Source organism: Zingiber officinale, chromosome 2A (assembly GCF_018446385.1).
Source record: "Zingiber officinale cultivar Zhangliang chromosome 2A, Zo_v1.1, whole genome shotgun sequence".
NCBI classification, from domain to species: Eukaryota; Viridiplantae; Streptophyta; class Magnoliopsida; order Zingiberales; family Zingiberaceae; genus Zingiber; species Zingiber officinale.
In genome coordinates this window covers 58,688,484-58,760,572 of record NC_055988.1, presented here as the reverse complement: position 1 = coordinate 58,760,572, position 72,089 = coordinate 58,688,484, and the positions used below count along the sequence as shown (strand labels likewise).

At 36.9% G+C, this 72,089-nt stretch overlaps 1 protein-coding gene and 2 long non-coding RNA genes across 4 annotated transcripts; 2 read left to right on the top strand and 1 right to left on the bottom strand.

Moving 5' to 3' along the window:
- Positions 1-43,054: 43,054 nt before the first annotated feature.
- Positions 43,055-62,986, top strand: LOC122041132. 2 transcript variants are annotated; one of them, XM_042600731.1, is made up of 5 exons: positions 43,055-44,068; positions 46,239-46,769; positions 46,867-47,031; positions 62,436-62,537; positions 62,686-62,986. In XM_042600731.1, exons 1-3 carry the CDS (start codon positions 43,289-43,291, stop codon positions 46,981-46,983), a joined length of 1,428 nt encoding a protein of 475 aa, XP_042456665.1. In that variant the 5' UTR covers positions 43,055-43,288; the 3' UTR covers positions 46,984-47,031; positions 62,436-62,537; positions 62,686-62,986. The 2 variants fall into 2 exon arrangements, 1 of the variants encoding a protein (XP_042456665.1); XR_006128863.1 differs by lacking the exons at positions 43,055-44,068; positions 46,239-46,769; positions 46,867-47,031 and adding an exon at positions 61,779-61,877.
- LOC122041133 lies at positions 47,184-57,359 on the bottom strand. The gene is made up of 2 exons (XR_006128864.1): positions 56,988-57,359; positions 47,184-47,765 (listed from the first exon to the last, which is right to left on the bottom strand). It is a non-coding gene; the product is annotated as an uncharacterized LOC122041133 (long non-coding RNA).
- A 3,252-nt stretch (positions 62,987-66,238) lies between the features above and the next one.
- LOC122039651 lies at positions 66,239-68,045 on the top strand. The gene is made up of 3 exons (XR_006128301.1): positions 66,239-66,938; positions 67,110-67,223; positions 67,389-68,045. It is a non-coding gene; the product is annotated as an uncharacterized LOC122039651 (long non-coding RNA).
- The last annotated feature ends 4,044 nt before the right edge of the window (positions 68,046-72,089 follow it).

The following is a 72,089-nucleotide window of genomic DNA, read 5'->3' as shown; positions in this document are numbered from 1 at the left end:
TGTTATTTTTATTGTCGTTTTGTATGAACAATATCTAGTCCATTTCATTCATGTCAGTTAGTTATATGTTAATAATATGCAGCATAATTTTATATTAATGATATGTTCATTTATTTATGTTGTTTGCTTGACATGATGCATGATTAGTTCATGATGCATTAAATGATTAGTTCATTTAATTAAAAAAAAATATGATATATTAAATGATTAGTTCATTTAATTAAAGAATTCATGATATTATAAATGATTAGTTCGTTTGTTGGGATGTATGTAATAGAATTGACTAATATTAATTTGATTTGTCACACGGATGATGAGTAAAAACATAGTTGTCACTTGATTTTGTAAACCAACTCAAAGTAATATTAATTCAATCATAAATTGCATACATATAATATACACTAAATACTAAATAATGTGTTTATTTATGATAGATTATGGCAACCAAAAACATAATAGCTGAACTCAACAAAGGTGAAAAACTTAATGGGGATAACTATAAGATCTGACACCTCAGGATACAATATGTACTTGAGGAACAAGAAGTTCTAGAGGCTATAAATCAGGTTATGGAAGTACCTGTAGATGGTCCCACTGCACAACACAGACGAGATCTTAATGCCTATAAGGCATGGAAGAAAAAGGACTCCACTACAAAGGGTATATTGATTAGTTCAATGGTAGACGACCTAATTTTTGAGTAGGAGTCATATCTTACGGCTCATGCAGTCTGGGTAGCCCTTAAAGAAAAATACAGTGGAGTAAGTCTGAGCAAGCTTCGACAGCTGACAATCAAGTTTGACAGCTACAAAAAGCGTCCGAATGTATCAATGGTTCAACACCTCAGGGCGATGTCGAACATGATTCGGGAGCTTAAAACTGCTGGTCATGAGTTGACTGATGAACAACAGGTTCAAGAAGTTATTCGTTCACTTTCAGATTCTTGGGAGACCATGAAGCAGACTCTAACTCACAGTGAGAGTATCAAGACTTTCACTGACGTCTCACGCCATGTAGAATTGGAGGCGGAGAGAGTTGAATCTGCAAGGATTTCTGGACAAGCCTATGTAGCTGTAGGTTCTGTTGGATCATATGGATCCAAGAAAAAGAAATGGTTCAAGAAAGGGAAGGGAAAGAAGAGGGAAGCTGCTGTTGTGGGACAAGGCCCAATCAAGAAGATAGTAAAGAAGACTGGAAAGAAACCTAAAAACAAGTTGACTTATTTTAACTGTGGCCAAAATGGCCACTTTGCTCGGGAGTGCACTGAGCCAAAAAAGGTAAATCCAAGTGTGTCTTCTTTTCAAGAGCATTTTGTTGCTAGTTCAGTGTTGTTAGCTGATTCTTATCCTTTGTGGATTATAGATTCGGGAGCAACCAACCATGTAGCTCGGGAATGAGTTACATTTGTTGAGTACCGTCGGGTACCAGCTGGCAATAAGTGGATCTATGTGGGAAACAATGCAAGAGTTGAAGTCAAAGGAGTCGGCACTTGCAAACTCAACCTCCGTGGAGGTAGAGTTTTGTTTCTACATGATGTCCTGTATGCTCCTGAAATTCGACGGAATCATGTTTCCGTTACATGTCTTCTTGATTTAGGTTATTGTATTAATTTTTACAATCGGTCTGTTGAACTTAAGATTGGCTCAGTGTCAATCGGATATGATTTTTTAACAAATGGTTTTATGGTTCTTGATGTAGAGCCAGATGTCAATTATGCTATTGATGGTTGTTTTTCAAACATTGCTTTAACTAGTGATGCATATATAACTGATGAGATTTGACATGCTAGATTAGGACACATAGGACAAGAACGTATGAATCGGTTAGCTAGAGAGGGTCTATTGGGCACTCAGGCTAAGATTCAATTGTCTATATGTGAGCATTGTCTTGCTGGAAAAGCAACTAGGAAACCATTTGATAAGGCTATTAGATCTGAATCAACATTGCAGTTAATTCATTCGGATATTTGTGGTCCAATGAATGTGAAGGCTAGACATGGAGCTTCCTATTTCATTACATTTATTGATGATTTCTCTAGGTTCGATCATGTGTATTTGATTTCTCACAAATCTGAAACATTAGATTGCTTCATTCGTTATATGAACGAAGTTGAGAATCAAACGGAACATAAAGTTAAGGCTTTACGCACTGACCGTGGAGGGAAGTATTTGTCTGATATGTTCAAGACAATATGTAATGATAGAGGGATTATTAGACAGCTGACAATCCCTGGAACTTCACAGCAAAATGGGGTAGCTGAAAGAAGAAATAGGACTCTTCTTGAAATGGTTAGGTCTATGATGGCGCAAGCTAATTTGTCAATCTCCTATTAGGTCTTGCTGGAAAAGCAACTAGGAAACCATTTGGTAAGACTATTAGATCTGAATCAACATTGCAGTTAATTCATTCGGATATTTGTGGTCCAATGAATGTCAAGGCTAGACATGGAGCTTCCTATTTCATTACATTTATTGATGATTTCTCTAGGCTCGGTCATGTGTATTTGATTTCTCACAAATCTGAAGCATTAGATTGCTTCATTCGTTATATGAACGAAGTTGAGAATCAAACAGAACGTAAAGTTAAGGCTTTACGCACTGACCGTGGAGGAGAGTATTTGTCTGATATGTTCAAGACAATATGTAATGATAGAGGGATTATTAGACAGCTTACAATCCCTGGAACTCCACAGCAAAATGGGGTAGCTGAAAGAAGAAATAGGATTCTTCTTGAAATGGTTAGGTCTATGATGGCGCAAGCTAATTTGCCAATCTCCTATTGGGGAGATACATTATTAACTGCAGCCTATATACTTAACAAAGTGCCTTCAATGTCAGTTCCATCTACCCCATATGAACGTTGGACAGGCAGAAAACCAGATTTGAGTAATCTGAGACCTTGGGGGTCAGCTGCTTATGTTCATAATAGTTCTCATAAGTATGGAAAACTAGAGCCTAGGGGTAAGAAATGTATCTTTATAAGATATCATGAGACCTCCAAAGGTTATATTTTCATAGGTGAGCAACTAGATGGAACCATCTCCGAAATAGACTCGAGAGATACGACTTTTCTCAAAACAAAGTTCCCAATCAGAGGTGATGTTGATAAAAATGTTCCTCTATTTGAGGAGGATGAGATATTGTCAACAAGAGAGGTGTCAAAAGGGATACCTGAGTCTAGTCAACCGAGTGGGAGTGATATGTCGAGTCATGAGTTGACTTCTCAACAGCCCAACTTACGGAGAAGTGTTCGTAAGATCAAACCTAAGAAGAGGTTTGATATTGAGAATAAGGCATTGGTAACACTTCCAATTGACGATGACGAACCTCAATCCATTGAGGAAGCATTGGAATGTAGAGTTAGAGAAAAATGGAAAGCTGCAATGGTTGAAGAAATGAAGTCCATAATTCAAAATCATGTTTGAGACTTAGTCGATCTTCCTTCGGGCCGAAGGGTTATTGGGAATAAGTGGATTCTCAAAATAAAGAGGAAAGCAGATGGATCGATTAACAGATACAAAGCTCGTTTAGTTGCAAAAGGATATACCCAAATGGAGGGTATTGACTGTGAAGAGACATTTTCTCCTATAGTGAAATTTGTATCAATAAGAGTTATTTTGGCGTTTGTGGCACATTATGACTTGGAATTACATCAAATGGATGTAAAAACCGCTTTCCTTAATGGTGTTCTTGATGAAGAAATCTATATGGTTCAACCAGAAGGTTTCATTGCTGAAGGCTAAGAGCAGAAAGTATGCAAACTTAGAAAGTCTATATATGGGCTAAAGCAAGCGTCAAGACAATGGAACATAAGATTTAACGAAGTCATTTTATCTTATGATTTCGAGATGATCAATGAGGATCATTATGTTTTCTTGAAAAGGGAAAAAGGAAAGTATGTCATTTTATCATTATATGTTGATGATATGCTGATAGCTGGAAATGATATAAGATATGTGAATGAAGTCAAAAAGTAACTGTCATCACAATTTGATACAACAAATATGGGAGAAGCTGAATACATCTTAGGAGTGAAGATCATAAGAGAAGACTTTTGGGTTTGTCACAAGAGTCTTATATAAATAAGATGTTACATCATTTCAGCATGTCTAATTGCAACATAGAACATACACCTATTGTGAAAGGTATTGTGTTGAGCAAGAGTATATGTCCTAAAACTCTAGAGGAAATAGCTGAGATGAATAAAAAACCATATGCCAGTGCTATTGGTAGTTTGATGTACACTATGTTGTGTACACGTCCCGATATCATCTATGTTGTGGGCTTGGTCAGTCGCTTCCAGTCAAACCCAGGACCAAGACACTAGAAAGCAGTAAAAAGGATATTCAGATATCTGAAGGCGACAACAGATTATTGTCTCTGTTTTCAAGGATCAGATATGAGTCTGAAAGGTTATTCAAATGCAGATTGGGCTGGAGACCTGGATGATAGAAAATCCACATTAGGCTATGCATTCTTGCTAAATGGTGGCGCCATCTCCTGGAACAGCAAGAAACAAACTTGTGTAGCTTTGTCGACTATGGAAGCTGAATATATGGCATGTTCAGTAGCTGTGCAAGAAGCAGTTTGGTTGAGAAGGTTTCTGAAGCATCTGAAAATTGCTGAGGATAGTGGGAGTCCAGTAACTGTCTATTGTGACAGTCAAGCTGCAATAGCTTTTTCCAAGGATCCCAAATATCATAGCAAAGGCAAGCATATAGAAATTAAATATAATTTTGTAAGGGATATTATGGCTAAAAGAAAAGTGATTCTTGAATATGTCCCTACACATGTTATGCTTGCAGATCCTTTTACTAAGCCAATGACTAAAGAGTCATTTAAAGAACATGTAAAGTCTTTGGAACTTCGTAGAATGTAACATCATTAAAATAACAATCAGACTTCATGTTTCGATTGTGTCATTTGCCATAATTTATTCAGTGTATATGTTGTATTTGTTACATTCATATAAGATCTCGGTGAGCATGTTTGCAGGTGAAGATTGGTCCACTCACAGGGACAATCATCTCTGTTTTTTAAGTATAAATAGGGGTAAGACCATTACTTATGAAACAACTTACGTAGCTGAAATTATGAAATTAGAGACAGATTCATAAGTTGAGGCCGCCTTGATAATTGTGTTAAGATGAGATTATTTATGTGTAAATAATGATCTAAGTAAATGAACCCACCATTTACTGAACTTGTTGAAGGCCAGATTAGAATTCATATGTTGAATTCAGGATTAGACGTTAAGTATGTCTAGATCAAAATCTGTACGATGTTAAATTTGAAGACAACATGCACTCTTTTTAGTAAAGAGAATAACATCGTAGCATGTGATTCATACCACATGTGCTATTGCGACAATAAAGGTAGTAGGAGAATGAATCTCTGTTTCTCTACTATGTGAGACCTTTGAGATTATATGTTAATCTCAATTTTTTGCCTTAGTGACTATTTAGCTGTTTACTTGAAGTTTTAATCAATGTCTGCTACTTTAGCGTGTATCCTATGGCTATGGATGATTCGGTCTATGGAGCATAACTAGGAAGCGACTGATTAAAATAAATTGATTCTAGCTAAAAAGGAAGATTAAATATATTTACATCTTTTGTTGTTATTCACTGGTCGACCCATTCCTGTTATGTATGGAAATGAATGTGAATATAGGATATGGAACATGCTCATGACATAATGGTCATTATAAGGGATTAGAGATGTTCATATCGATGTAAATGAAAATTATTTAATCTGGGTAAATAGCAAGACATGGATATCTCCAAGATAATGGCTGTGTGTCACTTGAAGATTGGATGGATCCTGGATAAAGGCTATGCGCCACTAGGAAAGTGGCTATGCGCCATAAAGAGTGTGTCTCTAATTTATTTGAGCAGCTAAGTAAAGTGCAATAACTTTATTAGCATTGATTGCTCAAAGAGCGGCTAAGTCAAGGTGCAACAATTTTCTTAGCAACTATCGCTCAGTGTGCTTGCTGTCGCACGAACCATTTTCTCTAAGTATGGATTGGATGTTCTCATATGGTCTATGTGACCAAACTCTCTAATAGTCTATGTGACTTACTAATCTTTGTGACTTACCTGAATGAACAAGTCTTAGTGGCTTACCTTGGACGAGTGGGAGATGTTGGAAATGGAGAGAGTGGGGATGTGGGAACATGACCCATGTTCCCTACTACTCATAATGGAAAAGTCCATTATGCCCCTAATTTATTTCCCTATATAAAGGGGGTGCGTCCAAGGATAAGGTGTGTGTGAAATTGCGAGAAAGAGTTGGAGACGAGAGTAAGAGGTGAATATCCAAGACGGTGGGATTTGGTTTGTGGAATTGCGGAGGGCTTTCCGATCTTGTGATCGCTCTTCTGACAGCGAGTTTTCGTCATTGCCGATTACGGATTTGCAGGAGATCGCTCGAGTTTTCGCCATTGCCGATTGCGGATCTGCGGGAGATCGTTGTAAGTTTTTACCGCTTTAATTTTATATTATTCGTCTATCATGCATTTAGAATATAGATCTACATGCCTCTTAGTTAGAAATTAGGATGACTGTTAGTCGTTGAAGTGTTAATTAGCTTGATTGCATGGTGTTGACGGCAGTGGTTGGTATGCACAAGTGTGAGGCAGTGGCGGCTCACTAACAATAGCGGTGCTAGGTCGAATGAGGGTGGTTGCTGCTCGGGGAAGACGACACAAAGGGAAGGAAATAGACACAGCATGGGCTCTGATCGGCTGCGTGGCAAAGAGGAGCGTTGTAAGCACATGAGGAAGACGCCGCGTTGGCTCGGATCACACGATGACACTATCATCACGAGGTCCCATCGGAGAGGAGGGGAGAGAGCCAGCGGGGCTATTTGTGGTTCCAATGGCTATGGAGGCGAGCATGGATCGTGATCAGCACTCGACGGCGGCAACAAGCGTGTTTGAGTGTGGCGTCGCGATAAAGCAAACAATCACACGATTTGGATCTAGGGTTTGATAATTCAACTTAGGCTTATATGCATAATCAACTCACATTTTAAATAAGTATTCCTAAACATACTTTTCTTTTACCCCATAAAATCTAAAAATAATTTCTTTAAAATCTAAAAAATTCCAATAAATTTATATAAATTTATTTCCTGATATATTATCCATTAAAATATATTTATTTCCCTTAAAATAATTTAATTATATTAATATTTAATTATTTTAAATCCTTAGCTATATTTTTGATATATTACACACCAACTCCCACATCTTATTGTTAATAAGAGCATCATATTCGTTTGACATGGCCGCTTTCTAATTCTGGTCGGACAAGGGAGCATTCAGGTTATGGGGAATAGAGGATGATGTAACCGAAGATATCAAATTGAATTGATGTTTGGATTAAAAATTCCATGCATGCTGCAGGTTGTAATGGATCGAGATAAGGCTTGGCTTGTTTGGTAATGGTGTGGGTTAGGGGAGGATGCTAACGGTTGGGTTGTTCAAGGTGGGATGGGTCGTGGAGAAGTGTTGTTTGACGCAGGTCGAGATGTGGGTTTGAATTGAGCCGGTGGAGGACGTTGGACGATAGTGGACTCTTGTTCTTGCTAGTAGATTATGTTACATTGACTGTGAAGATGATGGTGCAAAAGGGGATGCAGACCATCACTCAAAAAATCATAGGAGTGGAAAGGAGTGTGTAGAGTGGCAAACGTGAAGTTGGACTCATCAAAAATAACATATCTCAAGAGAATTATTTTTTTGACTAGACAAATCATAACACTTATATCGTCTATGATTGAGTGGGCATCCCAAGAAAACACCGGAGGTGGAATGAGCATGTAGCTTGTGTATTGTGGTGGAAGGAATGAGAGGATAATATAAATACCCAAACACCAGTAAATGTGTGTAGAAAGGGTCCCGATGGTAAAGAAATTGAGTTGGGAAATAATTGGAGAGTATCTTGCTAGGGAGAATGTTTAATAGTTATGTTGCCATTTTGAGAGTATGATGCCAAAATGATAGTGGCATAGAAGAGTGAGCAAGAAGAGTTTGAATCAAGTTATTGATTACTCATATTTTACGTTTGGCTTTGCCATTTTGTGGAGAAGTGTGAGGTCAAGAAAAATGAAACATCATACCATTAGTATGACAAAATTGCTTAAATGACTAGTTATTAAATTCCCTCCCATTGTCACACTAAAACCATTTAATATTTTTCTCAAATTGAGTTTGAATGAGTGCACTAAAAGATAACAAAATGGAAGGAACTTGTGATTTTCTTTCAATAGGGAATGTCCATAAGAAATTAGTATAATCATCCAAGAGAAGAATATAATATTTATAACCTGCTGAATTTAAAATCGATGAAGTTCACAAATCACTATGTATTATATTAAAAGGCTTTTTAGTGCAAGAATTTGAAACAAGAAATGACAACTTAACATGTTTTCCAAAAATACAAGATTGACAAACAAAAGACCATGAAGATACTTTACAGTTAATAAATTTATTATTCATAAGTGAGTGTAAAACAAGTACTCCTAGATGCCCCAAATGATTATGCCATAAAGTAGGAGAAAGATTTGCAAAGATTGATGGAGAGGTGGTGGTGAGAGGATATAGATCCTCGATGCTATCACATCTCATTAATGGCATCCCCGCTCAAAAATCCTTCACAGAAAAACCAAATGGGTTAAACTCAATGGAAACATTATTGTCAATGGCGAAACGACGCACATAGATTAGGTTTTTAATTAGGTTTGGATCATGTAGGACATTATTTAGAATTAAAGGTAGGTGAGGTGGGGAAAGAGATTTTTGTCCATAACTACGAATTGGAATTTCCTATCCATTGCCAATAATAATATTTTTGTTATTGCTTATATTAAAATAGGACATGAGAGTACCTTGAGATGCAGTCATGTGTGAGGTTACGTCGGTATCCATGTACCTTTTCATCAGGAACATTAAGAGACAAATTGAGCATCGCTGTATCAATATTAGTAGGTGTATAGCTCGAAGGAGATTGACACTTGGGCATTACATGCCTATGGTGGATAATTGCCTAGAATTCTAGGTTGACGAGTAGGAGGTGGACGAACCCATGATTAGGTGAGGTAAGGACAAGGCGGTGCAACCCATGCTTGTTGTCCCCAAGACCCCGATAGTGGGTATGGTACCCACTGGTACGATTGCTACTGTTGCCACGGATGTTGCTATTGTTGTCCACAGGCGTGGTTACTACTGCCACAACCTTTTCCTCTACCGCCACTATTTTTTTCTTAATTATTATTGCGATTCTAACCACATTTCTGACCATTATTGTCACAGTTTGATGTATTACCAGAACGTGATATCGAACTTTGACCATAGTCAGACGCAACATCAATGGAACCATTGGTAGTGAGGAGAGTGGTGCCGGTAGCGCTGGCGGCGGCGACTGTGCTTATTTAGCCTTTTGAGTTTCCTCAAGGATTAACTTTGATAATGTCTCGTAAAAAGGCAGTAAAGGATCACTCTATTGAATGAATGTAGCAACACCATCGTAGTTCTCATTTAAACTCGCAATTAATTGAAGAACTAATTGTTGATTTGAAACCAGTGCACCAACATTAGAGAGTTGATCAGCAAGCATTTTGAGTTCTTGCCAATAGATCGAGATGTTAGGATAATTATTCATCTGAACGTGAGTGGTTTTCCAAGTAAATGACATGAGAAGTTTTGTTATCTTGGAAAAATTTTGCAATCATTCCCATTCTTGCCGTGCAGTTGAATCCGATTCCAAGATGGTATGCAAGAGATTAGTGGAGATCGTATCGTACCATAAATCCATTGAAGGACTATTGCATCCAAGCGCGACTATAATGCTTTCTTAGTCTCGATAGCCTCTTCTTATTCTGTTTCAGTTGGCTTCGATTTTGGTGGGATAATATGATCAATAACTTGGTATGCTCGGTAATGAATTTTAAACAACTCCGTTCATGAAGAATAGTGTCCCTTTTCCATCTCTAGAGTAATGAAGGTGAAGTTTTTGGCATTATTTATAGCCAGAGCAGGATGGAATTTGGTTTGTTCGACCATTGATATATGAGTAGAAGAAGAGAGAAGGATGGGAAGATGGAGGGGGAAGGAGGTTGTTGGTATGTCTAAAGCTAATACCATGTAAGAAACCCTACGTGCTATTCTTATTCATCTTCGTGAAATATATACAAGAGTACATCAGTGTTATTAGGCTACAATCAAGGTGATTATTTACATTCTAATAATAAAAGATTATATAGAGATTATTTTCATAATCTAACAAGGTGATTATGAAACTAAATACAGCTCCTGCTGTATTTTATAATACAATCATGCACACACAATAAAATACCCTTGATATGTCCAAGGGTCCAATCACACACATAATAACTATAAGTCATAATAGTTGGATCCTGCATCCACAAAATTAGCACATCCTACTATTATCCTGCCTAAATTATGTATACATGTGCATAATTAAACTAATACCAAATACACAAAGGCAAAATCCTAGCTCTGATACCAATTGTTGGTTGCTACTCGGAAAACCTAACGGTTCTACTGTACAAAAAATTTTGTACAAAGGTCTGAACCTTTTCCTAGCTACCATGTGTTCTTTTAAATTAAACTTGGATCGCCTGCGGAACTTAACACGTTTGATCCTAAGTTTAATTTATTTGTTCTTTTAGGTTTAGACTTGGATCTCCTGCGGAACTTAACACGTTCGATCCAAATCACCTAGGTCACGAAGATAATTAAATATCTATTTCCAAAATCGGCTTCCAGTACTGCATGGCGAGGCACATGACCTTCTTGGATATGGGAGCAACCACCACCGACTAGACAAAGCCTTTTAAGGAAATTATATATTTAACCTTCCCATAGTAACCCTAGGTTAACCACTAAGAACAATCAAATCACAAGGAAAAAAAAAATAAAAGAACACAATTTTGAAAATTAATTCGAAAAACTAGAATCGCATGCCTCTTGTATTTGGTATTTTTACAAAGAAACAAAACTAACATGATGCGGAAAACAATTATTAGTTATACCTTTCTTTATGAATAATGACCTCTTGGTCTTCTATCGTATTCCTTTTCTAATCTCGGATGTTGTATGGGCAACGATCTTTCGAGACGAGAACCAGCTAGCACCTTCTTCTCCTTCCTTCAAGTTTCGGCCAAGCACAAAACTTCTAAAAGATGAAGAACTTTTTCCACCAACCAAGCTCCAAGGGATGCAAGCTTTCTCTCCTTCTTCTCCAAGCTAAGATCCGGCCACCACTTGATCTCCAAGAAAGATGAGAGGTTCGGCCACACTAAGGAAAGGAGAGACTTTGAAGAAGCCGGCCACACCAAGGAAGAAAAGAGGGAGAAAATAGAATAGAGGTTGTGTCCCTTGAAGGCATGCACCCAAACCCCCTCTTTTATAATCCTTAGCTTTGGCAAATAAGGAAATTTAATTACAATAAAATTTCCTTAACTTTCCTTGATATGAATTAATTAATAAAAATTAAATAAAATTTCCTAATAACCCATGTCATGGCCGGCCACCTCATAGAAGAGCAAATAAGGTAATTTTCAATCAACCAATTAAAATTCCTTATTTATTTCTGGAAATTTTAAAAAATAAAATTTCTCTTTAAAATCCCTTCATGATTGATAAAAAGAAATTTCTATAATTTTATTTTTCAACATGTGGATAATTTACAAAGAAGAAAAATAAAATATCTTTTTAATCTACAAATAAGGAAAGAGATTTTAATCTCTTTTCTTAATTTTTTGTAGAAACTTATAAAAGAGATATTTTAATTTTTTAATCTCTCTTTTAAATTATATCTTCCACATAAGAAAATTTTAAAATTAAAATTCTTTTCTATTTTAATAGGGCCGGCCACCTAAGCTTGGGTTCAAGCTAGGGCCGGCCACCCATGGACCAAGGCTTGGCCGGCCCTAGCTTGGTCCCCAAGCTAGCTTGGCCGACCCCTACAACATGGGTATGAAGGTGGGTATAGGTGGGTATAGTACTCTATAACTAAGAGGCTACGATAGGGACCGAGAGGAGGAATTGATTTTGGTCTCCCGATAAAATTAAACATCCCGTGTTCGCCCCGAACATACAACTCAATTTTATCAATAATAATTCATTCCACTAGAGAACTATTATTGAACTACCGCACCAATCTCAAATTACATTTTTGGGCTCCTTCTTATTATGAGTGTGTTAGTCTTCCTGTGTTTAAGATGTCGAATGTCCACTAATTAAGTGAGTTACTGACAACTCATTTAATTAATATCTTAGTCCAAAAGTAGTACCACTCAATCTTATAGTCATGTCGGAGTAAGTCCACCTGCAGGGTTTAACATGACAATCCTTATGAGCTCCTCTTGGGGGCATTATCAACCTAGATCACTAGGACACAGTTTCCTTCTATATCAACAACACACACTATAAGTGATATCATTTCCCAACTTATCAGGCTTATTGATTTATCGAACTAAATCTCACCCATTGATAAATTAAAGAAATAAATATCAAATATATGTGCTTGTTATTATATTAGGATTAAGAGCACACACTTCCATAATAACTGAGGTCTTTGTTCCTTTATAAAGTCAGTATAAAAGAAACAACCTCTTATGGTCCTACTCAATATACTCTAAGTGTACTAGTTAATTATATAGTTAAGATAAACTAATACCTAATTACACTACGATCTTCCAATGGTTTGTTCCTTTCCATCTTGGTCGTGAGCTACTGTTTATAATTTATAAGGTTCTGATAACATTATCTTCTGTATGTGACACCACATATTATGTTATCTACAATATAAATTAATTGAACAACTACAAACAAATGTAGATAATTTGACCAAATGTGATTCTTTATTAAAAATAAATGTCTACAAAATCTTAGGCTTTCAGTATACACTCTAACACTCTCTTCCCGACACTGCTTCTCTCTCGCGCCCCCTCTCCACCTCACGCCTACCCCTCGCTTCATCTCCTCTTCTCATCGGCACCTGATGACGCCAATCCACCGCCGCCTTTCCTCTGCCCTAGTGTCGACCGCTTCCTCTCCACCTTAGCTACCGATCCACTTCCGACCGGGTGCTCATCTTCCCGATCCGAGGGCGTCATCTCTACACGAGCTGGTCTTCGGTCAGGAGCAGGGATCCAAGCCTTAGTTCTTCTTACGTGCCCTAGACTTCCACCGCCGCCTCTGTCGGAGTTGCTGGACAGATTCTCTATTTGGAAATCCCTTCTTAGCTGCCAAAATCCGAGGTAAGTGCTAACCCTAGCCTCTGATTTAGGAGATGTACTGATAGATTGCTAAGTTTCAGGCATCTAGTCAAGTTGGACAACGATATCACACTAGTCCAGTCACCCGTACGGTGGTGAATGCGCTCCGATAGTAAATAAGCAGGTAACCTTCCAGAAATTAGTGAGTTGTTGGAGGTCAATTAATTGTTCTATCTTAACACTATAAATTGAATCAAAGGATAGTTGGATTGGGATTAGAATCTGTGATGGATTATGCTTACAGTAAATCCTAATTAGAAGGTGGAGCGATTAGGGTTAATGGGCTAACCCTAATTGACCTATGAATTATAATTAGTGGGGTAGTCAATAGTTTGGGTTAGTGGTTATATCGATTAGGGTTTTTCCTTAACCCAGTTAGGGGATTTTATTTAGCTATTTACCTCATATGATTTTAGCTAAATAAAATACTTTGATACAGGACTTTGATTTGAGACGGTGTACGATGTAGGATTTCTGGATACGATCTTCTATAAAGGCGGGTACTTCTTACCTTGATTCTGTAGTTTTTTGAACTTAGTGCATGACCTATTTTGGATAAGGATTGTTTTACCTTGACTCCACTCTTATTTTTCCCGCGCTTGATACTTCCACGTGATCTTTGAGATATTCGTTTCCATATCTATACAGTTTCTTGATGTTGTCCATGATAAGTAGCAAATACTAGATATCATATTTGTATGCTTTGTCTGTTGTTTATTTATGTACTATATTGAGCATGCTGACTTCATGTAGCATACCTAATTTTTACTTATATTGGTATGACGACTGTTGTTTGTTTATGTACTGTATTGAGCATGTTGGCTTTATGTAGCATACCTAATTTCCGCTTATTTGTGTATGATGACTGTTGCATTAGGCGCATCATATCATGACATGCATGTCAACGACCAATTCTCCCTTGCGGTCGAGAGAGTCGTTGACCAGGGCCGCATCCTCGGCCACTTGAGAGAGTGGTAGCTGGAGTTGATGTTGCTTGTCCTGTCGTGCTTCCACTCGGTCACTCATATGTAGTGATAGCTGGAGTTGCGAGCAACAGGGACCCCCGTCGCAGATGTAGCTAGTTAGCTACTATGCAACTGTCCCCTCGGCCACTCGAGAGAGTGGTAGCTGGAGTGGTGTACAGTCTGTCACTGACCCGGCCTCTCGACCATACAGGGATCTGTTGGTTAGTCCTAGGAAGATCGTACCGGTTCCACTGTACAAAAATTTTGTACAAGTGTCGAACCTTTCCTAAATAACCTATTGTGTTCTTTAGAAGTTAAATTAGGAATCGCAAACGGAACTTAACATTATTGATTCCAAATTTAACTTATCTGTTCTTAATGGTTTAGACTTAGATCGCAAGCGGAACTTAACACTATTGATCCAAATCTACCTACGTTATAAATTCAATTAAATATTAATTTCCAAAATTAGCTTCCAGGTTAAACATGGCGAGGCACAAGGCCTTCTTGGATATGGGAGCAACCACCACTTCCTAGACAAAGCCTTTTAAGGAAAGCTAATATTTAATTTCCTTATATAACTCTAGGTTTAATCAAAAAGAACAATTGAATTACAAATTCGAAAAACAAAAACACAAATTCGAATAGCAAATCCGAAAAACTAGAATCTAATGCCTATAGTGTTTGGAATTCTAATAAAGAAAAATAACTAGCATGATGCGGAAGAAAATTACTAGTTATACCTTTTCTTTGCAAGCTAATGACCTCAAGATCTTTTGCCGTATTCCTCACCTCGCCTTGGATGTCGTGTGGGCGACGATTCTCCAAGATGAACACCACCCAAAAGAGCTTCTCCTCCTTCTAGTATTCGGCCACCACCACCAAGGAGCAAAAGAGAGCAAAGGGAGAAGAGAGGGAGAGAGGGTCGACCACCAAAGAGATCACCAACAAGAGAATAAGAATTGTTATCTCATGAGGTCTTCCCTCCCCTTTTATATTACTTGCCCAAGGCAAATAAGGGAAGACTTTTTATAAAAATTAAAATCTTTCTCTTGTTTTTCCTTTTCCCTTTTTATTTTTCCTTTGCTTTCCTCTTGATTGAATCAATCATCAAACATGGTTTGATTTGTTTGATTGGTCGGCCCTTGCTTGGGCACCAAGCAAGGGTGGTCGGCCACATCATCAAGGAGAGAAGGAAATAATTTTTATAAAATTTTACAAGAAGAATTTCTCTTATAAAATTTTACAAGCTCTCTTTCCTAAAGTGGATGTTAAAAAAAAAGTTTTAAAAATTAAAACCATGTTTTAAAATTTAAAACTTCTCTTCTAAAAATTTCCTTTTTTTAACATGGTTACAAAAATAGAAAATTTAATTTTAAAACTTCTCTTCCTTTTTTCTAAAACCATGAGGATGGTTAAAAAATGAAAGTTTTAAAACTTTTAAAACTCTCTATTAAACCATGTGACCTAATTCAAATAAGGAAAGTTTTTCATTTTAAAATTTCTCTTTTAAAACTTAGAAAATTTTAAAAAATTCAAAACATCCCTCCTTATTTGAGAATTGTGGTCGACCCCTCATTGCTTGGGCACCAAGCAAAGGGCCGACCCCTTAAGAGGAGATGGTGGCCGGCCCTTGCTTGGTCACCAAGCCTTGGACCGACCCCCTTCTTGGACACCAAGATGGACTTTATATGGGTGGACTTGAGGCACTAATGAGGCTATGATAGGGACCTAGAGGAGAAATTGGTTTTGGCCTTCCGATGAGCTTGAGTATCCCGTGTTCGCCCCGAACACACAACTCAAGTTCATCAACAATAACTCATTCCACTAAAGAGTTATTGTTGCACTAGCGCACCAATCCCAAATTACATTTATGGGCTCCTTCTTATCATGAGTGTGTTAGTCTTCCTGTATTTAAGATAACAAATGTCTACTAATTAAGTAAGTTACTGACAACTCACTTAATTAATATCTAAGTCCAAGAGTAGTACCACTCAACCTCATTGTCATGTCGGACTAAGTCCACTTGTAGGGTTTAACATGACAATCCTTATGAGCTCCTCTTGGTGGCATTCTCAACCTAGATTACTAGGACACAGTTTCCTTCTATAATCAACAACACACACTATAAGTAATATCATTTCCCAACTTATCGGGTCTATTGATTTATCAAGCTAAATCTCACCCTTTGATAAGTTAAATAAATAGATACTAAATATATATGCTTGTTATTATATTAGGATTAAGAGTACACATTCCATAATAACTAAAGTCTAGTTCTTTTATTAAGTCAGTATAAAAAGAACTTACCTAAAATGGTCCTACTCAATACATTTAGAGTGTACTAGTGTAATTTATGTTGGGTTCTTCGGGCCGCGAAAACCGCTTTTTCGCGTCGCGGAAACCCCAAGTCACCCAAAGCCGTAGATCCGTACAAAGATTCGTAAACAAAACTTTTCGAAAAACCTTTTCTTGTACGAGTTTGTAAAACCTTTAGATCTACACTAGATAAGGGGTTATACCTTCGAAGCGTGCCTTTCGCTTATCCCGCTCGTCCAAGGAGTTGCCGGATCTCTAGACCGTCAAGCGCCGGTCCTCTAGAAGTATCCACACGGACACGTAGGTGGAGAAAACCTCACACAAAGGTGTGCTAGCACCTTGGTGAGATTCGGCCAAGCAAGGAGGAGAGGGAGAGGGAGAGCTTGAGAGGAAGAAGGAGGAAGATTCACCACACTTGAATGAAAATGAATTCTCATTCAAAACCCAAAGTGGCCGGCCACTCTCATCTAGTGTAACTCCCACATTAATTCCAATTAATGTAGAGACCATTAAGAGTTGTAACCCCCATGAGGTGGCACTCTAGGATGATGTGGATCAACACTATTGGTCCACATCTTGCCACCTCACTAAATGACATGGCAACAAGTGTAACCTCCTCATTTAATGTGGGCCGGCCACATTAAATGCTATGGAGGCTTGTAACCTCCATGAGGTGGCACACATTGATGATGTGGAGCAATCCTATTGGTCCACATCTTGCCAACTCACTAGTGATGTGGCAAAAAGTCAAGTCAAACATGACTTTTTCTCTTCCTCTCAAATCAAGTCAAACTTGATCAAATCTCTCTCATGGTTGATCTAATCCAACCATATGATTCAAGTCAACTTAATATAATGAATCTAATTCATTAAATTAAGTTGATTTAATATGTCATAATCTAAATTAGACTCATTGAATACATGAATCAACTTGAGTCCAACTCAATTAGCCCAATTTGGATTACTCTTAATCCAATATGATTCATCAAATGAATCTAATCCTCTTGGTTCATCATATGAACCAAATCTCCATCTAATTGTCCTTAGTGTGTGACCCTATAGGTTCTTGTAACGTTGGCAATGCCCTAAACCCATTTAGGAGCATAAGTAATGAGCGGTATCTAGCAACACATCATTACTACCCAAGTTACAAGAATGTCGAGATCCGACATCACCTTGTGACTACCAATTGTGACTCCTCACAAAATATATGACATTGTCCTTCTATCCTAGACATCTAGATTGATCAATGTGAGGCATAGACCGTGTCATCCTCTAATTAATCTAAATCTTGAACTCCAAGTAGACTCACTCGATCAAATGAACTCAACATCTAATGTTGACTCATTTGGGCATGGTCATGCACTTAGTGGTCTCACTCTATCAAGAATACCGATGTCGCTCCCGTCATATGGGAGGGATAGATCACATCTACATCACTCACATCCCTCCGCATAATTTGTTACATACCCAGTAATCGCCTTTATAGTCCACCCAGTTATGGGTAACGTTTGACGAAACTAAAGTACATAACTCCTTATGTAGGGATCTATGGTGACTTCAGGTCTAAGGACTAGTAGTCATACTAATAGCCACATGAGAAAGTATATGACACTCATATAACGATCCATGATACTTTCTCATGGCGGGTCATTAAGTATACATTCTCTAATGCATACCCATGTGTCAGCTTGATATCTCTATATCCATGACTTGTGAGATCAAGTCATCCAGCTGACCTACATGCTAGTCTTATTGTATTAACATTGTCCCTGAATGTTAATACTCGACTAGGAATGATTTAGAGTAGTGTTTCCTATATCATCTCACTATCGATTCAACTAATCGATTGATATAGGTATGAACCTTCTACTCAAGGACGCTATTATACTTATTCTATTTGGCACTAATACAAATAAGTATAATAACCAAACAAATGCCTTTATTAATATACAAGAATATGATATACATGAGTCCATACAATCATCAAATGATTGGCTCTAGGGCTCTAACTAACAATCTCCCACTATCACTAGTGCCAATCAGTATAGGCTCTAAGGCCTAAAGACCTAGTGTGACCATCATGCTTTCTCTGTGCCAAAGCCTTGGTCAAGGGATCTGCGATGTTAGCCTCTGTAGGTACTCTGCAAATCTTCACATCTCCTCTATCGATAATCTCTCGAATGAGATGGAAGCGCCGTAGTATGTGCTTGGTCCGCTGGTGTGAGCGAGGTTCCTTCGCCTGTGCTATAGCTCCATTGTTGTCACAATAGAGCTCAACTGGGTCAGCGATGCTAGGAACCACCCCAAGTTCAATGATGAACTTGCGGATCCAAACTGCCTCCTTTGCTGCCTCTGATGCAGCAATATACTCGGCCTCTGTTGTAGAATCAGCTACTGTGTCCTGCTTCGAACTCTTCCAGCTCACAGCACCACCATTTAAGCAAAACACGAATCCTGACTGCGATCGGTAATCATCCTGATCGGTCTGGAAGCTGGCATCACTGTAACCCTTTACAGTTAGCTCATCATTGTCTCCATATATCAAGAAATATTCTCTAGTCCTTCGTAAGTACTTAAGAATATTCTTGACTGCTATCCAGTGACTTTCACCTGGATCTGACTGGTATCTGCTTGTCATGCTCAAAGCATACGAGACATCAGGTCGAGTACACAACATGGCGTACATGATCGATCCTATGGCTGAGGCATAAGGGATCTGATCCATGCGATCTCTCTCCTCTCTAGAAGAGGGACCTTGAGTCTTCGAAAGACTCATGCCATGTGACATCGGCAGAAATCCCTTCTTGGAATTCTGCATGGCAAACCGAAGGAGTACCTTGTGAATGTATGTACTCTGACTTAGGCCAAGCAATCTCTTAGATCTATCTCTATAGATCTGTATCCCTAGAATGCGGGATGCCTCACCTAAGTCCTTCATTGAGAAGCAACTCCCTAGCCAGGTCTTGACAGACTGAAGCATAGGGATGTCCTTCCCAATGAGTAGTATGTCATCCATATACAATATGAGGAAGACAACTATGCCCCCTACAACCTTCTTGTAGACACAAGACTCATCTTCGTTCTTGATGAAACCAAACTGTTTGATCGCATCATCGAATCGAAGATTCCAGCTCCAAGAAGCTTGCTTTAGTCCATATATGGACCTATGCAGCTTGCATACTCTACTAGTATGCTGTGGATCTACAAAACCCTCAGGTTGTGTCATGTACACATCCTCGAGTAGGTTTCCATTCAGAAACGCGGTTTTGACATCCATCTGCTATATCTCATAGTCATGGTAGGCTGCAATAGCAAGCATGATCCGAATGGACTTAAACATCGCCACTGGAGAAAAGGTTTCATCATAGTCAATACCATGAATCTGCTTGAAACCTTTAGCTACCAAGCGACCCTTATAAATAAGTCCATCCATGTCAGTCTTTCTCTTAAAGACCCACTTACACCCAATGGGTTTTACCCCTTCAGGTGGATCAACCAAAGTCCATACTTGGTTGGTGTACATGGATTTCATCTCGGATCTCATGGCTTCTAGCCATTTCTCGGAATCTGGTCTCATCACAGCTTCCTGATAGGTGGTAGGCTCATCCTCTATGAGCACAATGTCATCATGGTCAGATAAGAGAAAAGAGTATCTCTCAGGCTGACGACGTACCCTATCAGACCTGCGAAGAGGTATGTCTACTTGAACCGGTTGTTGTTCCTCAACTCCTTGTGGAACAACATCATCCACAATACTTTGTGGTTCCAGTTCAATTTCCATTGTGGCATTAATGCTATTGTTCGCATCTTGAACTTCTTCAAGATCGAACGCGCTCCCACTAGTCTTTCTAGAAACAAAGTCCCTTTCTAGAAAGACCCCAGTCTTTGCCACAACTACCTTGTGCTGACTGGGAATGTAGAAGTAATATCCCTTAGTTTCCTTGGGATATCCGATGAAATAGCACTTGTCGGATTTGAGTCCTAATTTGTCTGAGACTTGACGTCGTACGTAAGTCTCACAGCCCCAAATCCTCATGAAAGACACCTGGGCATCTCTCCCAGTCAATATCCTATATGGTGTCTTTATCACGGCCTTTGATGGAACTCGGTTGAGTATGAAAGCTGCCGTGTCTAGAGCATATCCCCATAGATATGTCGGAAGATCTGTGTGACTCATCATAGATCGTACCATATCTAATAGGGTACGATTCCTCCATTCGGATACACCATTCCACTGTGGTGTTCTAGGAGGAGTGAGTTGGGATAGAATCCCACACTCAGCTAGGTAGTCACGAAACTCATGGCTAAGGTATTCTCCACCTCGATCTGATCGAAGTATCTTAATACTCTTGCCAAGCTGGTTCTGTACTTCATTCTTGAATTCTTTGAACTTTTCTGATTGAAAATATGAATCCGTGTAACCCACAGGGAGCAAATCGTCTGCTTGGTAAACTAGCATATAATCTCTAGTCATTCTCAGGTACTTTAATATATGCTTTACAGCAGTCCAATGTCCTTGTCCAGGGTTACTCTGATATCTGCTAACCATGCCCACGGGAAAACAGATATCTGGTATCGTACAAAGCATTGCATATGTTAGGCTTCCCACAGCCGAAGCATAAGGAACTACCTTCATGTCCTTTATCTCCTTTGATGTCTTTGGAGATATCTCTTTAGATAAGGCTACTCCATGCCTAAAAGGTATGAAACATTTCTTGGAGTTCTGCATACTAAAATGAGTAAGGATTGTATCTATATATAAAGCTTGAGATAGACATAACATCTTTTTTTGCGATCCCTTATGACTTTGATCCCAAGAATGTGTGCGCATTCTCCTAAGTTCTTCATATCAAATTATTTGGATAACCATACCCTTACGTCCGATAACACTTTGACATTGTTGCTAATTAACAAAATATCATCTACGTATAATACAAGAAATACCACCACATTTTCGTTACACTTCTTGTATACACAAGACTCATCCGTGTTGGTGCAGTGAGCAACAAATGATCGAACCTGAGTTTTGATTATGGCAAAGGGTTCAAAGTTAAGCTGCGGTGTTATCTAATAAGGTTCATGGAGCTTGCAGGAAAGTCCTAAGTGGTACTTAGGCAAAAGTCCTAGCTGCGGTTAGGCAGGTGGAAAACCCTAGGGGATGGTAACCCTATGCGGAAGTCTTGGCGGGTCGAGAGCTTCAGGCAACAGTCCTAGGGGTAACCCTAGGTGGAAAGTCCTGGTGTCGTGAACCAGGTGAAAGACTGGACCAGCCGGGAAGCAGAAATCCAGCAAAAAGTCCGGAAGCTTCGAACGCTGAGTAAAAGTCCAGTCGATCTGGAGGATCGCACTGGCAACAAGTAAATCTCCTGAGTGGAATAGGTGAGGATGCGTTCCCCGTAGAGGGAATAGTAGGCGTCGGGTCGACCTAGGGTTTCTGGTTGGAAATCCGAAGTCAGACTCGGACAGTCCGAAGGCTGTCAGTTTATTTGCTTATATATTATCTATTATGTTCTAACTCTATGTTGCAGGAGACTAACATTTTTGTGCAGAGTTAGAAGTGAACGGGATCGGTCGACCAAACCTTGGGATCGGTCGACCGAACCTCCAAGCCAGCAGATCAGATCTCCAGAGGTTGGACCGGGCTCGACCAGGGGATCAGTCGACCGAACCTTGGGATCGGTCGACCGAACCTGGGTTGGGTGTCGACTGGATCAGGCTGACTGGGCTGAGTTAGAAGATCTTATCGGTCAACCAGACCGTTTTATCGGTCGATCGAACCTCGGATAGAGTTTGACCGGATCGAAACGGAGCGAGAAGATCGGGTGGATCAGATAGGAGGGATCGCCTGATCGGTCAACCGATCCGCCTCGGGTCAAACTTGATCCCGAGACTTGGGGATCTGGATCAGCGTCTGCAGAGCTATAAAAGGGAGCCTTGGGGTGCAACTTTGATCAACGATTTCAGAAGTGAACTTTCTACTTCCTGCTGCTAACAAGTCGATCCCGAAGTGCTGCAACATCATCCCGACGACCCGGAGCTCAGTTCTTTCACCTTTCCATTGTCGTTGGTATATCTTATTGTTATTAATTGTCGTACTTCAAATTGTAAACATTTAACGAGCTTATAGTTGTTGCCCACCGAAAGTGGTCAACGACCGCGAGCCTTCGAGTAGGAGTCGAGCTAGGCTCCGAACGAAGTAATTCGACTGTGTCTTCTGTGTGTGTTTGCATTTACTTTCCGCTGCGTTTAGTTACTCGAACGATTTCCGAAATCGACTGTGAAAAAGCCACGAGCGCTATTCACCCCCTCTAGCGCTTTCAATCCAACAATTGGTATTAGAGCGGGGTCATTTTGAATCGGTGCAACCACCATTCAAAATAATTTTTTTCGTGGTATTTTCAGACTTTTCGGAGTCAATTAGAATTTATCTTTATGGCTATATTCTAATTCTTTTCTCAAATCGGTTTTTGCTCGAAGTTGGTACAACACCACTCAAGATCATTTTTATTTTAAATACTTCCCGCACTACTAATCCATGACCAAGTCCTGGAATTTTCTTGTCATTTTATTTTCTTTATAGTTGATCTAAAATGGCCCAACAAGAGGGTTATAGCACTGTCCGTCCCCCGCTCTTCACCCGAGAGGACTTTGGTTACTGGAAGGGCAGAATGGAGAACTTCCTGAAGATCCAGTTCGAGACGTGGATGATCGTCAAGACTGGTTTGGATCTGCCAACGGATAAAGACGACAATCCTATACCGTACGAGAACTGGGACGCGAACCTTATCAAAAAGGTAGAAGCAAACGCAAAAGCAACGTATACACTTCAGTGCGGCTTATCGAATAAGGAGCTGAATCGCGCCGGCCCATTCTCAAGCGCTAGGGAGCTGTGGGAGAATCTGATTCAGTTACACGAAGGTACCCAAGTAAGTAAGCATAATTTAATAGAGGATTTATTTGAATTAGATGAACAGTATGATACTACTTCGGTCGAGGAAGGTATTACGTTGGTTGCAAGTACAAGCAAGACAGAGGAAGCTAGAAAGAAACAGATGATGAAGGCAACATGGTCTGAATCTTCAGACGAATCCGAGACTGACGAAGAAGAACCAACAAGCTTCCTCGCACTACCAGTACTAGCATCTGTGGTGGAAACTGAGTCTGAATACGAGACAGATACCGAAAGCGAATCTGGAATCGAGTTCGAGCGAAGCCACAGATCTGTATCCGTTTCCGAAGGTTCTAAACCCACTGTAAGTTCTTTAATTTCTAGTATTAGCTTAGATAATTCAAAAAATTTAGTTCCTTACTTACTAAAGAAGTTGGCTAAATCCAACGTCCGAGTCAAGTCACTCCAAAAGGAGGTAACAAACCTTAAGGAAGTGACTAACTTGAGTCCTTTAACTGAGCCAGTTCAAATTGGAAATTCAACCCAAGTCCAACAACTTGAGGAAGAAAATTCCAATTTGAAAACTCAAGTTAAAGAACTCAAGAACATGGTGGAACAGTTTACTTTGGGTTCCAAGAATCTTGATCTGATTCTCGGAAAACAAAAAGTCGTTTACAACCGATCCAGACTTGGATTCAAGACTAAAAGGAAATACCACTCATATTTATCACTCGTTAATAGATCAAATAGAAAGGCAGCCCAAGCATGGGTACCTAAGTCCAACTTGATCAATCAAGTTGGACTTAGTCAATATTGGGTCCCCAAGGATCAAGCCTATTACTTTGATAGACCATATCGAGGCTATGATCCTGGGGAGCCAGAAGAAAAATTATCTTAATAAAAAGATAAATCATTAAAAGAATATAATTAAAATTAATTAAAAATTAAATTAAATTAAAACTAAATTTAATTAAACTAAATGAAATTAAATTAAAACTTAAAATTAAATTTATAAATTAAGTAAAAGTATACACAAATCCTAAAAGGTAAATCAATAATGTAGGAGGAGACTTCAGAATAGCTGACACCTAAAAAAATTAATTTACCTGATAGGGTAACCCAAACCAAGCTACCCGGCAGGGTAAGTAGAACTAATTAGAAAAGGAACAAGTTTAACTTAACTCACGGTACTGATGAAGTATTGGATGATAGTACGTTGGAAAAGCTTAGTCATCACATGTCTAGGAAGATATGACTTCGACCTGGTGCATTTGGCTAAGTGGAACTGACCGAAGCTACCCTTTATGGATCCTAACCAGTTAGACCAAGGTTTTGTACTAAGTTCAATGGGTAGGACTATTTGGAAAACCTCGAAGGCATGGTTACTTTAATGATATCCTTGTGACTCATCATAGCCCAGAAGTTTATCCAAAGAATGTCTACTTGTTGAACCCAAAGCTAAACCTGAATCTAACACAAAGTTAAACCAAACCCTAAAATTGAACCTAATTCATCTCACAAAATAATAGGTTCCCTCATTTAAAATTTAGATCGGGTGAGATGACTAAGGATTAAATTAATTAAAATATAATTAACAATTCAAATTAAATTGATAATGAAAACTCAAATCATTTTAAAAATCTTTTAAAACTTAATTTCAAAATTATTTGAAAAATCTTTTAAAACTCATTTAAAAATCATTTTAAAAATCTTTTAAAACTTAATTTCAAAAATCTTTTAAAAATCATTTAGAAATCTTTTAAAACTTAATTTCAAAATTATTTGAAAAATCTTTTAAAAATCTTTTAAAAATCTTTTAAAACTTAATTTCAAAATTATTTGAAAAATCTTTTAAAAATCTTTTAAAACTTAATTTAAAAAATCTTTTAAAAATCTTTTAAAACTTAATTTCAAAATTATTTAAAAAATCTTTTAAAAATCTTTTAAAACTTAATTTCAAAATTATTTGAAAAATCATTTAAAACTTAATTTCAAAATTATTTGAAAATTCTTTTAAAAATCATTTAAAAATCTTTTAAAACTTAAATTCAAAAATCTTTTAAAAATCATTTAAAAAACTTTTAAAACTTAATTTCAAAATTATTTGAAAAATCTTTTAAAAATCATTTTAAAAATATTTTAAAACTTAATTTCAAAATTATTTGAAAAATCTTTTAAAAATCATTTAAAACTTAATTTCAAAATTATTTGAAAAAACTTTTAAAAATCATTTTAAAAATCATTTTAAAAATCATTTAAAACTTAATTTCAAAATAATTTGTAAAATCTTTTAAAAATCATTTAAAACTTAATTTCAAAATTATTTGAAAAATCTTTTAAAAATTATTTAAAAATCATTTAAAAAATCTTTTAAAACTTAATTTCAAAATTATTTTAAAAATCATTTAAAAATCTTTTAAAACTTAATTTAAAAATTATTTGAAAAATCTTTTAAAAATCATTTAAAAATCTTTTAAAACTTAATTTCAAAATTATTTGGAAAATATTTTAAAAATCATTTAAAAATCTTTTAAAACTTAATTTCAAAAATCTTTTAAAAATAATTTAAAAAACTTTTAAAACTTAATTTCAAAATTATTTGAAAAATATTTTAAAACTTAATTTCAAAATTATTTGAAAAATCTTTTAAAAATTATTTTAAAAATCATTTAAAACTTAATTTCAAAATAATTTGAAAAATCTTTTAAAAATCATTTTAAAAATCATTTAAAACTTAATTTAAAAATTATTTGAAAAATCTTTTAAAAAACATTTAAAAATCATTTAAAAAAATCTTTTAAAACTTAATTTCCAAATTATTTGAAAAATCTTTTAAAAATTATCTAAACATCTTTTAAAATTTATTTAAAAATCTTTTAAAACTTAATTTCAAAATCTTTTGAAAATTATTTACTAAAGACTAATTAATTTCTATCAAAGTATCAATTATTTTAATTTCAAAATTCAAATTCATTATCTATAAAATTTTATTTCTCAAATCATATTTTAAAATTTGGACTGCAAACTCAATCAATTTGTAACATATTTTAAATCACTGAAAATACAAATTTATATGACAATAGTGATAAAATTAAATTAATTTCATCTCACACTCACTCATTAGCTAAACAAGTTTGATTAGAAATATATATTATGTTTCTTTCATGCATGGATTCTAGGACCCTAAGGACTTATTTTGGCATTAATTAAGGGGGAGTGAGTGGAGTCAAGATAAGTTTCTTTAAAATAAATTGTGTGGTTTTAATTATTTTTTTTTAAAAATTTAAGGCAAATCCATTTTAATTAAGCTTTAAACCTTTCACTTAAAACTATTGTTAAAACCAAGTTATTTTCAGAAAGCTACATAAAGTTCATTTTGGCAATATTATTTTTTAGGAAAAATTTCTAAGTATTTTTGCATTTTTAATTTCCTTTCAAAACAATCATCTTCAAAGTTGAAGTTTCTTTTTGGCTAAGTATTTTTCGAAAAAGCTTTTTGAACTTAACAAAATATTTTTCAAAAGCTTTTCAAAATTTAGCTAAGTATTTTTTTTACAAAAAAAAAAAAGTCTTTCAAAACTATCTCAAATTTGACTAAGTGTTTCTGTTTGAAAAAATTGTTGTTAAATTTGTTTTCAATTTTTCAAAAACTAGCTAAGTCAAAACAAGTTTCTCTTAGCTAAAAGCTTTACATGAAAGTTTATTCTAGCAAGGCTAAGTGTTTTATCAAAATCCTTTCAAAAAGATAATTTTCAAAACAACAATTATTTTCAAAAGCCTTATAATTTGAGCTAAGTATTTTTCAAAAGCATTTCAAATTTAGTTAAATATTTTTCAAAGAATCTCAACCTTAGCTTTTCAAATTTGACTAAGTTTTTTTTAAGCAAAGGATTTGACTATATTTGTATGACAAAATCTTTTTTTTAAGCTAAGTAATTAATCAAATTTTTATCAAAATCTAAGTACTTAACTATGCTACCCTTTAGGGGGAGCTTAAAATTAAATATAATATTTCTCTCTCTTCTTAATCGTTGTTTGATTTATGTCAAAGGGGGAGAGAAAAAGTCAAAGTTAAGAAATCAAGAACTTAAACATAATGAAAGGGGAGCATAGCATAAGCTTTAAATTTTATTTATGCATTGATGCTCATGGTTAACTTCCGTTATTTATTCCTTTATTTAATGTTATGTTTTACTTAACTTTGAACCAAGGTTGCCATAATCAAAAAGGGGGAGATTGTTGGTGTAGTGAGCACCAGATGATCGAACCTGAGTTTTGATTATGGCAAAGGGTTCAAAGTTAAGCTGCGGTGTTATCTAATAAGGTTCATGGAGCTTGCAGGAAAGTCCTAAGTGGTACCTAAGCAAAAGTCCTAGCTGCGGTTAGGCAGGTGGAAAACCCTAGGGGGTGGTAACCCTAGGTCATAGGGGGTGGTAACCCTATGCGGAAAGTCTTGGCGGGTCGAGAGCTTCAGGCAAAAATCCTAGGGGGTAACCCTAGGTGGAAAGTCCTGGTGTCGCGAACCAGGTGAAAGACTAGACCAGCCGCGAAGCGGAAGTCCAGCAAAAAGTCTGGAAACTTCGAACGCTGAGCAAAAGTCCAGTTGATCTGGAGGATCGCACTGGCAACAAGTAAATCTCCTGAGTGGAGTAGGTGAGGATGCATTCCCCGTAGAGGGAATAGTAGGCGTCGGGTTGACCTAGGATTTTCGGTTAGAAATCCGAAGTCAAACCCGGATAGTCCGAAGGTTGTCAGCTTATTTTCTTATATATTATCTATTATGTTCTAACTCTGTGTTGCAGGAGACTAACATTTTTGTGCAGAGTTAGAAGTGACCGGGATCGGTCGACCGAATCTTGGGATCGGTCGACCGAACCTCCAAGCCAACAGATCAGATCTCCAGAGGTTGGACCGGGCTCGACCAAGGGATCAGTCGACCGAACCTTGGGATCGATCGACTAAACCTGGGTTGGGTGTCGACTGGATCAAGCTGACTGGGCTGAGTCAGAAGAGCTTATCGGTCGACCGGACCGTTTGATCGGTCGACCGAACCTTGGAATCGGTCGACCGATCCGCCTCGGGTCAAACCTGATCCCGAGACTTGGGGATCTGGATCAGCGTCTGCAGAGCTATAAAAGGGAGCCTTGGGGTGCAACTTCGATCAACAATTTCAGAAGTGAACTTTCTACTTCCTGCTGCTAACAAGTCGATCCCGAAGTGCTGCAACATCATCCCGACGACTCGGAGCTTAGTTCTTTCACCTTTCCATTGTCGTTGGTATATCTTATTGTTATTAATTGTCATACTTCAAATTGTAAAGATTTAATGAGCTTATAGTTGTTGCCCACCGAAAGTGGTCAACGACCGCGGGCCTTCGAGTAGGAGTCGAGCTAGGCTTCGAACGAAATAATTTGACTGTGTCTTCTGTGTAACAACTCACCCTTCTTACTACTCCCCAAGGGTGAACGTTACTTATCTACTAACTATAAACTTCACTTAACTAGCGTTACTTTCTCTCATGTTAGCGGTACTTAAAATTTTCAGGAAATGAAATCCAAACATGCAATCATGTAATAGCTGCAACATGCAGAATTATGGTTCTTTTAAATATTCTCACTAAACATACAACACGTAAGAAAATATAACATGCATTTCTAATTTTTTTAAAGCATGCTGTATTACCAAAGCAACCTAAGGCAACTGAAGGACTTTGGCAAATGCAATTCAGCTCGACACTAACATTAACAAGTTTCAAGCAACTGAACTTATTTAGTTACCAATGCATGCAGACTATAGCAATTAAAAAAAAACAGGCATGAATCTGGTCTTATTCACAGCAGCTTCAATCCTCACTACAATAGAAAAGAAATTCAAAACAGGCATGCATCTGGTCTTATTGAATTAAAGCTTTCTGTAATTAACCATAACCGGACATTCACTACCAATGGGGTAGCAATGCAGTTGATGCATGAAATTATAAACCCCTCATACGGCAGTTCTGGTCAAAGAATTTCTAGCAAGAGGAAAAACAATACCAGATTCTAGCAATGCAAATAAGTCAATGATCCAAAAGTAACCAAAACTCAATTTCCTAGCAGTGCTAAATACCAAGAATCTCTACGTTTCACTAGCAATTTAATTAAAGAATCTCATTGAACTCTTAGCAGTGTCAAAAACTAAAACAAGTAGCATGCAATTAAAACTCCAAATTTAGCATTAACCTACTGTAAACTGCATCAAAACAACTCTAGAAATTCATTAGAACTAAAGCATTTAAGCAACTTCAAAACAGCAAAACCAATAACGTTTCCAGTACTGGCAATACAATCAAACAATTACTTCTTAACAATTGAATAAAGATTCCAAATAAATTCTTTCTTAGTCCCGTGGCTTCCATAGTTCAACATCACACACGTTATATCATCTCCTTGTCGCCTTCCTTCACTGTATCCTTTCCTTTCCTTTATCTGCAGTAGGAGGAAAGTAGTATCTATAAGCTAAAAGCTTAGTAAGTGCTATCTACTCACAAAAACTCGATAAGAAATGCATGTGCATAAAAGAAAGCAGGAAATGCATATTCCACATAAAAGTAGCAACTAACACTAAATCATGCATCTCTAAAAGGAAACAATAGATTTAACTTGCCAAAATTGCAACTTAGATGAAAGAAACTGTTCCATTTGTTCCCCAACTTATACTCTTATACTTTAAAATAATAATCAACTTCTCTTGGGCCCGGCATTGTACCACTTTGCGCGCATTCTTAATAAGAATCGAGGTAGCTAATCCTAAAACTTACTAAGTTACTTCTAGGCCTTGTGCCTAGGGGCATCTTGGAGCCCATCCCTTGGACCTTGTGTCCGGTACATGCCCTTTAAAAGTAAAATATTTTTTTTATCTTTAAATACTTCTTATAATAAAATGCCTTGGCATTTATTTAAGCACTTAGTGTGCTTTGATTCTAAATTCTGGAATTCAGGATCAATTTGTGACCTTGGTCTTGTTTTGCTTGTGCTTCTCACATATATACATTATACAAGAGATTCTAAAACCATATGCCACTGATATATATCTGTATATATTTAAAACAAAACTCAACAGTAATTAAAAGACTACGTGGTCATAGGAATAAATTTGATCAAGCCCACGGCAGCAACAGATTCCAAATAGCAAGCTTGTAAAACTAATTTATTTTTGAATCTTAACAATCCTTTAATCATGCCGTGACTTGAAGGAAACATAACTTCTTAGACATGCTTGAAATGTAAGGTAAATACATCTAAATAAGCATGCTGTAACAATCAAGGAAAACCATCAAAAATTCTGTCCGTGCTCTATAAAATCAACAAAAGGACTTGAACCAAAGCCCAAACCGAATTGCTAGAGCAAAGGTTGAAATCTAGACAATATGTTAAGATGAAGGGCTGCTCTTGTTCATTACACAACAACAAAAAAAATGCAAACGAAACCCCGAAAGCTACTCCTACCGCAGGTGAGAAGCACTTACATTGGGTTCTTGGACTTACAACCGGAGAAAGAGATCTAGGGTTCGGATGAGGTGAATGTTTCGGCGATCCCTTCCTATCTGCGTGTTCTCCTTGACGAGGAGACCACGAATCCGTGAACAACTCCCGGAAAGAAGTCCTCGCCGACCGCCGGAGACGAGCCCTAGCGCCGTCGCCCCTTTTCGCCCGAGAGAGAAGAATCACGCCGTCGGGAGAGAAAAGGAGAGGAATTTCGAGAGAAAATTTTTAGATTTTCCTCTCTTAACTTAACCTCTTTCTATAACCTAGGGTTATTTTATTAAATACTATACCTTAAATATAATCCGTTCTTTCCTTAATTAACAACAGCCGCTGGCACAGTTGGTTGGCTGCGTTTTGCTTAAGGCGCAGCTCACGGGTTCGAGTCTCGGCTGCAACCATTTTTCTTCCTATTTATTCCCTAATCATTAATTACTGCTTAACTAGAATATTTCTCCTTCTTTAATAAGGAACGCCCGCTAGCACAGTTGGTTGGGCCGGTTTTTCTTGGGTCACTCCGACCCGAGGTCGTGGGTTCGAATCTCACCTTCAACATTTTTTTTAACCCTACTAAACGACCTCCAAAAATTACGTAAAAATACTCTAAAAATTTCTAGAATATTTTAAAAGTATTTTCAAATATTTTTATGGACTTTTAGAACTTGAAATAGGGAAAATTGGGTCATTACATTCTGTGTGTATTTGCATTTACTTTCCGTTGCGTTTAGTTACTCGAACGATTTCCGAAATCGACTGTGAAAAAACCACGAGCGCTATTCACCCCCCCTCTAGCGCTTTCGATCCAACAATCCGGACACTGAATAAATCCATATGACTGGATTACTTCGTTAAACCAGATGTTCCAAGATCTTTAAGCTTGCTTCAGTCCATAAATGGACCGAGATTCAGCTTGCATACTAGATGCTCTTTGCCCTTTTCAATGAACCCCTCTGGTTGCTTCATATGGATATTTTCTTCAAGATTTCCATTAAGGAAAGCTGTCTTGACATCCATTTGTCAAATCTCATAATCCATATGAGCAGCAATGGATAAGAGTATCTGGATAGACTTTAGCATAAATACCAGTGAAAAAGTTTCCTCATAATCGATTCCCTTTTTCTGAGTATACCCTTTCGCAACAAGTCTTGCCTTGAAGGTTTCTACCTTCTCGTCTGTCCCTCTTTTCCTTTTGTAGATCCACTTGCATCCAACGACTTTTACAACATCTGGTGGTTCTACAAGCTCCCATACCTTATTAGAATACATAGACTCTATTTCAGAATTCATTGTCTTTTGCCAAGATACTGCATCTATATCTTGGAGTGCTTCGTCATATGACCGGGGATCAGGTTCATGTTTACCTAGGATCAAGTCCGAAGACTCTCCCAAAAACATGAATCTTTCAGGCTGTCTTACAACCCTCCCACTACGACGAGGCACTGTCTCTGGTTGTGTATCATGTGTGTCATGTGTTGTAGTCTCTTGTGGTACTTCATCTTGTACTGTTGGTACTGAAGTAGACGTGTCCTCTCTCATTTCTTCTAGAACAATTTTACTTTTGGTTTTGTGGTCCATTATATAGTCTTCTTCTAAAAATTGGGCATTGGTGCTAACAATGACCTTCTGGTCTTTAGGACTATAAAATAAACTCCCTTCGTTCCTCTAGGATAACCCACAAACACGCGAACTTCTGTACAAGATTCTAACTTATCAGCATCTGCTTTCAGCACATATGCCGGACTACCCCAAATCCGAATATGTCTTAGACTGGGCTTTCGCCCATTCCACAATTCTGTGGGAGTAGAAGGTACTGATTTAGAAGGTACTAAGTTCAGAATGTGCAATGTTGTTTCCAGAGCGTATCCCCAAAACGAACTTGGTAATTCTGAATAACTCATCATCGATCTAACCATCTCCATAAGAGTCCTATTCCTTTGTTCTGCCACACCATTCTGTTGGGGTGTACAAGGTGCGGAAAGTTGGGATTGAATCCCAGCCTCTGATAAGTAATTCCTAAACTCTCCTAAGAGGTATTCACCACCACGATTAGATCGTAATATTTTGATACTTTTACCAAGACACTTCTCCACATCAGCCTTGTATTCTTTGAACTTATCAAAGCACTCAGACTTGCGGCGCATCAAGTAAATGTATCCATATCTTGAATAATCATCTATAAAAGAGACAAAGTATTCAAAATCACCTCTTGCCTGGATAGACATAGGACCACACAAATCAGAATGAACCAGTTCTAACACATCTTTGGCTCTATACCCCTTGGCCTTAAAAGGTCTCTTGGTCATTTTGCCTTCCAAGCAAGATTCACAGGTTGGAAACTTTTTCAACTCTAATGAACCCAAGAGTCCATCAGTTATAAGCCTTTGAATCCTACTTAAGTTAATATGACCAAGCCTTAGATGCCAAAGATATGTTTGGTTTATCTCCGAAGGTTATTTTCTCTTATTGGAATTAGAAGATGTGTTATTAATTTCTATTTGTTGCTTTGTGAAAGAAATTGGATTTAAAGTATATAAATTGCCAACCAATGCACCAGAATAGATAATAACCCTATTTCTCTTTATAACCACATTGTCATTAAAAGAAACAGAATATCCATCCAAATACAGTTTAGAAACTGAAAATTAAATTCTTTCTATAACTGGGTACATAAAGATAATTTCTTAAAACCAAGCTTCTATTCCTATCAAAAGATAAGTAGACGTCTCCCACTGCAACAGCCACCACCTTAGTAGCATTGCCCATGTAGACAGTTATCTCTCCTTCAAATAGTCGTCGGGTTTCCTGGAACCCCTGTAAAGAGTTGCAGACATGATCAGTGGCTCCTGTATCTACACACCAGTTACTGTTAGATAACACCGCTAAACATGTTTCAACTACTAAAGAATGAGATATACCTTTATTGTTCTGATTCCTACGAGGACAGTCCGCCTTCCAATGTCCTGTCTGCTTACACCTGGGTTTCCCTATCGATTTCTCCTCTAAGAACTTGTATTTCGTTCAGATAGGCCATCATTTTGAGAATATGATCCCTAACGGGTGTTCCCTCCGACATGGTGGCTGTCATTAACTTTCTCATTGCCTCTTGCCTAGCAGTCCGACTTTGGTGCGCAAAGAGTTCTTTGAGATTGTTCATTATATCATAAGTCGTTGGTAAGTCCTGATACTGATGTTGCAATACATTTGACATTGAAGCCAAAATGTAACACTGCGCCATCTCATCTGCCTTTGCCCATTTCTTATGATATTCAATCTCCTCTGGGGTAGAATCATTGTTAGGTGTTTCTGGGCGTGCCTTTGACAGTACAAACTTATAGCTTTCAGCAGTTAAGACAATATCCAGGTTTCTTTCCCAATCTATATAGTTGGGACCAGTAAGTCTGTTCTCTTTCAGTATAATGGCCAATGTGTTGAAAGACATCCTAAGAATCACAAAATAAACTTTGGTCAGGACTTTAAATTTAGAATAACATTATTCCTCAAACAATATTATTTAAATTTACCAACACCTCAAACACCGTGAATTTTGCATGTCACGATAGTGTGGACGTATACAAAATTGAGCATTTGTAAGAGGAGGGTTTTACCCATTAATTATCTTGTTAACCCATGACCAATAATTAATAGTTGGTTTTCTTTGGTCACACAAATAATAGCAGTGACTTTGATAGGGAGGATACTATTAGACGTGCCTAAGTGTATACCATTACTTGACACTTAGTTCATTAATAAAATTGTGCCCCTTCCAATAGGGAAGATTACACGCTCATAATTAATTTCTATAGTCATTCAAAATGGAAGTTTGATCTAGTGATCCATAAACTAACTCATCCGATATAGAGGAAGACACTCAGAGCCAACGCACAAGTTTGTTTGCATCACTTACAAACTAGTAATGGAGACCGTGGAATTTATTAAAATCCCTCTCCCACTTAGTTATTTAAAAATGAGGATTTTTACCTATGCTAGCATACATCACATGCACACACACATCATAGTAAATAAAAGCAATAAATATGGAAATTAATTTCCCAACTATTATGGCCTTTTCTGTCACTGTTCTCCGTGTGCTCCAACCCTAGCTGCTGCCATCTTTAGCCACTACCATCGGGTCGAGTTGTCACATCTATTTTGCTTCTTATTCCGCTGCATCTCTGGTCCTCCAATAGCACCACGTCTCGCAAAGATACGATCAGTGACAAATATAGAATTTTATATATATCGATCCTATATTCCATAAAAGAATGTACATGTATTCTAGATCGAACAAAAAATAAAATTCTAAAACTAATACAGCTCCTGCTGTATTTGATACATACAATCATGCACATATAAAATAATGCCCTTGACATATCCAAGGGTCCAATCATACACAATATCTATATGCTATAATAGTTGGAGTCTGCAACCACAAAGTTAGCACATCCTACTATTATCCTGCCTAAATTATGTATGACATGTGCATAATTAATTTGAAAACCAAAACACACAGAGGCAAACCCTAGCTCTGATACAAATTGTTGGTTAGTCCTAGGAAGATCGTACCGGTTCCACTATACAAAAATTTTATACAAGTGTCGAACCATTCCTAAATAACCTATTGTGTTCTTTAGAAGTTAAATTAGGAATCACAAACGGAACTTAACATTATTGATTCCAAATTTAACTTATCTATTCTTAATAGTTTAGACTTGGATCACAAGCGGAACTTAACACTATTGATCCAAATCCACTTACGTTATAAATTCAATTAAATATTAATTTCCAAAATTAGCTTTCAGGTTAAACATGGCGAGGCACAAGGCCTTCTTGGATATGGGAGCAACCACCACTTCCTAGACAAAGCCTTTTAAGGAAAGCTAATATTTAATTTCCTTATATAACTCTAGGTTTAACCAAAAAGAACAATCGAATCACAAATTTGAAAAACAAAAACACAAATTCGAATAGAAAATCCGAAAAACTAGAATCTAATGCCTATTGTGTTTGGAATTCTAACAAAGAAAAATAACTAGCATGATGCGGAAGAAAATTACTAGTTATACCTTTTCTTTGCAAGCTAATGACCTCAAGATCTTTTGCCATATTCCTCACCTCGCCTTGGATGTCGTGTGGGCGACGATCCTCCAAGATGAACACCACCCAAAAGAGCTTCTCCTCCTTCTAGTATTCGGCCACCACCACCAAGGAGCAAAAGAGAGCAAAGGGAGAAGAGAGGGAGAGAGGGTCGACCACCAAAGAGATCACCAACAAGAGAATAAGAATTGTTATCTCATGAGGTCTTCCCTCCCCTTTTATATTACTTGCCCAAGGCAAATAAGGGAAGACTTTTTATAAAAATTAAAATCTTTCTCTTGTTTTTCCTTTCCCCTTTTTATTTTTCCTTTTCTTTCCTCTTGATTGAATCAATCATCAAACATGGTTTGATTTGTTTGATTGGCCAACCACATCATCAAGGAGAGAAGAAAATAATTTTTATAAAATTTTACAAGAAGAAATCCTCTTATAAAATTATACAAGCTCTCTTTCCTAAAGTGGATGTTAAAAAAGAAAAGTTTTAAAAATTAAAACCATGTTTTAAAATTTAAAACTTCTCTTCTAAAAATTTCCTTTTTTAACATGGTTACAAAAATAAAAAATTTAATTTTAAAACTTCTCTTCCTTTTTTCTAAAACCATGAGGATGGTTAAAAAAAGGAAAATTTTAAAACTTTTAAAACTCTCTATTAAACCATGTGACCTAATTCAAATAAGGAAAGTTTTTCATTTAAAAATTTTTCTTTTAAAACTTATAGTTTTCTACAAAGACAACATTTTAAAAAATTTAAAACACCCCTCCTTATTTGAGAAATTATGGTCGGGCCCTCATTGTTTGGGCACCAAGCAAAGGGCCGACCCCTTAAGAGGAGATGATGGCCGACCCTTGCTTGGTCACCAAGCCTTGGACATGCCCCCTTCTTGGACACCAAGATGGACTTTATATGGGTGGACTTAAGGCACTAATGAGGCTATGACAGGGACCTAGAGGAGAAATTGATTTTGGCCTTCCGATGAGCTTGAGTATCCCGTGTTCGCCTCGAACACACAACTCAAGTTCATCAACAATAACTCATTCCACTAGAGAGTTATTGTTGCATTACCGCACCAATCCCAAATTACATTTATGGACTCCTTCTTATCATGAGTGTGTTAGTCTCCCTGTGTTTAAGATAACAAATGTCCACTAATTAAGTAAGTTACTGACAACTCACTTAATTAATATCTAAGTCCAAGAGTAGTACCACTCAACCTCATTGTCATGTCGGACTAATTCCACTTGCAGGGTTTAACATGACAATCCTTATGAGTTCCTCTTAGGGATATTCTCAACCTAGATTACTAGGACACAATTTCCTTCTATAATCAACAACACACACTATAAGTAATATCATTTCCCAACTTATAGGGCCTATTGATTTATCAAGCTAAATCTCACCCTTTGATAAGTTAAATAAATAGATACTAAATATATATGCTTGTTATTATATTAGGATTAAGAGTACACACTTCTATAATAACTAAGGTCTAGTTCTTTTATTAAGTTAGTATAAAAAGAACTTACCTAAAATAGTCCTACTCAATACACTTAGAGTGTACTAGTGTAATTTATTAGTCTAATACCTAATTACACTATGACTATTTTAATGGTTTGTTCCTTTCTATCTTAGTCGTGAGCAACTGTTTATAATTTATAAGGAACTGATAACATGATCTTCTGTGTGTGACACCACACACCATGTTATCTACAATATAAATTAATTGAACAACTACACTTAACAAATAAAATGTAGATATTTGACCAATGTGATTCTTTTATTTCAAAAATAAATGTTTACAAAAATTAGGCTTTTAGTATACACTCTAACAAGATCATGGTGCAGAGAGGTGGGTGGGAGTGACCATCTGTGCATACGTTGTTATTATACTTGCTTTGGCTGCTACTGTTTACATATGCTGTTATTGCTTACTTACTACTGTTGCTCACTTATGCTGCTATACTTGCTTATGTTGAGATATACTCTCGTTGTAGGTGTTTAGTCCTTGGTTTACTTATTGGAAGTTTGTATATACCTTACATATTTTCTCTATAGTTATGAGTAGTACTGTAGCAGATTAGTACTACATCTGACCTATTACTAGCCTAGGATATGGTTTCATGTATGAGCATTTAATTATGGTTTTATTTCAGTATATGATATTTCCTTTATGAGGTTGTATACTCTTGGCTCACTTTCTATTAGTATATTATGTTCATGCACTATCGTTCCTTACTCGCTGAGTTTCAATATTCACCACCCCACAAAATGATTTTTCTTTCGCTAGGTAGTAGGTAGATCAGTCATGGATGCTTGGAGAGTCATGACTGCTAGTCCCACGTCACACTCGAGGATAGTTTTTTTTTTGTTTTTGTTACTATTTGGGTGGCATGTTAAATTTACGTATTTTGCCTTTGAATAAGTCGATGTGTGGTGGTTACAGGTATTTTAGTTAGTGACTTATTGGTTTTACATTCGTATTATTTTGTGGTTTTCCGCTGCATTTACTTTCAACCATGTAGGCTTATTATATTGTGTGGTTATGCTTATATCCAGCCGTGTGGGCTGATGAGTATGTTGTTTATGTTTATATGTTATGATGTATGTATTTATTGCTTCATATTGTCACCGGTACATGGGAGATGCTGCCAGAATTTTGTCTGCAGAGACTCCTCCGGGGCATGACAATTTTTGGTATCAGAGCCAGGTTTACGAGTCTTATTTTTGGTGTTTTGAATTTTCAAGTTAATCTGATACCAAATTAGTGGTATCAGAGCAAGGTATACGATACTTGCTTTTCGTTTTGGATTCTTTGAGTTAATTTGATACCAATTTTTGGTATCAGAATGAGTTTCGTGATCTAGATTTTCGAGTTAATCTGATACCAAATTAGTAGTATCAGAGCATGGTTCGAGTCAAATGTGAGGTTTTGTGTTTTTCAGATTTCGATCTTGTTCGATTTATGATTTTCGGTGTTCTGATTGTTTTGTTTTTCCTTTGTAAGTTGATCTCTCGATGTGACTCTCGAGTTTTGGGACTAGGCATCGACAGGATATCTTCGAGCTATAGGATGTAAGTTGTCTACTGCTAAATCATTTTCCTTATATACTTATTACTAACAGGAATTGCATGAAGAGGGTCGACTGCTATGCGTAACCGTGGACAAGGTCAACCACGAAAACAACCCATGGTGTCGATGGGTCCCGAACCTGCTTCCCAAGGGATGGAGTTTATAGGAAACCTGAATGAGGTTGATTCAGGTAGCAGTGATTGGAATCCTCCAACCTCTACTAGGGAGTAGGAGTTACAGACGCCGGGAGTACCACCTTCTATACCTGCTCCAGACACTACTGGTTGGGTGATGGATAAAGCCCGAATACCCCTGTTAGCGAAGTTTGTAAAAGATCGAACTACTCTATTCCATGGGGGTGCTGATCCTTAGGCGGCTCATAGCTGGTTGAAGAACTTGGAGGGCACATTTGGGTACATGAAGTTTACAGATGAAGAGAAGGTGGAGTTGGTCGCATATCATCTTCGGGATCAGGCCGTCACTTGGTGGGTTTGCATTTGTGTATTTTGCCTTTGAATAAATCGATGTGGATTTTGGAGTCTAGTGTGGTGGTTACAGGTATTTTAGTTAGTGACTTATTGGTTTTACATTCGTATTATTTTGTGGTTTTTCGCTGCGTTTACTTTCAGCCATGTAGGCTTATTATACTGCGTGGTTATGCTTATATCCAACCGTGTGGGCTGATGAGTATGTTGTTTATGTTTATATGTTGTGATGTATTTATTTATTGCTTCATATTGTCACTGGCACATGGGAGATGCTGTCAGATTTTTGTCTGGCAGAGACTCCTCCGGGGGCGTGACAAAAGTGTTGTTAAGATTTTTTTTTGATTTGGATCATGTCAAAATTTTAAAATTCTAAACCTTGTAACTCATCAACAAGTTTGGCCAAAACTCGCTCATAGTCATAAGAACTTCAGAATCACTTCAAACCAAGAACATTACACTTTTGGAAGCCTCTTGAGTGTAATCATGCCCTTCGACCTAATTTCATAGCCTAGATTGAGAGATATAAGTTTTTGAAATATTCACAACCTTAAGATAATTTAACACATCTCATTAAAGGATCAAGTCTATCATATTTACTCACCAACACCACCAAAGTATTCCTAAGACTCACTAGTTCAAATCATGTCATGAGTTTGAAATTTTGAATACTATAGGATCATCATCAAGTTTTGGTAAAAATTCATTGATGACTTTAAGAACATTAGAATTGCATCAAACCAAGACCATTACACTCTTAGGAGTCTTCTAAATGTAATTATGCTCTAAGACTTAGATTCCACTACATAGATTGAGAGATATGAGTTTTTGAAATCTTAACAATCTTAAGACAATTTAATTTAATCTAGGATGTAGAATCTAGATCTAGGGCATTGTTACACTCAGGAGGCTCCTAGGAGTATAATGATCTTGATTTGAAGCGATTTTAAGATCCATTATGGAAAAATATCAACAAATAAAATAGGGTAAATTATGTGTACACAACCTTCTAATAGGCCATTAACGAGTTTTGGCCAAAACTCATCGATGACCCTACAATGTTCAAAATTTTAAAATTTTGACATGATTTGAACCATAGGAGTCCTAGGAACACTTTGGTGGTATTGACAAGTAAATATGATAGACCTAAGTCCTTAATGAGTTTGTGCTAAATTTTTTAAGGTTATTAAGATTTCAAAAACTCACATCTCTTAATCTAGACTGTGGAATCCAATCTGAGGATATGGTTACACTTAAAAGGTTCCCAACAAGTATAATAGTCTTTGTTTGAAGCGATTCTTACTTCTGAGGTTCTTAAGGTCATCAACAAATTTTATTTAAAATTTTCTAATGATCCTATAATGCTTAGAATTTTAAAATTTTAACATGGTTAACCAAGAGAGTTATAAAAATATTTTAGTGGTGTTAGTGAGTAAGTATGACATATCTAGATCCTTTAATGAGCTTGTGCTAAATTATTTAAGGTTGTAAAAATTTTAAAAATCTATGCCTCTTAATCTAGGCAGTGGAATATATATATGGGGGTATGATTAAACTTTGGAGGCTCCTAAGAGTATAGTGGTCTTACTTTGAAGTGATTATGATAATTCTAAGATCATTAATGAGTTTTGACTAACATTTGTTGATGAGCTTAGGCACCTCAGAAATACTTCAAACCAATTTCATTATATTCCTTACAACACCCCAAGTGTAACCATGCACTTATACATAGATTTTATAGTGTAGATAGCGAGTTATTAATTTTTGAAATTGATACAACTTTGAGATACTTTGACAGCTATGTAATGACCCTAGCAGTCGACATCATCATGAATGTAATTATGTACTTAGACATATATTTATAGTCAAGATACACAATTGTGAATTTTTGAAATTGACACAACTTTGAGATACTTTATAATGATCATAGCAATCGATTGATATGTGATGAGCAGTTGACCATTTATCACAAATTGAGCACAATAAATCTAGAAATTGATCGATAAACTCGACTATTATATAGTAGTCAATTGATGATGCATCATTTGTCGTTTGCTCATAAAATAGGAGTATAATTGAAAATGACTGTGATTTCTTAAATATGAAAATGAGGTAGCCATTTTGATTATTAAAAATTGTGAACGTTTCACGATTTACCTTGACGACTAATGAAAAATTTCCATTGGACCAAATCGATCACCCCTAATTTAATATTACCTGGTTCAACATTTGATAAAGCTATACTATCTCATAGTAATATTGATCAAAATTATATTATTAGGAGTAAAATTATCCTAAGGTAATATATATAAAGGGAAAAATAAATTTAATCCTGTGTTTTCTATCAAATAACATTTTGCCCCTTATTTAAAAAATGACATTTAACCTCCTTCTATCAAAAGTTTCTCATGAAAAAGATAATAGTGTCCCTATTTTTTTAATCATTTTTTGATAATAATATCAAGAGGGAAAAATATATTGAATTGATCATTATATCATTTGATAAAAATCCTCACAAAATTTATTTATGTACCAACATAAAGAATAGTAAAACAACAACTATGAAGGGACAACCAGTCAAAAATTCAGTCAACCACTCTCATTAAACTAAAAAAGTCAGAATTTTAAATTGATGAACCAAAATTAAATGAAAATGGAATAAAGTTTATCAATAAAAATCTCCTCTTTATCCTCAAATGTGACATACAATGAATAAAAGACAATTGTACTATTGTCTTTTTTATTATTTTTCAACAATAACTTTAAGAGAGAAAAAACACATTGAATTGAATAAAAACCTTCACAAAATTCATATATGCACCAGTATAAATAAACAAAAAAATAATAATTTTAAAAGGGATAACCATCCAAAAATTCATTTCACTACATCACCCAATAAAAAAACAATCAGAGTTCTAAATTGATGTATCAAAATCACTCCCTTTTCATTGTATACCACATTTGATGTTAAGAAAGAGATTTTTAATGATAAAGTTTATTCCATTTTTATTTAATTTTGATTCATCAATTTAGAATTTTGATTCTTTTTTAATTTGGTGAAAATTATGAAATAAGTTTTTGATTGATTATTCATTTCAAAGTTACTATTTTTGCTATTATTTATGCTAATGTATATATAAATTTTATGAATATTTTTATCAAGGATATAATTATCAATTTAATATATTTTTTCCCTCTTACAAATATCATTAAAAAATAATAAAAAAAAGACAAAATCATAATTATCTGTTACCAGATTTTTCACATCTAACTTGTCATTTTTTAAATAGAGCGAGAAAAAATGCACAAAGAATACCGGAGTTAAAAGTATTTTTTTCCCTTTTTAAAAATTAGGATGTCATTTTAATTTTTGCTCATAAAAGTTCGATGGCAAAAGAGTAATTTCGTTGATGTCAAGTATTCAACGCGACGCTATGGTAAAGTTTGTGTATGAGCATCAGATGGCCTCCTCGGTCTCTTCCCCATTTCGAAGTTGCTGGAGTTTGATCTCGCCATTGGAAATGTTTAAATCGAATCGGCGGTGACTTGAGTCGACTCACCTTTCATTTCCTCTCTCCGGGACGCTCCTCTTCATCCACGACTGACTGCTACGCTATTGCCAAAGGCGACCGATGGCACTTTCCTTCTCGCCGTCTCGCCTCCACCTCTCCTCCTCCATCCTCCGCACATCCCTCGTCTCCGCCTTTCTCCTCATCGTCATCTCCCTCCTACTCTTCTCACCCGTTCCCCGCATCTGCCCCTCAGCCGTATCTTCTCCCCTGGTCGCGCCCGCTCCCACCTCCCTCCGCCACCTCCTCTTCGGCATCGCTTCCTCCTCCAAATCCTGGCCACGCAGGAAGTCGTACGTCCGCCTTTGGTGGCGCCTCGGCTTCATGCGCGGCGCGGTATTCCTCGATTCCCCCATCGCCGGCGAGACGGACGAGCCTGGCCTCCCCACTCTCCGCGTGTCTGCCAATACCTCTAGGTTTCCGTACACCTTCGAAGGAGGCCTCCGATCTGCCATCCGCATTGCCAGGATCGTCAAGGAGCTTGTCGAGGGTGTCGTGGGGAATGGTTCATCCGACGCGGACATCAGGTGGGTTGTGCTGGGAGATGACGATACGTTGTTCTTCCCGGAGAACCTGGTTGGAACCCTGGCGAAGTATGACTGGGAGCAGTGGTACTACGTCGGCGGGCAGTCGGAGAGCGTTTGGCAAAATTCGAAGCATTCCTTCTCGATGGCGTATGGAGGAGGCGGGATCGCGATCAGCTATCCGTTAGCGAAGGTTCTAGCTAGAGTGTTAGATTCATGCCTCGTAAGGTATGCCCACCTATATGGCAGCGATGATAGGATCTTTGCCTGCTTGGCTGAGCTTGGAGTTGGGTTGACACATGAGCCAGGTTTCCATCAGGTACATCGTTCTGTTTATTCCCTTTTACTTATTCACGATGGTGTAAGTTGCTTTTCTTTTACTTCTTCATTATGTAGCTTCGCTGTTCATGCTTCATTAATATCCTTTATTCTTTTTTATAGTTATTTATTGGTTGCGTAAGTTTTTTTTCTCTCAGGTAATAAGTGAATATTGTAGCTCTTTTACATAAGGATGTACTTATATTTACCAGAAAAGGGGGAAATGCATTTTATCATTCTAAATGGAGCATGATATACCAATTTTTCTCAGCGATTTCCACGTACATGTTCCTCTACACTATTAACGAGAACTGGCTAACTCGTTATCTCTTTGTTTTGTGTTACAAGGGGCTATGCAACGATTGTTCAGCATCCTTGGATGTGTATTTGTTGTTTTACTATTTGTTTATTATGTTGTACTTAGTGGCAAAAGGTTATATGCTGATCCTGGGAGCCCCACACGACCGGTTCCATCTTTCTTTATAAAGAGGTAAATCACGGGTGGTTTTTTTTTGCATTTTGAATAGTGACCATTGCATAGGAGAGAGTAGCAATCATTTCGCTGCTAGGAATTAACCTCTAGACCTTTTGGTGGCAATGACCCATACAATGACCATCTACCCCTCTCGTGGAGACTTTATTATGTTATACTTGATCATGACTAAGGAGGGTTGGGGTGTGCGCTCTTTTAAAATTTTTATTCTCACATAATATATATATATATATATATATAAAGTATTTAATGATTTTTTTTTTAGTTTTTGCCTCCCTTAACTAATATATGATGAATTCGTATAAATTTGATCCTTAATGCATAGATCTTGCTAAGCCGCTGCTTAGTCACTTATCACCATGTTCATTTATCTTATGCAAATTTACCTTATTCAAATTTGAAGGTTCTTGTGAAGTAGATTGATAGTCGGATGCGGAGCAAAAGGGAGAACATGTAGAAATGAACTAAATTTGTAAAATCAAAGCTAACGTTGTGTCAATACAATTAGCATCTTATATAGGTTTCACCTAGACAAATCTTATATATATTTCATCTAGACAAAATGCACAAACTTATGTTTCTAATGGTCCTAAAATGCATTTATCAAATTCAGCATGCAGCTGGTGATTGTTGGTGAATGAGATATAGGACATTGCCACATAGAAAAGAAAGCATTGGGTGGGAGACGGATAAAAAATAGGAAGGACCAGGATGAAGCAAGATGATATATAGAGGGAGAAAAGATTAAGGGAGCGCTGTGTCAGTTGGGCTGAACTCTGATAACAAACTAATAGATGCTAGTGCCAGTAGAGAAATTGGAAGAGAATATATTACTTAATTAGGGAACGAAGGAATTTCATGAAACCAAAATTTAAGTGAGGGGAGGAGAGCAGTGAAGTATGAAGAGAGTAAAGATGAGGAAGTAGAAAATAATATTGAGGGAGCGGTGTCACATGTGCTTAAGCTCTGATACCTAAAACTGTTGCATCTTTTAGAATCAAAGGAAGAGAGATTGGATATTAGGGATGGAAGAAATTTCTTAAAACCAAAGCTTGCCATTATTGGCCCTTACCAGTTAAGCTAACTGGCATTTGGAAAATAATAGTCCTCGATTCTCTCTCTCTCTCTCTTTCTCTCTCACACAAAAGGTAAATAGTGAAATCAGCAACCCAGCCGTTGATCCCAACCTTGTGCAACAACAATAAGATTTTTACCAACTAAGCTAACTGACACTTCAAACTTCTAATTGTTATATTCTAATTAACATAGTCCTAAATACATATTCTGGCTTAAAGGTTCATGGTCTATACTAAAAGATAATGTTGATAGAAAATTTCTTATTCTTCGATTTGAGAAATAAACATGGCTTCTTGTTTAAGATGATTTAGGAAAGAGGACATTGAATATATATTATATTGTTTTGAACTGGAAGAAATAGTCAAGGAGAAGATCAAAACTGCAGACATGCTGATATGTTGACCATTTAAGCAGGAAGGCCTCTCCTTTGCCTTTAATATTACACAACATCCAAGATATCTATGAATCCTGAAGGATTTTGATTTCAACTGAAACTACTAGGATCATGTCATTTGTATGGACTGATGTTCTTAAGTGATAGCAATTTCACTTATTCATAGAATCTCCATATTTTAAATATATTGATTGTTTTAAACATCAGGTTGATGTACGTGGAGATATTTTCGGTATTCTGTCTGCACATCCACTGACCCCTCTGATATCACTTCATCATATAGATCAAATTGAACCAATATTTCCTGGCATGACTCGGATGGCAGCGTTTGATCATCTATTTAGATCTGCACACTTTGATCCAGGCAGGATTTTGCAGCAAACTATTTGTTATGATAGTTCAAAATTGCTTACAATTTCAGTCTCATGGGGCTATGTAGTCCAGATTTTTGAAGGCAATCAACTTATTGTAGATCTGCTTTCTGTGCCGGAAACATATACTCATTGGAAGAGAGGTCTCAGTTCTTTAATACTATCATATATGTTTAATACAAGGGAGTTCAACAAAGATCCATGCAAAAAGCCAGATGCTTTCTTTTTTGAGAGTATTGTTCAGCACGAGGGGAGAATACAGAGCAACTACACCATGCATGATTTAGAAATTTGCCAAGAAAGAAAAGTCCCCACAAAAAATCTTAAACAGATAACTATATTCTCACAATTTCTTCAACCTAGGCAGGTACTATCCAGTTCTCTAATTGATCTACTCTTTGATATGTGTTTTAAAAGTTTTGTTGTGGTGGGTTTTCCTAATGCATTGATTTTTCATGCTACAGCCATTGCGACGTGAATGCTGTGAGGTTTTGCAAACATCATCTGCAACGGTTATGGAAATATATATCAGAAAATGCAAAGATGATGAGTTAATTGCAATGCATCAGGGGACAGGATAAATGCCCACTAATGAGAATAACTAGTCTGACAAGGTTGTGGTTAACCAGGTAACTGAATTATCCTATAGGAAGTTGTAGCCTGTACATTCAAAATTGTTCTATTTCTCTTTTTGAATTGCTAAAAACTGTCTTAACAATGATGATTCTATACTATTCTTTTGGTGTCAGACCTTTTCTTTTTTGATCAGTAAATGTGTGAATGTATATATGACTATATGAGTCAAAATGTACAATGTAGGTATGGAGTGCCACTCACGCCTGATACAGCATCAGGTCCGAGTAGACAGCCAAAGACTAAAACATATCTCTTGAAGATACTCTCTACATCTATTTGAACCCCCTCAAACAAACAACTATTCCTTGCCAACCTTACATAGTTTATCATAGAAGAAACAACAAGGTGACGAGCCTTCACCAAAACCCGAGTCCCATGACAGGAATGCTGGAAGACTTGAAGCATCCTCCTATAGGTGAACATGCTCTGATGCATATGTAGCCACTCCCGGATCCGTCTTCATGTCTCCGCGATAGGAACACACTCAAATAAGAGGTGCTCTTGTGTCTCCTCCTAAAGCTTGCAAAAAGTGCAGCTTTGGTTCTCCAAATACTACTATCCGGCTCTCGTAGGGAGGCACCCATGTGCGAAATGTCATCGTGTGACTAGGTTGTAGGCCCAAGGATTCTGCAGACTCGGTCTCCAAAAGAAGTCATACACCCGACTGACTCCACCATCCATCCGATCAAACCAATATGTCATCTTTTGAGTAGCTGGCTCCGGAGTCCTAGCAACCACCAAAATGAGATCCAATATCTACAAAAGTCTTTTAATCAGACGAGAGTTAATGTGCTTCAGTAGCCAGGACCATGCTGTCAGACTTCTTGATACACTTTTAAAGTGCTAGTTTTCATCATTTGCAGGTCGATTGCATTTTAAGCAATAATTTTGATTATTTGGTTATGGTGAAAATAAATTGCACCAAAGTACATGAGTTTTAGTATGGGAAGAGTTCCATACCTTTCTAGAATCCCTTGCATCAACATTCTATGGCTGTTAAATTTTTTCCAAGCGTTGGGAAACAAGTTGATATGACACTCATGAGATATTATATCAACTCATTAAAATATCTTTTTGGATGTCTACAAGTACTACATGTGGATTTCTCAATTTTAGTAGAGGTCATCCATGGTTTGCATTAGAAACTCAAAGCTCATATGTACTATATGTAAACATCTCAAAACACACTATATTCAGTTGACATAATACATGTCCTAGGTCAGCTTTATTAACGAGCATGAAAATTTAACATATTTTAAAGTTAAATTCAAATTTATAAACATTATATTAGATATGAAAAAAAGAAGGATATACTAGATTTAATTGTTGAACCAGGTAACACCAAACCTAGGGCGACCAGTTCAGCCCGACCCCACTTTTTACACCAGCTACTAGGGTAAATCAAGAAGAGCTCGCGGTAGGCGGCCCAGCATCTCGTGGTTGCGCGCCCCATTTGGAGAAAAAATCCTTGCAAATGTGTCGTAGCTGCGGATCGAACCATGGGTGCCTGGGTGATAACTTGGTGCCCTTCCGAAGATAAAAAAGAAGGGGATACAAGATCTACTTCAGGTTATTGTATCTTTGTAGGAGGAAATTTAGTCTTATGGAAGAGTAAGAAGCAAAATGTTGTCACAATCCAGTGCAGAGTCATAATATAGAGCTATGGTGTGTGAGATAATGTGAATATATTAACTCTTGACTAATTAGGACTTAAAATTTCAGTACTTGCAAAATTGTGATGTGATAACCAAGTTACTTTTCATATTGCATCGAATTCTGTGTTTCACGAGCGAACTAGAAAAAAGACTAGAATTACCTGTCATATGATCCATGACACTAGAATCAATGACTCATTTAGAGTATGAGGAAAGAAGACATGCGTTTTTTACCCATATTAGCAATAGCAGTGACAGAAGGAGATGAAGACTTGCGTGATTCTTGATATTTTGAGAACTTAGCAAATTTATCTGTAGAGATAAGGACCGATTTATTAGAGGCATCATTAGTGGATGCGATATGAGCCAAGTGTTTTTGTTTATTTTTATATTAAAGCTTTCTACACTGAAACTTCGTATGACCTGGTTTATGATAGTAGTTGCACATAATACCACCTGAATTCGACGTTCAAATTTTAAAATCCTTTGAGCCACCTTCTTTATTTTCACTGTGGCTAGTTGATCTTCTAGTCACATACTTAGTATTGTGACTCACCAAAGCACCACTAAGCTAATGGGTGTAGTACTTTCTGTACAGAGAACAAGACTAAATTCATCTTGTAAAAAAGAGATCTCAGAACTAGAGAGAACTTGTGACTTAGCAGACTCAAAGTCAGGATATAGGCCAGCGAGGAAGCTCATGATAGCAATATGCTCTCGTTGGCATTGTTGAACCTTCACATCAGGGCTAAAGGACAACAAAATATTAAGCTCCTCATATGTCTTCTTGAATGTCATAAAATAATTGATTAGAGGCTGATCTTGTTTTTCCACATGGTAAAATGCTTTGCAAACCTCATAAATGCAGGAGAGATTTCCTTTTCCAAAGTACAAAAATTCCAAGTAAGTCATTAGTTCTTTAACAAATTCACAGTGATTGATCAAACTAATTACCTCATTATGAAAACAATTCTGAATCTAAAGCATCCTCTCTAAGTCATGTCTGTTTAGAATCATCTTAAGGAGAGTCATCAATCAAATCACTATCTTTGCCAATACTTCGTAGATAAAGACGAACAATCTTACTCCAATCCAAATAGTTCGAACAATTTAGCCTATAGTCCATGATTTTAGATATCACAGACACTACATCTGTCACAATAGAAGGCTTATTTTCAGCCATAAGACTTTATCCCAGAGGAAGCCAAATAAGAGAAGAATTCAAAGGAAGATCCAAACCAACAAGTACCCACGTGTGCGTGTTTAGTTGCTGCTTGCGTTGAGGAAAGAAGGGCGATAGGTTCAGGCTGGTGGTAAGGATCGCTGGCGACGGAGATTGGGCAATGCTTTTGATGGCGCATATCGGGAGAGTAGCGACGGCGATCGCCAGGGATAGGGCTGACAAGGTGGCTGCTCGGTGGTTGGAATCTGAGACGACGATGCCATGGAAGGAGAGCCGACGCTCAATGCGGTAGTGGGTCAAAGCAGCCCCATGCATCGTATGCTGGGGAAGGGGAGGCGTAGCATTGACCCGCGACGATGAGCAATAGCCGACTTTGTGCGTGGACATAGGAGGGAAGGAAAGAGTGCTGGCAAGGAGGTCGTGGACGACCAGTGGAGGTGCGTGTGCATGAGTGACGATGAGGCAATGATGCATCACGGAGATGAAAGTATGTGAGAGGTAGAAGATGCGGAGATGGAACCCTATTTTCGAAGTTGCTCTAATACCATGTTATTTGAGATAAAAATAATTGATAATCTTTATTGAAGAGTGATGTATATTTATATACAAACTAGGAATCTATCATAGGAAATTATAATTAGGCTAATTGACAAATATATTAACTAATATATACATATTATCTAATATATACAGATAATAAGTGTTAACCCTTTAATTAATTATTTGGTTTAATTTAGTATTGCATTTATTGTTGGAAGACTAAGACTGAATTATATGTATTGATAGATTCATTTTACACTGTTTTTGACTGAATTTTATTAATTTAAGATTATATGTATCCCATTATGTTCTCTTCTCTCCGTATGTTGATTTAGTTGCTATAGTTTCTCTTTAAAATCAATAAGATGAGTTTTATATGTTAGAATATTGGGTGACTAGAAAAAATTTAGTGTCAGGTAGTTGAGATTGTGGATATTCTAAACAAGTGTGACTTCTATGGTTATGATACTCATGTTTAGTCCTAACAGAGAGTTTTGGGCTAATTTAAGAGATTTATAGAATGAACTATTACCAAATTTTGAACTTGACCTTTTTGAGTTGATGGATTGATGTAATCAAGTTAATATATCAATTCTCTCGTTCAATTGAGTTGCTTCTTTCAGTAGCCAAAGCACTCTAAATTGTCATCATTTGAGAATTCTTTCTAAACATCTTAACATGCATAGGTGATCTACTATGGCAATTTATTTAGAAAAGAGAACATACCTATACAATGTTTTTTATACCAATTACTAGTTAAGGATGTATAAGCTCAAGTTAATTGAAATCTATGATAGTGATGAACATGCTACATTAGCTCCAAAATTCTGTGCGAGACAATTGTGGCTGAGTGCAAGTCCCTTATTATGGGTCTAACAATAGCGGTTGAGGTATCAGCAGAGATGATACGAGTATTCAATTGATTTGTAAGGAAATTGTAAGTCTGATATTGGGAGGGTATGAAGGCAAAGAAAGGAACATATAATAGAACCCACGAGGCACTTTATAGAATTTAACATAGAACATGTATCCTGAGTGACCACTTTTATTCCACTAGAGGGGGCCCAGGAGGTCATCATCAAATCTGTGGAGAAGCACACTATTGAAGCAGTTCTTGGGGTGAAATCTTATAACTGTTAGATCCAAGAATTCCGTATTTGCATCCTTTACGAGGACCTACCTATTGTTAAAGGTCAGACTCATTGCAAATTGCTCAAGGTCAGAGCCGTGAGATACACTTTGATGAATGGGATCCTACACAAACGTTCCTATTCTATGCTTTATGCAAAATGTTTACTCCCCTTTGAAACATAGCGGAGGGTGAAGTCTCTCCTTTGGGGTAGCAAGGGCTGGGTACTTCCAATGTACCCTTCGAAATAATGTGACTAAACTAGTGGAGAAATGTGAAGTGTGCTAGAAATTTGCAAGGGTGCGTCGACTATCGACATTAGAGCTAACACCCATGGACTATGTTTCAAACTCGTCGGCGATGTTTGACACTTTGATCAATGGAGAATGGATAGGTCTCTTTTGCTTTGAAAAGAGGGAAAAAGAAATTCTAAGTCGTGGCCATCAATTACTGGTAGAATCTAAGCCAGTTTGGGTTTTGTTGGAGCAACAACTACAAAGGTTCCTTTGAAGGAAAATTATTATGAGGTTCATCTATTTTCAGGATTAGTGACTGACAATGAAACTCATTTCAGCAACAAGTTCAAGACGGATTGTGCAAGTCATGGCATCAACTTGAAATTCACCTCAATAGCTCACCCACAGATAAATGGACAAACCAAAGTCACGAACAAAATGATACTCAAAAGGGTTCAAAAATGGGTTACTGACTTTTGCACGTCATGAGTTGACAAGCTGTTGGGCTCTTGTGGTCGTACATGAGTATGCCTCAAGTAGGAAGGAGGGAGTCACCTTCAATTTAACATTCAAATCTGAGCTAAGTAATTTCTTGCGTCGTAAAAATTCCGTCATTTCAAACAAACTTAGTCAGAATCACTCACTTCAAACAAGATAACACCAGATCTTATAATAAAACTGTGAGGAAAAGAGAGTTAAAGGTGGGAGACTTTATTCTGCTAAGATTGGAGGTTAGCTATCCCCAAGAGCACATGAAGATGATGCCAAACTAGGAAGGACAGTGACGTTGAAGCTAACCAAGGGAAGAGACTTTAGATTTGCTATAAATAAAATCAGTGAATTTTTCTTTTACAAAATGAAAGTACTTGCTATGCCGTTGAGCTGTATCCATCGTTTAAAGTGCTGTGCCGAGACGGTCGAAACGGACGAACCATCTCGTTCCGCTTGGCGACGGGCACCAGCACGACCTCGGCACCAGACCCGTGACAGGTGCGACGTGTTGCTTGACCTCGTGGTCACAGTGGAGGGGTCGCTCGACCCTGCAATAGCAGCGGAGGGGTTGCATAACTTTTCTACTGCCGCCCGGAGGTATCGTGCGACCCTGCGGTAGCTACAGAGGGGTCGCACAGCCAACTTGGTCGTGCCGAAGGATGCACAATCCCCGCGGCCATGGCTAGTCGCCCAACCCCGCGACAACGCTGAAGTCGTGCGGGCTCACGAGTGGTGTCGGATTTCAGATTTTTTTAAATTAAACCTAGGTTAATTATTTTAATTAACTCCTAGCTATGATGAAGATAATCTAAAGAGACTTTATTAAACCCTAATAAAATTATCTAATTAATTTTATATTTCATTTATTTTAATTTAAAAATTATAATAAAATTTTTCTTTATTTATTTATCTATTTTCATATCTTTTCCTTTGTTTAAAGATTATTTTTTATATTGTTTATTTTTTAAATATTCATGTTAAATATTTTAGTTTTTTATTAATATATTTTATATTTTAAAAAATACCGAAACTATATCGGCACGACACGATACGGTACCGAAACCGTATCATTCCGGTCCAGGATCAAAATCTCGACATAGGCCGAAATTTTAAATGGATGTATCTCCTACTATATCATCATTTATATTTAAATAAATTTATCTTATTTTATTGGTTCTAACAAAGCATTTTTTGGACTTCCTCTTCCTAGCTTGATGTGCATATTTGACATAGCTTCATATCGGCTAACTTGAGCATTTATTAGTCATCGAAGTACATGTTTGTACCATCCTAAATATCTTTAGGAGATTTCCCTCGATGGATGCAATCCCAACTTTCTCTCTAATACTCTCATTTCTTATCCTGTCTATTCTTGTATGTCCACACATCCACCTTAACATCCTCATCTCTGCAACTCTCATCTTCTGCTTATGTGCTCAAGTTATAGCTTAACATTCAACTCCATATAATATAGTAGGTCTAATCGCCGTTTTGTAGACCTTCCTTTTAAGTTTTAGAGGTACTTTATGATCACATAGAACATCCAACACTCTTCTTCATTTCAACCATTTTACTTGTATTATATTTAAGACATCCCTCTCAATCCCTCCATCCTTTTGTAAAAATAAGTCTAAATACTTAAAACTCTCAATTTTAGACAACTTGTCATCTCATATGTTAATAATTGTCTCATTACGTCTAATATTGTTAATCTTAAATTTCATATATTTGGTCTTTACTCTACTAAGCTTAAAACCTTTCGCTTTTAGTATTTCCTGCTAAGATTCGACTTAACATTTACTCTTCATGTGTCATGTCTAACAAAATAATATCATCTACAAACAAAATGAAAAGGTGAGGGTTGTGTTAGGTTGTAGTTGAATTTAGGCAAATGTTTAATAAATGGATTTATCAAAATGAAAACACTTGCTATAACTAGAAAAGACACATCTTTTAATAAAAATATAAAACACTTCCACCTCATTAAAAACTAATAAAGATGCTTTAAGGATGGTGTTATTGATTCATGTAGCACCGATGCATGCATTCTTCACCTGTCACGCGTGAACGTTCTGCTATGGTTGGTTCTAACAGCAGTTAATTTTCTATTAAACTTATCAACATTACATCCCATAAACACAAACAACATTTGAACCTCTATAAATGTTAGCTAGAGCCCTAGAGCCAATCATTTGATGATTGTATTTTAGACTTGTTGTATCATATTCTATATAAATAAAGACATTTGGTTTTTGGTTATTATACTTACTTGTATTGGTGCCAAATAAACTAAGTATAATAACGTCCTTGTAGACGGTTCTCACCTATATCAATCGGTTAGTTGAACCGATATTCCTAGTCAGTATTAACATTCAGGGACAATGTTAACTCACAAGTTGACACATGGGTATGCATTGGAGAATGTATATTGAATGACCCGCCATGAGAAAGTATCATGGATCGTTATATGAGTGTCATATACTTTCTCAAGTGACTATTAGTATGACTATTGGTCCTTACTGGGTGGACTATAAAGGCGATTATTGGGTATGTAACAAATTATGCGGAGGGATGTGAGTGATGTAGATGGGATCTGTCCCTCCTATATGACGGGAGAGACATCGATATTCTTGATAGAGTGAGACCACGAAGTGCATGGCCATGCCCAAATGAGTCAATATAAGATATTGAGCTCATTTGATTTAGTGAGTCTACTTGGAGTTCAAAATTTAGATTGATCAGAGGATGACACGGTCTATGCCTCACATTGATCAATCTAGATGTCTAGGATAGAAGGACACTTGTCATATATTGTGAGGAGTCACAATTAGTAGTCACAAGGTGATGTTGGATCTCAACATTCTTGTAACTTGGGTAGTAATGATGTATTGCTAGATACCGCTCATTACTTATGTTTCTAAATGAGTTTAGGGGCATTGCCAACGTTACAATAACCTATTGGGTCACACACAAAGAACAAGTGGATGGAGATTAGGTTCATATGATGAACCAAAAGGATTAGATTCATTTGATGAATCAAATTGGATTAAGAGTAATCCTAATTGGGCTAATTGAGTTGGACTCAAGTTGATTCATGTGTTCAATGAGTCTAATTTAGATTATGACTCATTGAATCAATTTAATTAAATGAATTAGATTCATTATATTAAATTGGCTTGAATTAAATGGTTGGATTAGATCAACCATGAGAGAGATTAAGTCAAGTTTGACTTGACTTGAGAGGAAGATGAAGAGTCAAGTTTGACTTGACTTTATGCCACCTCATTGGTGAGTTGGCATTAAGTGGACCAATGATGATGCTCCACATCATCATGGTTACTTAAGTGAAGTGCCACCTCATGGGAGTTACCAAGAGTTGTGACTCTTGGTATCCCATGGAGGTTACAAACCACTTAATTAGATGAAAAGAGTTTTATTGTGCAAGTGTAACTCTCATTCAAGTAATCTTCCTCCTCCTAAGCTCTCTTCTTGCTCCTTCTCTTCTCTTGGTCGTGGGTTTCAAGCAAGGGAGAAGAAAGGAGAGTGAATCTAATCCAAGAAGAAAGGTTAGTGAAAGTCACATAGAGATTTTAGAGGAGTATGTTCTCTTCTTTTCTTTTCTTCTTCTTCCAATCCTACCCGAGAGCCCTAGAGAGTGCTAGCACACTTGTGGTGCTCTCTTCTCCATCCTTGAGTGTTAGAGAACACTTCTTGTTCGTGTGGATATCACTAGAGAGTTGTCTACGTTGACAACTTCGAGATCCGGCGTACCGTTGGACGAAGGGGATTTGCGAGGGCACGTAATCTATCCTTCGCACGAGATCCAGTGGCATGGGTGATTCGGGGTTTCCGCGACGCGAAAAGCGATTTTCGCGGCCCGAAAAATCCAACAATAAATTCCTTACAGTCTGCAATCTCTAGCCCAAACAAAGTTACAATATATTAGATTTTGTAACCAAAGTTGCAATCTGTGTTATCGTCATACTAGAACCCATTATTATAGACCTTCCAAATTACGAATAATTTATCTTATTGTGTTCCAAAATTTAACTGAACATGAGAATGAAATTTAGCATTTCATTTATAATTTGTCTCCAATTCAATCCATTTCATTGTCATTTTCATTTTCCCATTCCGTTCTTGTGTACCAACTACAATTTTATGGTAGTTTTCTTTTCCTTTTTTGATCTTGACCATGAAGTCCCTTATATATTATTGGATGTGAAAGTATTCTCTCTAATAATGCTGTTATATAAATTCAAATCTTCAACGTTTGATCAAAAGCCCTTTGTTATTTAACTCATTTACTGCTAGACCAAACAATCATTGGCATCTTTTTTAAAAACTTATTGGTAGTGCAAATCCACTTGGGCTAAATTTATACAGTCAACCATTCGCACGGAATATCATGTGTTATCCCAAGCTTCTTTATTGTTAAATAGATTTTTCCAGTTCAACAAGGGATCTTAACCCAGAACTGGTAAGTCTGCTACGTATCATTTTGTGTAGCCTATACTACCAGTTACCCTATTCATTATTTGTCCTAAATCTGATAAGATATAAATTGATTCAAACCAGATTTACCTCTAGGATTCAACCAAACAAAAAACCGGCGTATATAAATTGTTGGCCCCTTAATTGGTAGTGCATATTACCAGGATTCTTAAAGCAGTTTATTAAGCAGAAACTATAGAAAATATGGAAAAAAACTCACAGATTTCTATTAGTAAATGCACACTGCAAGCTTCTTACAAGACTCAGAGTAAGACTCAAGGATTGCTTGATGTCTTGCAATGAGGTATCGACTGCTTATATAGAGCTACAGAGAGGAACCGGGTGCTGCTTATTGGCCCCATCGCATTACCTCTTGTCCTCTTAAAGCAGATTCCTTACTTTATTTTACAGCACTATGACACATTATACTGACATAAAGCACACAATGACACAAAGCATTTTATTTTACAGTACTACAACACATTATACTGACATAAAGCACACACTGACACAAAGCATTACTTTATTTTACAGCACACACGGACTCAAAGCATTATACTGACATAAAGCATAACTTAAGCATGAAGGTAGTTCCCCCCCACAAACTACGCTCCGTTGCACATTAAAGTTGGAAGGTGGCCATCCGAATTACAGCATCTTTGGTTAGACTGACAGCTGTTTCCAACTGTGTATTGATTTGTTGCGTAGCTAGATACCAGTCTTTCCAAAAATTATCGGATGTGCTCAGCCTTCGACATTCCTTGAATTTCAAATAATGGAGTGCCCTAAGTTGTTGCAGGGCTTGTTCTGCTGCACGTTGTTGGATTTGGTGGAGTTGGCCTCGAATCGTGTCAAGCTCTTCATGGGACATGGGTAACTGTTGGGAGCGGTGTAGGAAGTGCTCGTATTGCTCAATAATTGTTGGAGTTTTAGGAGCAATTGAGTGATCTGGTCTCGAGCATATTTGCTGGGTTTGTCTTGTACTTCTTGAAACGACAACGCTACTAGCTCGATTTTGTTCAGATCCTCTTCCTTCAGCCATCTTATAATAATCAGACAGGAAATCAGTCGTGATAGTGCATCAGCTAGTTGGTTGTCCTGACCATTAATATGTTCAAGATGAACAGAAATTCCAATTCCAGTAATATAATCAGTAAAAGCTAGCCAGCGAACTCTGGATGGTTTGTTGTTAGGGGATTTGTTGAAAAAGCTAATGATGGCTTGACAATCTGTTCGAATTATTAAGTCCTCCTTGTCCAGATAATATATCTTTAACGCTTCAAGGGAATTCATTACTGCATAAATTTCTGCGTCAATAGTAGATAAGGGTGGGATGAACTTGCCACTGACATATGTACAGATCCTTTCTGTGGTTTTCAGATTATATTTTTGCTTCTTCCATTTACAGATACTCCCCAGCCCTCCATGGACCCATCTGTCTCCAAAATAATATAGCATTGTTCTAGAGAGATTTCTAAGTCTGGGAGCTTCTGTACAACTGTTTTAATTTTCTTGACTAGGTCCCAGTCTTGCTGATTCCACCTCCTCTCTCCTGTAGGATTTGTTTTCGCATATAAGGGGCTTAGTAGTTTTCCCAGATTAGGGATATAATTCCTGGTATAGTTGAGAATTCCTAGCCATGATCGAAGTCCCTTAATAGTAGTAAGCTCCTGCTCCGCAAATTCTGAGATTTTTTTAATAATATGAGGTTGGAGCTTAATCCTTCGATTGCCAATAACTGCACCAAGAAATTCAACTTAGGTAATAGCAATTTTCATTTTAGTAGGGCTTAGGATGAGTCCATTTTCTTCGCAGATTTGCAGCATCACCTTTAATGCTTTGCATGATCTTTGTTCTGCGAAAAAAAATAAAATATCGTCAATGTATATGGCGATAAATTCTTCAGTACCTTTGAAGCAGTTGTCCATCTTCCTCTGAAATATTAATGATGCATTTTTTAACCCAAATGACATCATAATCCATTCGTATAATCCTTCTGGAACCCAGAATGCAGTCCACTATGTGCATAACTACTTGGTGAAAGCCACTTTTTAAATCGAACTTGGAGTAAATACTGCTTAAGCTCATCCTTTTTAAGATAGTGTTAATTCCAGGAAGACTATACTGATCTTTGTTTGTAATATCATTAAGGCACTTATAATTAAAGATCATTCTTTCTTTCCCTTTAACTTCTGCTTCTGTTCTTAGGTCTTTGCTGGTCCCTGAGTTAACAATAATTGCCGTTGTCCGATACCTACTCTTGTCGGGCCTAATTATCCCAAGATCTAACAAGGTCTTCCACATGTCGTTTAAAGACATCCTGCAATTGAGGAGCAATGTGCTCAGGGGCTTATCTGAGACTATAAAATCTGGGTTTTTTTATGTCCAGTTGACTGACGACTTTATTCCTGACCAGTGCTTCAGGGTTCATTTTCAATGAACCTTGCTTCCTTTAGCTTTTGTATTACAGGGCTGGATTTTTTTAAGAAATTTTGCTTTGTTGTTTCTTCATTATAGAGCACTGCCTCCTTGATATTCAGGTATTCATCTTCTTCTAGCTCCATCTCTTCAATGGCTGCTGCCGAAACTACAGGAGTTGTGTTGATAGTTGTCAGGTTTTTAATAGAAAGTTACAATATTACCTTCTATTCGAACACCTCCTTGCATAGCCTTAATGAATTGCATCCTATAATCATTTAGATTATGCCCCAAGTTTCATCTTGAAGTTGTATGTTATCCTCTTCAGAATTCCATATACATACAACTTCAAGATGAAACTTGGGGACGAAATCCAAATGATTATAGGATGCAATTTCATTAAGGCTATGTAAGGAGGTGTTCGAATAGAAGGTAGTGTTGTAACTAGAAGAAGATGAATACTTGAATATCAAGGAGGCAGTGTTCTATAATAAAGAAATAATAAAGCAAAATTTCTTAAAAAGATTCAACCCTTTAATACAGAAGCTAAAGGAAGCAGGGTTCATTGGAAATGAACCCCTGAAGCACTGGTCAGGAATAAAATCATCTGTCAACTGGACATAAAAAACCCATATTTTATAGTCTCAGATAAGCCCCTGAAGCACATTGCTCCTCAATTGCAGGATGCCTTTAAACGACATGTGAAGACCTTGTTAGATCTTGGGGTAATTAGGCCTAGCAAGAGTAGACATCGGACAACGATAATTATTGTTAACACAGGGACCAGCATAGACCCAAGAACAGGAGCAGAAGTTAAAGGGAAAGAAAGAATGATATTTAATTATAAGCGCCTTAATGATATTACAAATAAAGATCAGTATAGTCTTCTTGGAATTAACACTATCTTAAAAAGGGTCAGCTTAAGCAGGACTGCATTCTGGGTTCTAGAAGAATTATACGAATAGCTTGTGATGCCATTTGGGCTAAAAAATGCACCATTAATATTTCAGGGGAAGATGGACAACTGCTTCAAATGTACTGAAGAATTTATCGCCATATACCTTGACGATATTTTGGTTTTTTCGCAGAACGAAGAAGATCATGCAAAGCATTTAAAGGTGATGCTGCAAATCTACAAAGAAAATGGACTCATCCTGAGCCCTACTAAAACGAAAATTGCTGTTACCTAAGTTGAATTTCTTAGTGCAGTTATTGGCAATCGAAGGATTTAGCTCCAACCCCATATTATCAAAAAAAATCTCAGAATTTGCGGAGCAAGAGCTTACTACTATTAAGGGATTTCGATCATGCTAAGAATTCTCAACTATGCCAGGAATTATATCCCAAATCTACGAAAACTACTAAGCCCCTTATATGCGAAAACAAGTCCTACAGGAGAGAGGAGGTGGAATCGGCAAGACTAGGACCTAGTCAAGAAAATTAAAACAGTTGTACAGAAGCTCCCAGACTTAGAAATCCCTCCAGAACAATGCTATATTGTTTTGGAAACAGATGGGTGCATGGAGGGCTGGGGAGTATCTGTAAATGGAAGAAGCAAAAATATGATCCGAAAACCACAAAAAGGATCTGTGCATATGTCAGTGGCAAGTTCATCCCACCCAAATCTACTATTGACACAGAAATTTATGCAGTAATGAATTCCTTTGAAGCATTAAAGATATATTATCTGGACAAGGAGGACTTAATAATTCGAACAGATTGTCAAGCCATCATTAGCTTTTTCAACAAATCTCCTAACAACAAACCATCCAGAGTTCGCTGGCTAGCTTTTACTCATTATATTACTGGAATTGGAATTTCTGTTCATGTTGAACATATTAATGGTCAGGACAACCAACTAGCTGATACACTATCACGACTGATTTCCTGTCTGATTATTACAGGATGGCCGAAGGAAGTGGATCTGAACAAAATCGAGCTAGTAGCGCTGTTGCTTCAAGAAGTACAAGACAAACCCAGCAAATATGCTCGAGACCAGATCACTCAATTGCTCCTAAAACTCCAACAATTATTGAGCAATACGAGCACTTCCTACACCGCTCCCAACAGTTACCCATGCCCCTTGAAGAGCTTGACACGATTCGAGGCCAACTCCACCAAATCCAACAACGTGCAGCAGACCAAGCCCCTGCAACAACTTAGGGCACTCCATTACTTGAAATTCAAGGAATGTCGAAGGCTGAGCACATCCGATAATTTTTGGAAAGACTGGTATCTAGCTACGCAACAAATCAATACACAGTTGGAAACAGCTGTCAGCCTAACCAAAGATGCGGTAATTTGGATGGCCACCGTCCAACTTTAATGCGCAACAGAGCGTAGTTTTGGGGGGCAACTACCTTCGTACTTAAGTTATGCTTTATGTCAGTATAATGTGTGCTTTATGTCAGTATAATGCGTCGTAGTGTTGTAAAGTAAAATGCTTTGTGTCAATGTGTGCTTTATGTCAGTATAATGCGTTGTAGTGCTGTAAAGTAAAGTAAGGAATCTGTTTTAAGAGGACAAGAGGTAATGCGATGGGGCCCAATAAGCAACACCCGGTTCCTCTCTGTAGCTCTATATAAGCAGTCCATACCTCATTGCAAGACATCAAGCAATCCTTGAGTCTTACTCTGAGTCTTGTAAGGAGACTTGTAAGAAGCTTGCAGTGTGCAGTTACTAATAGAAATCTGTGAGTTGCATTCCTTCTTGTTGATGTGGTGAAGCTTTATTTTATTGTCTTGTGAATTCAGGGAAGCCAAGCTTTTTTAGTCCTTTCATGTCGATTGCTTTACTGACCTAGTGCAAGTATCCTCCCAGTTTTGCACTGACTGTAGCAAGGAATAGTGCAAAGTTGGTTCGCTGACGCTCATGGTACTTGCCATTGATTTTGCTACTTCAGATTGTAATATGTACAGATATATGATTGGGCTGTGCCGTGTTGGGCAAATTGTTTTATAAAGGGTGCCGATGTTTGACAGATGGAATGAAGAAATGCAGGATCAAATTGTAATGGTTGTTCCAATGAACTAATAGTTAGTTTGTGATAATTGTCTTGATTGTTGTTTTCCTTGTGCGATAGAAGATTGCCCACCAGGAAGAAATTTTCTTCTGTAACATCAAACTTGATTCTTCTTTCAAGTGGACCTTAACATGTTATTACTTCATTTTATTGTGAAAAAAATTTGTAGCTTGATAAATCTTTCACGAGAATCTTAACATACTTGTCACTTCATTTTACTGTGAGCAGAATTTGTGGGTTGTTCAGATGGTTGCTGTATCTTTGGAACAGACCTTTTGTAGGGTCTAGCTAGAAGAATGACGAAAGATGACCCTCGGGTGGACAACCAAGGTGAAATTTGATAATTTACTCTATTGTAAGGTCATGATTTTCTTGATGGTTATTTGGTAGAATACTATTGTTTTATACAGTTATGCTCATTGCTAATCGGGTTGGATATCTGAGTTATCCTAACTTTTTTGTTTATTTTAATTTTCAGAAATGAGGGGTTAATGTTTGTCGATCAGATGTGGCCCAATTTTATCACGCTGTCTTAGTTGCTTGGATAGTGAGAGGCACTCTTATTTTGAATTCTATACTCAAGTATGATTGGCTTGACTCTTCCATTCAATGTATATATCCATTGAATGCCTCGTGGGTATTGCAATTCACTTGGGAATATGCTTATGAAATATTTGTAACTTCTGTAAACTCTGATCCTGGGGAAGTCATCATGTGCCTCCTTTCTAATGAAATTATGTATTTTAAAGTAGCTTGAAAACTCGATCTTTGTCTTCAAACTGCATTTGAAAAGATAACCTTAGAGACATGACCATTGTATTTCTTTTTCCCAATTAGCATATATATGTTGAGCACAATTTCATGGTTGGACTAGAGGGATAGAGGAATTAAGTGCTTCAATGCCTATTCAAGACCCTCTGAGAATTATCAAGGTAGAAAACGAAGCTTAGTAAATACATAAATAAATAAAACATAAATGCATAAATGATAAACTTTTGTTGGTCAATTATAAAAGAACAACCCATGCCTTCTCCAATTCAACTCGTAAATGACTAGAGAGACTGAAGAAATCACATCCATGAATCATAGCTCTTTCCTCCAACAACTACCATACAATTTGAAACACCTAATTGTTTCTGTCTCTGCCAAATGGCTGATAGCGGTTGCCCACCAGCAATAATCTTCAAAAAGCAACCATCACCTCCAATTTTTTCCACTTCATTCTATGCAAATTTTGAAATAACAACCTGAAATCTGTCTTGCAAATTAGCCTCCATCTTCGCCACTGTCCAAACTAGATTCCTTCTAAACCTGGCCTACTAATTGTGGTTTGTTTGTTCTTTAGAGCTTAGGACATCTATGCACATCCTTGAAGCGCTTTACAATTAATTTTGTCTTAGATTGCATTTAGTTGGCATAGATCTTCAATGGGCAATCCCCTTCATATTGTGCTTCCATTTTATTCATCCAACCTTGCCCATTTGATGTTGTAATCCTTACAAATAAGTGTTGGACAACATCTCTAAACTATGCAAGGGTGTCAAACTTCATCCCAACCTTAAATTTTGCATCAATGAAATGTTCTGGAGGAATAAAGGTTTTATTTTGGTTTTTTTTTTTCCTTTCTTCCTCAAGGTTATCCTTGCTACTAAATATAATTGTCATGTTTTTTTCATTGATTTTTTTTTTCTTTTGAAAAAGAATTTGAGTGACTATGTGTCACTGCATTTTATTGAGGTTCTAAAGCAAGACGCGAGAGATTGAGACTACAACTACATATGTAATTACTAATTAATCTCAACATACGAGACACATAATCAATTATTCAACTAAATAGTAATTGATATGCTTCTCAACAAAATCTTGGTCAGATGAGGTGATGATTTGCTCAAGTCATTCACCTAGGGATTCATAGTAGTCTTCTTGATTGTATAGGGACCTTGAGATCTATCATAGTGTTGGATTGGAAAATCATTGTGCATGCTTGTGAGAAAGTCATATAAGTTCTTTATTTGACTAACAAAGAGGCTATGCCATCTATCTAATTCTGTGAGGATGTTTTTCCTTATCAACCTTCTAAGACTATAGAAATGCAGCGAAGCAGTAAAAAAAAAACTCAACATCTTATTCTTTCTCATCTCTACACATGATGCAATTGAATATTAGGGGCTGCATTCTTGGCTTTTTCAATCTCACTCTTGTATTGATTTTTTTTTTTGATAATTAGCCAGTCGGGTACTTTAACTTTAATTGGAGAGTGTGAAGGGCATATTTCACTAAATATTCACATCTCATACACAAATTTAACTCTAAAGATGCTTGAGCTACTGTATTTCCAATGCATGCTTACATGTCCAGAATCACCGAGCTTCCATCTAACCAGTTTTACCAAATCTATCAGCTCAATTGCATATACTTCCCTAGTGAAGTGCAGTCCCAATGTTAGAGAAAGAAGATCCAACTGCTTTAATTTTACCCCTCTAGTTGTGTAGAGAGTAAACAGGGATGGAAAGATCCATTTTAGAACTCTATCACTCACCTATGTACTATGTTAGCTGTAGACATTGTCCAAATCATTTGAATTTATTAATATTCCATTATGACAAAAAATGTCGTACCAACCAAATGCTCTTTCAAATAGTGGACCAAGAGCAATTCGAAGTTATCATCTTCAGTTCTGTAGGTGTAAAATAAGCTATTTCAATAATGCATCTTCGAGGTGATTGGGTGCATGCCATTGGAATCGTTATACTTACTACATGATCTAGCTCCCTTAATAGTCTTGACCAATGCATCTTTTACCATTTTGACTAGCTTGCTTTGCCCTAGTTGGAAAAGGTTGATCAATTTCACTATCATGACTTTTCCTAAGTGCCTTTTATTCTCTCTAGCCATCATTAGCTTTTTTTTTCCATCTTCGTTCGAAGAGAACAAAACTATTGGTAGTGTTAAGATCTTCACTAAACTTTGTATCTTCATATGGACGATGCCCATTGTAATGTCATGCTCCTTCACTATAAGAATGGATTCTTCCTCTGCTACATGAAAACTTAGACCAATTAACTCCGGCTAATCAACTCTAGTATAGTGTTACTTAGATCAATCTCCTCCTCTACTATAACTGTAGGTTCATCTCTTGCTACATGAAAACTTAGACCAATTGATTTGGATCGTTCAATCTCATGCATAGGGTTACTATGACCAATCTCCTCTGCTGCAACTAAGGAATATCTCATTGCTTTAATTTCTCTTATTTAGTTCTTGGAGTCTTGGAGAATTATTGAATTGAGTTTCTAGATAGGAAATTGAATATGAAGCTTGGATTATAATAGGGTATATATACAAATACATATTGACAAAATTTACATGGACAAGTTAAAATGAAAGACTAAATTAAATTACAACCAAATAATAAAAGGTGTCAACAAACCTGCTTAGCTTCTTGAATGTATAATTTTCTGTCCCCTCAAGGCGGTACGATGGTTAAGACATGGGGTGTTGTCACATGAGATCTTGGGGTCGAAACTCGTCGTGACCGAGCATAACCTCCCCCATATCTTGGCCCTTTGCACTAATGGTTAGTAGCCACCCGTGATTTACCTCCTCCGTGTTGACTTAGGGACGGGTTGGCGGGGGCGCTGGGGGCAAGCGAATCGCCTTTTGCCACATTGAATGTATAATTTACTTGTTTGTACATTGCAAATTTAAGGACAATTTTTATAAAGTCCTCTTGTATAGGTAATTTTATATAGATAATTAGAGCTCTATCACACTTCCTAATCTCAAGGCTCTACTAACACAGGTTCTAATACTTTTATGAAAATCATAATATATAAATATATTGAACTATAGTATATGATAAGTACAATTTTATATAGTCGTATATAATTATATATTGTATATTTATATGTTATAATTCTAAATTTTAAAAATTATATATAATCATAATATATAACTATTTAAAACTATAGAATATGATTATTTAGAATTTTATTACAAGTTATTTATAATACATTATGTATTATGATTCTAACACTTTCTATGATGGGATGATAAACTGTTATTTTAACCTTTAATCTTAAAATTTTCAAGATACTAAAGAACATTTGATATTAATATTTATGTGATATAGCCTGGTTCATGAATTCACCTATGGAAATGCGTCCCAAATTTATTCATGGTTTAACCATGCAGTGTAATAACTATCCTGTTGCTTCGGGACCATTCATTATGATGCATCCGACATGCCTTTATTTCTGTCTGTGAAGCATACTGAAAAATGAATTAAGTATCTTCCAAGGCTTTTGGGTGGTGCAGTTTGACTGGGGCTGTATGTGATGAATGCTTCTTATCTATATATTTGTTTATTGGCATTTTTTTAATTTGGACTCCAGACACTCAACTCTGATAATCAACTTTGTGTGGTAGGCAAATTTCCACAAAAGCTCGTGCCCACTGTTAAGTTTATGCAACAACTGTTGCAGGAAGTGGCCTTAGCTTTGCTGCTTGCACGCTGTTGAAATGATAGTTTAGTGCTTATCTAGAAACTTTTTAAGTATACAGAAATAAGGCGGTAGCACCATGTTTCATGCATTGCTGAGTAGAAACCCAGTTCCTGAAGACTCCTGAGTTTTTTCTTCTTAACTGGTATTATTTTAATTGTATTAGGTACTTGATACGATTAAAGATTTATCCAGAAACAAATTCTGTCCAACTTTCAACACAAGCATGGTCATTTCTTATCCTTCTTCCTGAGCATTATATAATTCCATTTCTGTTTAATTTAATTTAATTTAATTTTTTAGTCTATTTGAAGGAAAGAAAGATCATATGGTGTGGAATGTGAATGGAATCTAGGAAATCATCCTGCTTACATGTGATTTATATTGTTTAATTTGGCAGGAGTTAAACCCAGACAAATTAAGATACTTACAAGCTAACGACCAGACAAATTAAAATACTACCTGAGCTGTCAATGAAAGCGGGCTGTGTGTGATCAGACTCTACACTAGCACGGTACGTATTAAATTAATTAAAACTGTTTTTATATTATCCACACAAAATTGGGCAAACAACCAAAGGCATTTTGAGTTGTAGTGATTTAGAACACGTTTTAAAAGTGTGCGAGGAAAATGAAGTGTTGTGTCTGAAATCACGATGCTTGACTTTGTAAATTGGCAGCAGACAGAAAGTTAATGGGCGATGGAGCCATCAGCCAACAGCTTCGACACAGCAACAACAGGTCACCGGAAAACAGCCCCTTCTTTTGTCGGCCATATTATTAATGATAATAACTCCGGTGAAGATACAGATGAATGTGAAATTAACAGCCTGTTTGGAGTAAGTATAACTTTAGATGAATGTAATAAAAGATAAGGCTTGCCTTTTAATTTTGCCCAATCTTTAGCTTGTGGTATGTACGCGATCTGTTCACCTGTCAGTGGTAGAGAGATTAATGTGGCAAAAGGCGAAATCGCTCGCCCCAGTGCCCCCGCCGCACCCGACCCAAGACCATCACGAGAGAGGTAAATCGTGGTAGAGAGATTTAGAAGATAGGTATAGAGGGCTCTAATGCATTTTTGTCTTGTCATTCTCTTTTGATTTTTCATCCATATAATTCCAGTTCGTGATCAATAAGTCAAATCTAAGTCAAATCGTGCGTTGAATGATTAAAGAAGAAATTTTCATTTGAAAAGTTAAAAGACCAATCCCAACCTTCAATCCTTTTTGTTTACCAATTGATGCAGTTGTACTTAACTTTTAAATTTCTTAAATGATACACTTTCTGATTTCTTAAATGATACACTTTCGCATTTTATCTCTCCAGTAAAAGAATCATTGTAGTGATGCATTTTAAAGAATAAAGTGAGGTATTAATTTTAAGATTTATACAATTCTAAAATGATATTGATTTTTAATATTGAAGCGGTGTTAATTTTTGAAATGTAGTATTATAGTAGTTCTTTAAAATTCAATACCAAGTACCACAATGGTGTTATTATTGAATATGATGTTATAGTGATTTGCAAGAGAGGTAAATGGAAAATAAATGTGCCCTTACACAAATCTGAAAGATGTATTTTTGAAAATTTTACAATTTTATTTTTTATATTTACTAAATTGTCGTTTTTTGTTCATGCCACAAAGGCCAAGAAGAAAAATCTCAGCGTTTATAATTCCACCTTGATGCATGAAGGAGCTGATGTGTTGAACGCAATCATGTCCATTGTGTCGAAGTGCAATGTGTCGAAATTCTACAAGAAGGATAACGAATTGATACTCTTGGCAACAATAATAGAAAGAATAGTTTTATTCAATATTTGTACTCAACCTCTTTCAATTCGTTAAAAGCAACCAATTGTGCAATGAGTTTCCTTTGAACGGTCAAGGGATTATGAAGAAAGTATTTGGGTTAATACCTTTTGAAGGACCATAGAGTGCGCTAGAAGGGTAGAAGGATGAATAACGCCTGCCTTTTTTTTCACTTTCTTTTTTATCTTGTTTGTATCTATCAAGGAAATAAAATAAGAATACATTGATTTTTTACGTGGTTCACAATCATGAGAGTTTCTAGTCTAAGACTTATGTTTCAAGCACGAGCTCCCATCTTTCTCTGTTTTTTTGGAAACCTTCTAGCGGCGGAGAAATCGAATTTAGATAAGTACAAGTACAATAACGAAGATAATTAAAAAGAAATGCTCACAATAAAATATACAAATAAAAGGTGTCGATTCGGTGTGGAAGTCCTGAACTGTACGCACTCCTTATAGACTTTTTTTTTTCAATTGCCCGAGCAGAGCTTCGAGTGCTTTTTCAAACACTAAACAAAGAGGATTTAACGTGAATGAAATATTTTTTCCTTAAGCTTTCGACTCTCTTTATAGAGCTTGATCTAGATTTTTTAGATTCGGTGTTAATTTTTTTTTTTTTCAAGTCCCCTCAAGACGGTCTAATAACTAGCACATGAAATATTATTACCATAAGGTCTGAGGTTCAAATTTCGATAAAGTCGAGATAAATACCTCCCTTATGTACTAGTCATTATTTCAAAGTCTAGTAGTCGTCCGTGATTGATCTCCTCCATGTTGGCCCTGGGACAAGTTGACAGGAGCGCTGGGGACGAGCGTATTCGTCTTTTGTCACCATAATCTAGATTTTTTCAGTCGACCGAGTCTATTTGTTGACCGAAACTTGATCAAATTTCATCCGGAGATCGAATTGTGCAAAGTCGATGTTATCAGATTTTTCAATCTATCGATTTTTTTTATCGACTGAATAGAGTCTGATCGCTTGGACCACTTTAGGTGGCTCTGACTTTTTTTTTATCTTCGATTGCCTCCAGTCTTTTGAGTTTTCTTACTGCTTCAATTTTCTATAAGATAAACATGCAAACAAACCTAATTCTTTGTGTACTAAATCTATTCGGTTCACTTTTTTAGAGTTTTTTTCTCTAAGATTTTTCATACTAACTAAGATTTATTTTCTTAAGATTTTTCTTTTACCAATCATGATCATTCTCAATCTGCTTAGATTTTTCTTTTGCCAGACATTCAATCAATATTTGGACTTTCCTTTACCTAACATCTTGTTCTCCAAACGTATTATAATTTTCCATTTGCCAGACATCCGGTTATTCTTTGATCGATCTTTTCACTCAGGTCAATCTTCTCACTTGTATTTTATTGCTAAACATTTGGCCACCTTTGACCTATCCTTACCATTCTCTTCCAAGCATCCAATCAATCTTATCAAATTACTTGATCAATCATGATCATACTCCATTAAACATATTACTCAAACAAATATCAAGACTTTGGAAGTTGATTGTACTCACTTTCTTCTTGTTAGACGACGCTCCATGCTATCTCAAATTACCTACCCAACACACCTCCACGGTGTAGCCGAGTTGATACTTGGATGATAGAGTTAATTCATTAGGCAAGAGTCGATTCATACCGGATTTATTTTCCTAAAGATTAAATGTCCTCTTACTTAAGAGGCTACTTGATATGTGATTTATCTCATTTCACCCCACTATGGGACGGGCGATGGAAGATACTTAAGGTAAGTGAAATCAATTCATTTAATTGCTTTCCCAACACCCTCAAATTTAATGAGTGCCAGCTTATTAATTTCCGCGCGAGCAACAGAAACTATAGTTAGATTGCCCCTTCGCATCCTTCGTCGACTACATTTGGAGCCCTCCTCAATTGGTAACTAGGTTTTGAACTTGTCTATAAGAGCCGTGCTTTGCTCCTCTTTCCAAGGTGTTCAACATCCTCGATGATGAGGCTTCACCAACAACCACGTCTCACCGAGCAAAACATTCTCTGGCCACACCACATGTGATCAAGACCCAAACTCCTATTGATACTCCATCAGCAAGAAGCTCTACCTTATGCAATTGATGCTAGAATGACTCTATTTATTGCTATTACACCCGATCAAGACTAGCTAGAAGACTTAATCGTAATTTGTATTCTCCTTGCTTTTAGCCAAAAAAAAAAAAAAGAAATTTTATATTTATTAAAAAAAACATGATGTACAAAGAAGGGTTCTAAAAAATTTTGCTCTATGGAACTAATTATCTTTCTTGGTTAGTTAGATAATGACTTAAAAAATTACTTTGCGAGTTCATATGCGACAAGAGAAAAGGCCAAACCAATTAAGAAAAATTGAAGATGATGAAGAAGGATACGCAAACAACACTTAGAAATGGAAAGCCATCAACAAGATCAATCATGAGCCCCTATCGCAATGTAGCTACATGACTTTACTACCTTCAGAGAAGTGTGAGACCTAGCTCTTGCCAAAAGATATCTAGCACCCAACCCTACTGACTGTATGAATTAACCCTAGACCCTAAAACAAAGCACATGAACATCCATATTTGAATTCTATTCAAAGATGATGGCTCTACGATTGTAAATCGACCAAATTAAAACATCCATTGATACAACCAATAATAGGGCTATATTTTGGAGCAAGGGTTGAATCTCGATGAAATCAGATCTGCTCGGTACCTGATTTACTCTCTTTCAATAGCGTGAGCCAGGCGGGAAGGGGGGAGAGTGACAGATTTTACCTTTTACAACAATAATAGAGCTATATTTGTCCCATGGTTACGGTGCAATGGTTAGGTCCTTCAAGTGGTTAACCAGACATCTAAGGTTCAAATTTTAGTTGCGGTATATTACAGATATTTTTCTCTAGCGGGACGACAACCTAAGAAAGATGACCTCTTGGATGAGCCTCTATGAGCGCTTTCTGATTTACTTTGGTGGTCGGTGGAAAACTTCCCTGGGCTAGGTCAGTCACCTCTAGGATTAGTCAGTTTGAAGAGTTGAATACATAGATTACAAAATAAAATAAAATAATAGAGGTATAATTGCCCCTAGGGCTATGGTGTGTTGGTAAAAGGTGGGGCAGACTCCCTTAGCGCGCAACAAGAGTTTAAATCTCACCCATGGCGTATTCTACTTGGGGAGTTTGAAAATTTGGTGATGAGACTCTCTGCCAGAACTCATCCATCTATGCTTTCTGATTTACCCTAGTGCATGGTAAAAAATTTTCAGGATCTAACATGTCACCTTCATGATTAGTCGGATCATAAGAACTGGATACCCCGATTATCAAAAGAATACAAATAATAATAGAGCTATATTTGATAGATATCATGATTTTAATAGGTACATATTTCAATTCTTCAAGGAGAGAAATTGGCTTTTATAAAGAGAAAGAGCAACTTCCATTTTTTTTTGATAATCCAGATATCTAACTTTTACGATCTGACTAATCCTAAAGGTGATTAGCTTGGTCTCATGAAAGTATTTTATCGGACATCAGGATAAATCAAGAAACACAGATGGATCCTAGTGGAAG

Bases quoted from the DNA above. Each gene is read 5' to 3' on its own strand.
- LOC122041132 (XM_042600731.1), top strand. From the start codon at position 43,289: ATGGCACTTTCCTTCTCGCCGTCTCGCCTCCACCTCTCCTCCTCCATC. The intron at 44,069-46,238 runs GTACATCGTTCT...TTTAAACATCAG, and splicing joins ATGAGCCAGGTTTCCATCAG to GTTGATGTACGTGGAGATAT. The intron at 46,770-46,866 runs GTACTATCCAGT...TTCATGCTACAG, and splicing joins AATTTCTTCAACCTAGGCAG to CCATTGCGACGTGAATGCTG.